We start from the raw sequence: 60,948 nt of genomic DNA, 5'->3' as shown, positions 1-60,948 counted from the left end.
CTCTCATTGAAGGATGGGGATGTATTAATTAGGTGTGTTCGTTTAACGAAAAATGAGTAATTTAAAATATACTTTTTGAAAAATAATCATCTATTTCGCTTACAAAAATAAATAAATGAAAAATTTTCATTACTTATGAAAATATTTAGGCATATATAGTTAACGATGATAAAAATATATTCCCTTGATTAAATTTTTATAATGATATAAACAATTTTTTTCAAAAAATATTTTTTAAACCGCACATTTTTCAATACAACCTTCAGATGTAATTTGAATTTTTTTAACACATACCCGGTTTGGGATTTGACAAAACAAAAAATCTTGTCGACATGATTCCAAAGCCAAGACACGAAAGGAAAAGGACTTTCTGGTCCCAATTTGGCAAGAATGCGTCATCCTTCGGGTGAGGAACATTAGCAGCATTCTTGGCCAAAAAAGTGTCATTCAAAGGACATCCTCACTTAACATGTGTCCAATTCGAGAAGATAAGGTATTCAATAATTTCATGCACAATAATTGCACATTCTCAGACATGTTTGTGTCTCACGATGCACACGAAGACGCTCCGTCTCTATTTTTAAGTAAGGCCTAATTTCATCAATTAACTTTCCATCTGAACTTTTATCCTCCCCCTTGCTCTTTCAAAGATAACATAATTCCATTTCCAGTTGATTTTTTTTTAGAAGAAATTGTGATATTAAGCTTTTGAGAATACCCACATAAAGCTGAATGTATATAAAACTTTTATTGATTAAGGATGACAATGTTCTAATCTTATTAGGTAAAATTAAAGATGTCAAGATATATCTTTATGAGAAGGAGATATCTGCGCGATTCAAACTCAAATTATGTCCGGAAGTTTTTTTGAATTGGTAATGATATAAAAGCCCTTTGAAGTAGGAAGAAATCATCTTTGTTGGAGTTGGCGAATACTTCGTAGACCCTTATTTCTCACACCGGACATGCCCACGTGAACTTAGGAAAACCGAAATATGATCCGACGATATGTGACTCATGCGCACAGGATGCGGGGTCACATATCCTGGTGAGATAATTATTGGTGTGGTCCTAAACCTATCAGCACTCGACAAGTGGCAAGAGATTCTCTCCTCCTTGCCTGAGGAGATGATGATAACTGATAGGCATAGCTTCTCTATTTTCCTCCCCATTTTTCATGGTGGCAAGGAGGACCGCAGGGTCCAGGCAATGGAAATTTTGAAAAATTCCTTGTAGTTGGTAGAGTCCTGTAACTATAGGTAAATTTCAAATTTCAAGTGATTTTGGTGAAAAAAGCGTAAACAAGAACTTGATTACCGGTTTACTCGTTAATAACGACATTTAGAATTAAGTAAGTTCAAATGAATTAGTATATTATCAACTCTTTTGAAATTTTACAAGTAGTTTAAGTAAATAATCATTGTTATAATAAATACATCTATTTAATAAAGTAAACTCATTTTCATTTTCTCTGCGATATTGGTGCTTTTACTTCCAATGGACCAATAGATTCATCGTTACCATGACCATACAACGAATGCGAGCCTTCCTTTGACACCAGAGAAAGTGATGCAGCCCGGGTTCAAGACCAATGCTATATATTACCCATTCGTGACCCCGATCATCTTTGAAATAGAGGATATATATTACCTAAACAGTTTTGCAAAAGCCCTTTTTACATTACATAAGGAGTCTTATATATATATATATATATATATATATATATATATATATATATATATATAAACAACGACAACACAACATATTTAGATGCCCGGTGCATTGAAGAAAAATCCATTGAAATATGTTGTTTCCAAAGCAGGGAATGGTGGAAGAAAAGAAAAGAAAAACTAATTATGTGTTAACCCTTGTATCTTTTTCTAGTACATTTCCCAAATTTGTACTTTTTTAAATAAAAAGGCATCTCCATAAAATTGATGATGTCATAAAAATTGTAAATGAAGACGTCATTTAGGAAAAGGAAATGATACGTCATCAACGGCTAGAACTTTGGCTCCATCCACAAGTGGGTGTATAAAAAGAGAAGATCCCGAGAACAGAATACAACTTCGACCTCAACCACGTAAACAAAACTTCTCTGCTTTAGAAGCCATGGATACCCCAGGCTAGACACGGCCGGTTCGGTGGAACCGCCGGTTCCGGTTCCACGAAAAGGTGGAACCGGAACCGGCCGTGTATACTTCCGGTTCCGGGCTGGTTCCGGTTCGGAACCGGTGGTTCATTCCGATTCCTTTTTTAATATTAATTTTTAAAATAATAAATAATAAAATAAACATAATAAATTATAAATTATAAAATACAATTAAATTGTACATTATAATAAAATATGGGGAAAAAAAGAGAGGAGGAATGGGCTTGAACTTAATGAATTATCATTAAGCGCCTACATATCTTCTTGGGGATAGAAGAATCAAAGCACATGTAATTCTTTTACCTTTGAGAACCCCAACTTACCTCATCATCAATCGTCGCTACCCGTTGTGATACCCGTGGCGGTGGTATCTCCAACATCATCGCTAAAAAATTCGTGTTCACGATCTAACTCTTAGTGTCGATATTTCGCCTCCGTCCAATCGCCGACACAAGCTTGAGCTTCTACAGAGTCCGGGTTTAATCTTGAACGGCGAGAGTCCAAAATTAATCCTTTAGCACTAAATGTTTGTTCAACTGCAACCGTTGAAGAAGGGGTTGCTAATATCCGACGAGCGATGAGGGCGAGAACTGGATAATCGATTTGGTGACTCTTTCACCACTTCAGGATTTCGAAATCAGTACTATGTTCTGCATCACGAAACTCAAATTGAGTGGTTAAATATTTTTCTAATTCAGAAATACTACCCGTTGCCCCTTTTATTTTTTTTTACCTACTCTTAAGCATATTATACCCTCTACTAAGTGAACTACCACCTTCGCTACGTGAGGCAGTAGATTGTAAAGATCCAGAATCACTTAAACCATATCTACTACAAAATTCTCCATATAATGCTACTATAGATTCTTTAACATCTCCTAGTATATTTGAAATATCTATTGAATCTTCCAAATGTAAACAATCATGATAATACACATTCAAATAATCTTGTAAACCGTCTAATTTAATACGTGAATCAAAAACAATACCAACTAAATAGACAAGAGGAATTTGCAAATAATAATGCAATCATTTTTCTCGCATTACTAAAATAGTTCGACCTAATTCGGTATCATTTTCATATTCACTAAAAACACTACCAATATTAACACACTCTATTAAAAATAAATGCGTTGTAGGATAATAAATACCAGATAAAGTCTTAGTAGCATCATTAAAAATTTTCAAAATATCTAAAATTTTCTTGCAAACGTCCCAATGTTGAGGAAGTAAAGTAATTTCGGAAATATTTTGTGAAATAAACATACATAATAAATTTTTATATTCAAAAGTTTGCCGAAGCAACTCGTACGTAGAATTCCAATGAGTCGGAATATCTTTTGGAAATCTTCTTGCCCTTCTCCCATTTTGTTTACAAAATTTTCCCCATGATTTCATACAATGGGGACGACTCCATAAAAATTTAATTGCACTCTTTATTGGGGCGAGAGAAGTGTCAAGAGTTCGTAAACCATCTTGTACACATAAATTTAAAACATGACAAGCACATCTAATGTGAAAAAATTGTTCGCCAAAAGTGGGTTTGCAAATATTTTCTAATTCGGGAATAGAAGCGGTATTTGCGGCGGCATTATCAAAACCAATTGAAAATACTTTATTTATTAAATTATATTCTTATAAAACTTGCCTAATTATTCTATAAATATTATGAGCCGAATGACTTTCATAAAAAACTCGGAATGCAATAAGTCTTTGTTGAATCGTCCAATCGTCACCTATCTAATGACACGTGACACCCATATAAGAATGAATTTGCCAAGGATCACTCCAAATATCGCTACCTATATGCACACGTCCATTGAATTCCGCAAAAAAATTTGCTAAAGATTTTTTTCCTTTTTTTATAAAGATGAAAAACTTCGCATTTAAGAGTATTTTTTGGAATAGTTGGCGCTATGGAACCAACGCAGTATTTATCAAATATTTCATATTAAAATTTTCACCAGTATTAAACGGAGCATGATCAAGGGCAACATATTCACCTAATGTTTGTTTATAAAGTGCTTCAGTGAAACGAAATATAGGATGAGGATTAGAAGTGGCGTACCCGGAAATTTGTTGTTGCGTATTGTCGATCCCCGCTTGCGTTGGATGTTTTTTCGTCAAATGCCGACGGAATGTTCCGTACCCGTCTCCTTTCGTAAATTTATATGTTTGCGAACAATATTTACATTTTATATTATACTTACCTTCGCCTTCATCACGTACCTTGTCGAAGTGTAGCCACAAGTCGGATGTATTATCTCGGCCCTTCCGTTCCGGCTCATTTGCCGTTGACGTTTCTTCGACACCAGTGGGAGGATGAAGACTTTCTTGTGTTGGGATGTGCTCGACGTTCGGAATCGGGACATAGTTGATATTATCGTCGTCGTCTTCCCAACTTGCATACTCACGAGGATCATATTCGGGAATGGGATACTCGGAATCTCCCATAGTCATCTTGCCCTTGTCAGCATTTCTGCTTCCACTTGCCATTTTTGAGAGAATTGATCGGAAATCCGATTGAGAGAATTGAGTCGGGATTGAGAGAATTGGGAGAATTTGAGCGATTTGAGGATTTCAGAGAGAATTCGAGAGATTGTTCAGAGAATTTGTGACAAAAATGAAAGGGGGAGCATATGTATTTATATGCAATAATTATTTTTAATTTTTTTTTCCCGTTGCACGTTGGCAATGGCCCAAAGGGGGGGGAGGGGGCAGTGGCTGGCCCGGGGCAGAGAGCCCAACGGCTCTCCGCCCCCGGGCCCCGCCTTTATTTTTTTATTTTTTTTTCTTTCATGGTTCCGAACCGGCCCGGAACCGTGGGCCCGGTCAACGGGCCGGTTCCAGGCCCACGGGCCCAAATGGCACCCTCTACCCCAGGCGGTTCCTTCGTGAAACCATTGCCAGGTATGTTCCGCTCTTTCCTTGGTTGATCTGATTTGATCCCACAAGGCGATGGAAAAATTGGGAAAGTTTCGCTTTCTCTGTGTCAATTTCGAAGTGGTATAAGCAAATGGACAAATAATGCATTAAAAGTTGCTTATTTCTTTATTTGCTGCTTGCTTAACAAGGGCCTGCTTGGTAATAATTCTGCTCCTAGGAATTCTTTCTAAGTAGAAATGATTTTTTTTAATTATGTTTCCTCGAACAGAGAAGTAGATTTTTTTTTCTATTTTTTATTTCTGATTCAAATCTATTCCCTGGCCAATGATCTGTTCCCGAGAACAGAAAAATGCACTGCTCAATGTCAATATCTCCTAATTTTGTTCGACTTGGCTCCACTAATTCCCTTCTAATTGTTGCCGATGATCCAACTGTTTTGCCCTCTGCTCTTGATCAAATTGCTTTGCTGGAAAATCAGCTGCCAACACCATAGCATATTAAGTGATTATTTATCGTTAAGGGACCACATGAGCCTAATCATTTGAGCACTTGATCCTTGAACTAGTCAATTCACTACAGAAAATTCCATGAATTGAAGGAGCCTGATACTAGTCATTTATACATTATCTGAAACATACAAAGTGTAATTAATTTTTCTAAGGTTATTTATGTACGTTTACCTTTCGGTGACAAAGAGGTTCATGTAGACGTGAGTTCAGAGGGCACAACTACTAACAAAGCTTCCCAGGACAGTCTCGAACTAACTGAAGGTTTGTCACTTTGAACTTTTAATTTTCGTTTTTCATAAATCTTGTGTTTCATGCATCTTGAGTTTATCTTATTCGAGATAGTTTAAATTTGACAGCATACATATGCTGACATCAGTATGAATATACCCTTTTCATAATTTTTAAAATCTGAATAAAATTTTGAATTATAAGTTGAGAAAGCTCACAAAGAAATACTTATTATATCCAAGAGTTAAAGAAGGGCTCGTAATTTTATGAATGATATCGCGGATATGACCAATGACAACGAGAAACAAAAACTCACTTAGAAAAACACATGGTCCAAGATACGAAACTAATTCTTGATACAATGTCCATCTTGAAAAATTCATGATCTCGATTAGGTATAACGTTAATTTATTTTTTGTGTAAAAGTTTACCATCTAAATTTATATACAGAATATTCCGTGCAACGAATGAGCCTGACGCTAGTCATGTATTGAGGATCCAAGGCTTCAAAGTGTCATTAATTTTTCTAACGTTTTTACGTTTTTTTTTTTTTTGGTAAATTCTTTGCCAATAAAACAAATTTATAAGTAATGAGACACAATTTGAGATAAATCTAACGTTTTTATGTTGATTTCCGTTTTTGGTGATAAAGAGGTTCCTGCAGACGTGAGTTTAGAAGGCATGGAAACTGTTAAAGCTTCTTCTCAAGACTGTCTTGGAACAACTGAAGGTTTGTCACTGGTTATAATTTTCCGTCTTTCATCAATATCGTGTTTCATGTGTTTTGATTATATTTTAATTCAAACATTTCAGATTTCACAACATGCAAATACCGATTGGGAAATTACCAAAAAACTCCTAAACCTATTATAATTGTTCCACTTGAGTCCTATTGTCTTTTTTTCTAATTAGTCCCGAACCTTTGTATTTGTGTCAATTCAGGCCTAAATCTTTTGCATTTGTAATAATTTAGTCTGTTTGGCCAACTTTGGCTAACTAGCGCCGACGTGAACTCCGGACGGCACCGATGTGGGGTTGAAGGCGCTGACGTGGCACTTTTTAATAATACTTAAATTATTTTCATTTTTTATTTTAATTTATTTTTTCCTTTTTTCTTTTCTTTCGTTTTCTTTTTTTAATTATTTATTTCTTCTTCTTCCTCCTCTAGCCGGTTGCCGGATCGACAATCGACCGGAGGAGAGGCCGGTGAGGGTGAGACCTTGCCTTGCCGGTGATGGGCGAGGTCAAGCTCAACTAGCCACGGCAAGGCTTAGCCTCGGCCTCGGCCTTGCCCTTGCGGGCCCTCTCCTCTAGCTATTCGCCGATCCGGCGACCGGTTGGAGGAGGAAGAAGAAAAAGAAGAACAAAAGAAGAATAAAAAAAAAGAAAAAAAAATAATTTGAAAATATTAAAATATCATTTAAAAAATATCTGCCTCGCCGACGACGTCCCCATCATCGCCAACCAACTTTCACGTGAGTGCCGGCTGGCTAAATTTGTTCGGATGAAATGAATTGGCACAAATGCAAAACGTTTAGTACCGACTTGGCAAAAAAAAAAAAAAATTGGGATTGAAATTGCACAATTGTCATAGGTTTGAGACTTTTTTGGTAATTTTTCAATATTGACATATAAGTATGAATGTAATGTTTTCATAATTTTTAATGTCTGAATAAAACCATGAATTATGATAGAGAAAGCCCAAAAAATACCTTTTTACTTCCAAAGAGTAAAAGAACACGCTCATAATTTATTAATCATATCGCAGATAAGATAGAAGCTAACAAGTAAAAACTCACAAAAAAAAAAAAGCACATCGTCAAAGATATGAAAGTGAGAAGGTCCCACAAAACTAGTTTAGATACAATACCTATCTTGAGAAAACTCATGATCTATGTTTAGTTTAATGTCAATTTTCTTTTTACTTAAAATTTTACCATCCAAGTATAATACGGAACTCCGACAAAAAACAAGTACAATACGGAACATTCCATGCAATGAATGAGCCTCATGCTAGTCATGTATGGACGATCTAAAGCATATAAAGTTTAATCTAAGGTTATTATGTTCATTTCTCTTTTGGGCAACAAAGGGGCAGACAAAGAAGGAGGTTTAGAAGGCACAACAGCTGATGAAGTTTTCCTAGACCGTCTTGGACAAGACCTTTATGAACACTACTGGGGGATAGCGGGCCAATCAGAAACTAGAGGTTTGTCCCTTTGAATTTCTATTTCTCGTTTATCATAAATGTTGTGTTTCATGCATTTTTTACATTTTTTTAGTCCACAATATTTTAAATTTGAAGCTTACAATGCTGAGATATAACTTCAAATATACCTTTTGATAATTTTTAAAATCTGAACAATATCTTGAATTATAATTGAGAGAGCCCGAAAAAAAACTTTTTTTTTTTGGAGCACAGCTCTTTTTACTGTCATAGAGCAAACAAACTGTTCCTAGGAAAAAGGCAAGTTAAGTAAACGACCGGCCTTGCCTTGCATCTATATTTCATTAGAACTTTGAGTAGGTGCAGTTGTTACACTTGAACTAAACAAAAGCCTAAGGACTTTTAATGTGCAATTTTGGCAGCCAGGCCAACGGTGGAGGTCAATGAAGAATGTCGAGAATTGTTTAGTGCTACGCTGAGAAGTCATTGGAAACGTGTTAGTGAGATCTTGCGTGAAGGTAGCAAAGCAATAACGGCTGGAGTTATGACCGTAGAAGGTCAACCTGTTACTGTGCTTGATGTTGCGGTTGTTTCCGCACAAGATCAATTAGTCGAGAAGCTGGTCAAGTCCGTGGATCTAAATAAAAACAATGATATTTTGGAGAGGGCCCTCTGCAATGCTGCTCGGGGAGGAAGAATGAGGATGGTAAAGGCACTGGTAGACAAAATTGATATTAAAGCTGAAAGCGTAGCCCTTGCCTTATCAATGGCTATTTCTTGGGCTCCCGCGCAAAAGGAGGTTATATGGTATCTGGCCAGGCGTACCATCCAGGTCCGTGCATCCACCTCTGATTTGTGCAGCCTTGTTATGGCTGGCCATTTGGGTAGGATTTCACAGTCGCTCGTCTTGTCTCATTTCCTTGACTCTTTACTTAGACTTAACCTTTTTGTTTGTGTCTCAAAAGACATAGCCTGCTATTTAGCTTGGACACGCCGCCAGTCACCAACAAACGGGGAAACAGAACTTGATAAACAATTGGGATATTTGGTGTCTATGATGTCTTACTTCCACAGTAGAGCCACACTCAGTTTTTGGGAAAAGTCTATCTCCAAATGTAGGTACTTCTGACACTTCTTTTGTTGGATATGTACAATTTAAGCAACTCTATCCCCATGAGATTCACTTTATATGTTACCATTTTTAGGTATCCCTCAATTCTTGATCCACACATCATTTGCAACCTCCAAAGCCATGGATCGAGGTATTTCTGGCAACCTACTCAATTGATGGATCGACATGACAAAAAGCATATAATTCAGAGCTCCAATTGACAAACAAATTGAGGCACAAGGACTATATTTATGTGTACAATTATTATCTAACACTTGAGGTAAGTCAATAATTAATATTTAAATATAATATTTGTAGGGTAGGTCGAGAAGTCTTATTCAATGTCAAATTGTCATGTAGAAATATTGAGAACTTTAGATTTGGACTGCAGGTCATAGAGGTTGATTGATCCTGTTTTCTAACATATTCAAGCATTATCAAATTTCATTATATGTGCAATTTTCATTTCATTATCTTTTTTTTTTGTTCGTCATCAATTCCTAATTTGTTGACATGATTCTTCTCCCCCCTTCGTGGTGGTAGCAATGCGTTCACGATATCACTCTTCAATCTTGCCACAAAATAGTTATAGGACACTGCCATGGTATCTACAGAAAAAGGACCTTATGTCATTCATGGGTAGAGTCTCTAAATTTAAAGTGTAAATTGATATTTTCAGTACATCCCTTGAGAACATAGATATTAATTTGGAACGGCTGTTTATTCGTGTATTATGATATGATTTGATTAGATTCAATTCAATTCAAAGTCTAAATGATATTACATCCTTTGGGGGAATATGAAAAAATACTCAATCGAAGGTATATCTATCGATCTGTTGTTGAACCTTCTCATTTCATACCAAAAAATAAAAAAAAGAACTCTTTTTGGGAAAATTACTTGTCTAATGTTTCGTGCAGCACCTATCATCAAAAGGATCGTAGATACGAAGTTGACGCATCAATGGTCTTTTGCATTTGGACATCTAGCTCTTTCCGAGAAGATGAAAATGGAAGCTCCCAAAACACTTGAGTTTTTATTGACTTCAAGCATTGTTCTTGACGCTGCATCTCGCGGAATCTCTGAATTTGTTGAGTTATGTCTTATATATTTTCCCGAGTTGATGTGGGAAAAGAATTTCACAAAAGAACTAATAAAGGAAATTGTGAAGGGACGTCATGTCGAGCTGTTTAGACTAGTAAACGCATACAACATAACTCCATGTTTGACTGAAGATAAGAAGACGAGATGCGAGCTGATGGAGGCAGTAGTAGAATGGTCACCAAGAGGTATGCCGGCGGATGCTGCTGGACCAGCTTTTTTGACACAAAGGGAACTTCAATGGTTTAAGGTCCGTTGACCTTATTTGTCTGCCACCCTTTTTCTGTTCTTCAATTTACAACTACATTAACAGGCGTCCTTTATTTTTATTTTTTTTAAGGTAGTGGAAGATAGGAGCCATCCTTCTTTAAAAACAATGAAATTTGAGGTTGGTTGACCTTATTTGTTTCCCATCCTTTTCTGCTCTTCAATTTACATTTACATTGATAAACGACCTTTATTCTTCTGAAGGTACTGAATGAAGATTGCAGCGATCCTTCTTTTAAGAGCCTGAAATTGAAGGAAACAAAAAAAAGGACAGGGAAAACATATTGGGAAGTTTTTGTTGCACAACGCCAAGATTTGCTCAAAGAAGCCAGACAATGGATGAAAGACATGTCATCATCTTGTAGCCTAGTCGCGACTCTCATCATTACGGTAGTTTTCACTGCGGCTTTTACCGTACCTGGAGGCTATGACAACAGTACGGGGATCCCGATCTTTTTGCAGAGGGGTTCATTCATTGTATTCGCAATTGCAGACGCCCTCGCTCTCTTCTCCTCTGTCACCGCCACTTTGATGTTCTTGGCTATCATAACTTCACGCTATGCAATCGACGATTTCCTCCGCTCGCTACCAAGGAAAATGCTACTGGGACTCACTTTTCTCTTCCTCTCTTTGGCCTTTATGCTGATGGCGTTCGGCTCTGCCCTTACAATCGTCTTGAGGGAACGACTGAAGTGGATTTATATCCCAATTACTTTGCTGGCTGCCTTACCTGTCCTACTGTTCGTAATCCTACAGCTTCCCTTGTGCTTTGAGATGGTCGAATCCACCTATTGGCCTCCTCTCTACCGACCCAAGAAGCTTTCGCAATGATACATGCTATTATTGGATAAGGAGACCCATGAAGATTTGGAAATGATCTCTGCTATTATTGGACAAGGACATGTGTGATTACGTATCCGTTTGCATTTGTTAGCGTGTGTAATGCGACTATCATGGTGTTTACTCACATTAAAGACTTGAAGTGTAACATCAGCCATACTTATACTAATGGTTAATGTCCGCTTCACTTGTACACCTTGTCACAAGGAACTTCTGATGTAGCGAGCCGAGCAAAACTAAAGTTCCCCGTTTAATAGAAGCAAGGGCTGCAAAATCAGTCTTCAACCCTGTCCTTACTTGCACCTCGTCCTCTCATCCAACTCTCTGGCTTTGAGCTCCACGATCTTAACTGTGTTGGCAATCGATTCTTCCCGCACTCTCACGATCCTCATGCTCCGCTTCTTCCCCACCGCGGCCCATTTTGTGCCCGACCCTTCGCACTCCCTCACCCAGCAATTGTACGACATTTTCTAAAGCAGAGAAGTGATTGCTCAATTGCACGACCATAAGTTGTGTATGAAAGGCACATGGGCATCGCTTGATAGGATGCGACAAGACGTTGCCTAATCCCCTTTCCAAATCGTCTGCCTTGGCATGAAATCGATCTCATTGACGGTATTGTTTCCACTTTCTCATAGTTTAGTAAATGTAGAGAAATGGAATGGACGTGAAAAATGAAAAGAAAAAAACAACTGATGAGACGGATTGCATGTACTTTACCACTACAATATTCACTCAATTACATCAACTTTCTCAAACAAAATTGATGAAGTTCGAAAGCTTCAAAAGTCATTCACCACTGCACCAAATGAGCCTCGTCATCCTCTCCAAATTCCTGCTTCTCCGCTGAATACGAAATTAAGGTGAACGGTTTATGCTGCAATTAAATATGATTATCCTTTAAAAAGCTTATTTAGATCGTCAAGCCATTACCATCTCCGATCTGTATGCAAAACCCCAAAATTTGCTTAATCATGTAACTAAATAGTAAAGAATAAATCATTTCGAAGGCACGATAAATAATGCCAGTTGACAACATATCACACGTGTGTGTGAATAAAACCCATGTTATACCCCAGTACCCGAGAAAAAGCAACTTCTGAGGCCAACATGAACGCTCAAAAGCCAAACAATCTTTTGCTTGGCCATGTTCAAAGTTTTCATGTCAAACCATCATCCTGCGCACATCAGCTAGTAGTTCTCACTCCAATTCAGTGCAAAGGAGCAAACCAATAAGCATACCATCTCTTCACCAATGGCAATGTCCACTAAACAGTATCTGGATAGCTTAAAATTACTTCCACTCTATCTAGCGATGCTTGCAACCGTCCAGAGTTCATGTTGAATAATGGCTCAGCAAAAATCATGGAAGTGGATGACCGACACTGTAAGTTCACTGTATATTACTTGATCATTATGCTTTGTTCAAGCAAAAATTTTCATTCATGAGCTCAATAGGTGAAAGGAACAGAACCTGTTTTGGTGTTATAGCTCATTGGTTTCTTCCGAGAGCAGAATAGTGGAATTGAGAAGGAAGAAACTTACCCTGGGGTTTCTGAATGAGCATAATCAACCCCACCACCCAAATCGAAAATCTACATCTGGAGAAAGTCCAAGAGTTGTCTTATTTCTAGTTCCAGATATACCATCTCCATGCAAACATGTGAAGAGCTTCGTCAATTAAATTCCGAGGTGTACCTTTGCTGTGGTTTCTAAGTGCCTCGTTATCGATTGAATTCCGGTGTCGCATCCGTATGTCTCAAGTTTTGTCTTCGATTAAATTCTGGCAAAATTGGTGTACTTTTAGTTGCATTTGAAGTAAAGTTATGGATTCTTCTGTGTTGTGTACCTGTGATATTTCCTGTCCAAAATTGCCACACAACTTGTCTCCTACAATAATTTAAGAATTTTGTGACAGGAATCTTTTTCGAGAGAATGCGCACGTCTTGATGTGTAGGCTCATAGATAAGTATGGGCCAAGTTTTGATAGTGCAACTCGTTTTCATTTATATCGCCTGAAACCCCTCAATGACATCATTATCTTAAGTAATACAACTTGAATACATAGCTTCATCTGACGGCTCCAACGGTCGAGTAACTATCCGAATTGACATGCCCTATTCTAAGGGTGCACTTGGTTGGGAGAAAACTCCATGACAAAAAAAACATTTTTTCGGAAAATCATTTTTTAGGAAAATGATTAGTTTTCCTATGCTTAGTGATATGCGACTGAAAATCTTTTTCTGTGTTTAGATCTCATTCGGAAAATGATTTCAATTTCATGACTTTAATTTGAAGCAAAAAAATTAAATTAAATTTTGAAATAATTTATTATTTATTATTATTTTCTTTCTTTCTTTATTGGCCATAGCCGTGGCAGCCACCAACCCAGAAAGAACGAAAAAAATAAAAAAAAAATAAAGAAAAAATAAAATATTAAAAAATTTGAGATCAACAATTTCAAAAGGTATTTTCACATCTTTAGATTTATGAATTCCCTTTTTCAATTTTATGCATGAATTTACGTTAACCGGAAAGTGTTTTCCTCGACTAAGTCGTTTTCAGCAAAATTTTATGCATGAATTTACGAGTGAAAGTCTGAAAAATTAATTCCCAAAAAATACTTTCACTGAAACAAACGCACCCTAAGTTATTAGCTAATTGAATTCAATTTTTGCACTTTTATGGTATGACAAAATTTTTGAAATTTAGATCGAACTGTATCAAATACTACATTGTGCATTTCACTTGAATATGCAGTTTTAAACTTCTGAGAATGCATTGCAAAATAGATTAAACGAACAGAGCCAAAGTAATAACCACACTAGCAATTTCGCTAGCATGTCTAGTGCATCTCCCCACTCAAGCAAATGCCAGTAACATAAGACAAAAATGAAAAGAACTTTCACAGAAAGCATATGCCATTGTACAGCATTTCTGAAAGCAAGGAAGGGAATGTGATTGCTCAATTGCATGATCAAAGTCAGTGTAGGAAATGCGCATGGACGCCGCTTGATAGGATGTGACGATAAATGCCTAAACACCGTTCCAAATCATCTACCTTTGACAAGAAATAAATCCCATTGACGGTGGAAGGACTTTTGTTTCTACACATATTTCGTAGTTGGCTGTATATTTAGCAAATGTAGAGAAAAGGAAATGTATGTGAAAATAAAGAGTAAAAACAGCTGATGAAACAGATTTGCATAACACTGCGATACTTCGCTTGTGTACATCGACATTGTCAAACAAAACTGATGGAAATTTAAAGGCGTCAAAACTCATTCTCCACTGAGCCTTGTCGTCCCTCCCTATATTCCCGCTTCTCCAACTGAATACGGATTTCAGGCAGACAGTTTATGCTGCAATTAAATACGAATATCTGCTAAGATAAAAACTCAGAATCTACAAGCCACCATCTACGATCTGAATGCAAAAAAAAAAAAAAAAAAACACTTGTGCTGAAGTCCATGACTCAAAAAGTAAATCCAAAAATTGTACAATCATGTACCTAAATGGTCAAAAACATGGTAAATAATGCCAGCTGATAACGTATCACAAATGCACGTGAACAAAAACAGCATTAGACCCCACTACCTGAGAATAATCAACTTCAGAGCAAATCAATTCTTTGCCTTAGTAGTTCTCATTTAAATGCTATTATGCTAGTAGTTCTCATCTCGATGCGGTTCAAAGGAGCCATCCAATTAAAATATTATTAAAAATTATCAACGTTAGTGTCAATCATGACATTTAGGACGGTTGGCAACCAAGTTGGTGATTTCAGACTAAAATTGGCCGGATGGACTCAATTGACAAAATGTAGAAATGTATACAACTCAACTAGCATAATTAAAAAATTTATGAATGAATCGACAGAAATGTGTTAAAATATGTTTCGAGTTTGAGCTCGTGAATGAACCCGACTTGACTTGAATATATATAGGCCAAATAAATGAAAGTTGGAAACTCACTAATGCATATTACGGAAATTGTTTCCGTTGATTGGAACCGTGATCAAAAATCAAAGTTGAGCGTGTTGGAGTTTGAAGAGATAATCTTCTCAATTTTCTTATTTTATGTTGGAGTTTGAAGAGATAATCTCAACTTTCCTATTTTCTGTTGGAGTCGTGGGCGTGAAATTAGGAAGTCCAACAAGGACTTGTTTTAAATAGTCCACCAAGATTCGGTCAACTGCCGGCACGTGTAAATCTATTTCGTGGGAGCCTTTTGGTCAGAGTTGCTAAAAATCGCCGTTTTATCGGTGAGTGTTGTGGGTGCTCAATGTCTTGGTAGTGGGTCTTGGTGTTGCATCGAAGTTTTGTTCGCGAATTGCATTCAAAAGACGCAGAATTTGACTGTTGAAGCCGATTAAATCTTATGACAAGTATTGTTAATTACTTTGTGAGATTAAGAGATATTTCGTGAAGAATTGTGGGATTAAACACTTATAAGTTGTTGGATGTAATTGGAGACAAAGGGAAACATAATGTTTGAATGACTGGGGTGTGGTTTAATCTATAGTGTAATTCATTGCTGATCTCCTCGTAGACATAGTTCACTCGATCAAACTACATAAATCTGATGTCCAAACTATTTTCTTATTCTGTCTATTGTATTGTTGCTTGCTTCGGCAATAAAGTGCAATAAATTCAGAATTTTTTGGACAATTCTCTCAATTAATGTGTTATGGATGATCTTCTCATCTTCGTATCTTCAATGCCAACCTTATGCCGCGTGCAATGTCTTGCTTGATAGGAACAAAAGAATTTCTGCTTTATGTGAACACGTAAGATTATTGTTTACCGCTAGTTTAGGTGAAGTTGAGGTTTCTTTTGAACTCGTGGCTGCTCTTTCTTGACATGTTATTTTTTCTTCCCCCTTTCCGAAAGAAGATGATATGATAGGGCATCTAAGCGGGTGTCCATTTTGGGACAATGAGACAAGTTTTTTTTTCTCCTGAGTAGTGCCGGACCGTGACAGCATCTCATTTCTGTTTGGATGGATACCTCATATACTCGCAAAGGTGCTCCGGAATCAAAAGTGGCCCAATACCCTAAATTATTGGGGGTGAATGAATCGACTGAAACCTGACAAGGGATTAGGGTTCTTCAATTAGATCTTTGAACCACGTGTTTTGTTCTCACTTACCGATTTCATCTTGCCAGTGAGCCATGCTAGATTTCATATAATAATTTAAGCAACATCGGGTATTCCGACGAGACAGATCGTTCATGGCACCCAAATGAATGAATTCTAAAGGATGTGGCACTCAAGTAAAAAAAAAAAAAGGTTAGGACACTCAAGTGAGTTACGTACAAATGTTATAGCACTTTTATTATTCTTACCCTAAAAGTACTTCTATGCTTTAGATTCTTACATGCTCGTGAGACGGTGTTCTACTGACTCTACCATCCCCAGGATCATCCCTAGCCTCCGAATCATTGGATTCAAAATCCTGAAAAGTAAACACATTTCTAGTAATGCGGCAAGACGTTGTATTCTCCCTTTGTGGATGCCAAAAGCATGTTATAGGAATTTTTGCAGGTTTCTGATTGCCAAAAACTGATGGTATCAAGTAATGACTAAAGTCCAACTACAATGATCGATGGCCAATTAAATCATTAACTATGAGTTTAAATAAAAAGTAAGTGGATTTTAATATGCCTTGAAACCTCACGGACTTTACACAATCCTAATTACTAAATAATGTGCAAATGATAGATTGGAGACAGTTAAGAATTTGCATGAGATTTTATTAAATACTCTTGGAGGCTATGTTTGCTCGATGCCCGAAGTAAAAGCTAAACTGCTACTAATGAAGATGATTAAAGAGCATAGAGAAATTAAAAACCTAACAAAACTCGATTGGGAAGCTTTTATAAATTAGGATGAGCACAGAATCAAAGAACCTAATCTAATTCGAAATCCAAATTCAGACTTCGACAAGTTCTTATCCAAATTAATTTGGACAAAATTGTCCAAAAAGTCCTAAACTCTTTAATTTTGCAAATTGAGTCCTAAACATTTTCACGTTTTTTCAATTAAGTTTATATAACTAAATTTTGGCTAAAATCGCTGACGTGGATGCAAACCGTCCTACGTGGCATGACCGGCACTTGAGTGGATACTTTTCAGTAATTTTTTTAGAATTTTTTGTTAATTTTTCCTTTTTGCCACTTTTCATCTTTTCATTTTTTTTTTTTCACTTTGGCCGGCAAGAGCCAATGGGCCCCCACTAAGCCTCGTCAATGGCCGAAAGAGGTCGTCGGCCTCAAGCGAGGGCCTCCCTTGGGCAAGGGATGCTTGAGCCTAGGCCGGCAAGGGCATCCTTTCACCCAGTTGTGCGGGGCGATGAGGTCGGCCCTTGCCTGAGGCCATCGACCTCCTCCAGCCATCAATGAGGATTGGTGATGGCCAACGAGAGTTCAATGACCCTTGCTGGCCATATCAGCATTGATCATGCCACATAGGACGATTGATTGTCACATCAGCAATTTTCTACCAAAATTATGTTGGGCGTTCTTAAGTCTCTCTCACCCCAAAAGTTAGTTCAAAGGACAAGGCTTTCATTCACACTTATAAACCGACCACCGGCCTCTTCCACAATTGCTGACACCTGAATTTTGATTTTTAGGAAGATCGTTCATTTAGCATAAAATGAGAATTAGTTACGATTCTCACAAAAATAATTTCTCATGCATTGCATATTTTTCATTAGTCATACGTGTCATTTACATCTAAGATAGTGATGAGTCAATTGAGCTTAATTTTGATAGGTGATGGGATCAAAGACTCGACCTGAAAGTTTCGCCTAGAGTTAGAGTGGGTGCTGAATTTGCTTAAATCAGTTGGACTTGTTCTTGGGCTCGATTCAATTCATTTAAGGTTGATTTGATTATTGAGGTTTTCAATTTAATATCCATTATTTAGAAGGAGTCTTATTTGAGCCCGAAGTAAAAACAAACCTATGATGGAAAATTTGAATGGGACGTAGATACATGGCTGCCGAAATTTCCATGTAGGTTTGGACCCCGATTTAAGTTCAATTTGGTTTATTTTATAAGGCCTTTGGATGATCATTTAACTGATTGAAGGCCAATCAAGCTTAAGATCCCATCTCAAGCCCACGAATGAGGATATGCTCGGCCACTTCCATCATCACATGCCTTACCCGAGAATCTGATGAAATTTAGATAGGTTGAGCTCTTCAAATTTCAAAACATTTGATTAAATTAGGACTCTTGCTTTAGGTAGAGTTTTAGTAGATGCGGAAACTCAAAATCTAATGGTCAAAAAGCAATCCTACTTGCGTTAGGAATACTAATCCTATGGTCACAATTATTTCCTATCTCGACTAGGATTGGTGCGCTAAAGTCTATAAAAGGAGCTCGCCGCACAAGGAAAAAAAAAAAAGGAAGGAGAACTTTCGGCAAAGATTAGAGAGTAGCTGAGATTCTGATTGTCTCCTTCGAGGTTGATACAATTCTCTTAAAGCCAAACCATCGTGCGCCTACTCCGTCAAGTCGTAGCCTCAAACTCCGCCGGTCCTCCTCCGCACACGATGTGACCTCACCGTCCGGCGTCGTTCTCCACCGTCGAGCAACCTTGTGAGTAAGCCCTACTCCCCGCCGATCAGTCCCGTGCATCATCGACCACTGCAGGAGCCATTGCATATCGAACTTAGCTGCTGTCCAGCTCTCTGGCGCTCCTGATCCAGCATTATACGAGAGTTGTTTGGCTTAGGTTTTGATTAACAACTGGTGACTAACCTATGTGTCACTTTGTGCAAGAATCTCTTGAAGTTTAGAAGTCAATTCAAGCTTGAACATCGGCTGTTTCGGGCAAGAATCAACGCTATAAGTGTGCTGGAGTTTTTGCATAAAAAGGTACTTTTTCTTTAGTTTTTTTTATTGCAATTCAATGCTCGTTAAATCGATAATTTACATGGGTGTTTGCCATCACATGTTGATTTGCAATTGAAAGGAATTTTTTTTTCATCAACTTTTGCTCAAAGCCGAAAACTTGTTCTGATCATGAGAATTGTTCGACCTTAATTGGAGGACCTTTTTTTTTTTTTTCCTCACATTAAAATTGTTCATCACCTTTTTATGACTTAAGGTAGATTGTGAAAAGGGTTTCATGAACTAAAAGTTGTAGTCTTGGGTACATGTACATCTCTTTGGCCGAGCCTATCATATGTCGTGGATGAGTTTACATCAAGATACTCACCTTTGAATCGGTTGGATGCTTGAATGCTCTGGGAAAGTGATTTCAATTCAATTGGAACTTGTCTTTTCTTAAATAAAGGTTATTCCTCAATGGTCGTCGAGTTGCATTGAATAAAAAATCAGAACTTTATGGCATGAGCAAGGATTTTTTGGCACGTAGGCAATCCGTTTGATCGAACGGTTTAATGTGAGTAGAGGATTAATCTTTTTCGCTACGTTGGTTGACTGGAACTTATCCATTGGGTGCTCGATCATAACCTCGTGTTGTTGATAAGAATTTGTGATTGTTTGATGTTATCTCCTCGTGTGAATAAAGATTCGATTAAATTGAAATTTTATCTAATTTAGCTAAATTAGATAATTTTTTACTCATGGATACATTTTTTTTTAGCTAGTCGTTATCTTTAACACATGCGAAACGATTTGGATGTTATATGTTGTTATCTTATCTTATCTCTAGGGAATTTTTTGAACACATTTGATTAGAGATAAGGTTTGATTGGATTGAATGTCTATCTATTTTTTTATGAGGATTATCTAAAATTAAATTTTCAAATCTCAAAGATAATTTCTCAAATTAAAAATGGATTGAATTTTTGGATGAGGAAAGGTGGATCCCCAATCTCATAATTTCGGCCACCCCTCTAATTTTCGAAATTTCAAGATCAATTAATTCATTTTATTTTATTTTTTTCATGCTTGTTTATTTTGATTTGTTATAAAATTTGCACAATTTTAAACAAACATGCCCACAACATATGCTCCCCTTTGTGCCCAGACTCGTCGGAAAAATAAATCGCACACCTTAGCCACGATCTCGTGGAATGGGATGATGATTTAGTATAGAAATTCGTATTCTACCATTCGGCAAAAGGGATGTTGTTTTTCTATACACATATCCGCATACCGGCTTGAATCCTCGAGGATGTAGCGGATAAAATCTCGCTCTAGCCTAGATCTTTGGGAATGAGAGGATTTTCGGAAAAATCAAAAATTAAAAGGTATATTATGGGCATTTTTGTTTATTTTTGTTCAAATTTTTGATTGCTTTTGAATTTTTTCTTTTATTATCGAAAATACCAAAGAAAATCATCCTCGAGGCGCTTAATATATGGTCTTCATATCACATTTTTTCAATTAATCATCGAATTCACATCGATCAATCAAAAATGGATTTTTCATGAAATTGGTACCGAAAGGGCATTAATTTTTTCAATTAATGTAACCAAGTCCCCGAACCCATTTTTCTCTAGTGCGCAGAAATAAACTAGTTCTCCCTCTATTTTATTAAGATTTCTAATTAACCTTTCGTAAATGATTAGTGGCGGCTCCAATTGAATATTTTTTCATGAATAAATCTAAGTTGCGATTCGGTAGGACTTGGGAGGGTCCGAATTAGGTTGATTGATTTAATTGACCCGATAATCCGTTAGTCTAATTTTAGGTCGCGACAGCTAATCGATATGGGATATAACCTCAACAAATTGGTCAAGTGAACTCAATTGAAAAAATGTAAAAATATGATTCCATTGGCACAATTAAAAAAGTTTATAACTGAATTGGCAAAAATACAACACATTTAGGACTTTTTAGACAAATTTCTCTATTAATCTGTTATGGATGATCTTCTCATCTTCATATCTTGAGAGCCAATCTCATGTGGCGTGCAAAGTCTTACATGAGAGGAACAAAAGATTTAGGCTTTATGTGAACACGTAAGATTATTGTGTACAGCAAGTTTGGGTAAAATTGAGGTTTCTCTTGAAGTAGAGGCTGCTCTTTTTTGGCATGTTCATAGTTTTTCTTTTCCCCTTTGAGAAAGAAGATGTGATAGAGCATCCAAGCAGGTGTCCATTTTAGGACAACGAGACAAGTTCTTTTTCTCCTAGAGTCGTGCCGGACCGTAACAGCATCTCATGTATGTTTGGATAGATGTCCCATAGACTCGTAAAAGTGCTCCGGAATAAAAAATGGCCCATGCCCTAAATTATTGGTGGGGGATGAATCGATTGAAACCCGACCAGGCATCTACCATTCAAAAGTGGATTTGTTTTGGAAAATTCCTAACGCATCACCCCATGGAGTGCCTATTTGGTGTCACTGACTCAATTAAGTATTCCAAACTTTTTAAATAATCAAAGCAATCAAAGATGTTTGGGTCGACATACGATATCATATCGATATGTCATGTGAATTAGGAACTAGATTCTTTGGTTTGGTGTGGCCTAAACTTCCTTTGAGATTGAACTATTAATTTTAATTTGCTAGACAGTATTGACTTTAATGTATGGACTCGGTGGACATTAAGATGAGAGCAACTTATGGATAGGAATCCAACAAATGTTTGTGATGCAATGCTTCACCTTTCTAAGCGAAAACCAGAGTAGCGATTCCGTGATTTTGTAGCGTGGTAGTGGCGAAAAGTCTCCCAACAGAAAAAAAAAAAAAAAAGTGAAGAGAATGATTTCCCCATATTATTTAGAAATTAACAATATAACGATGATCTACATCGGCGTCATAAACAGTTAAAAATTAAACTTTGCCCCCAATTCATTTAAATTGGTTCAGGGCTACTTAATTAAATCTCTAAAGCTTTTTACGTTTTGTCAATTGAGTCCATCACATAAATTTTTGGCTAAAATTTGCTGACGTGAACATCGGCCTTTTTATGTGGCATGACCGACGTTGGAGTGGATAATTTTTATTAATTTTTAATATCCTTTCCTTTTTCTTTTATTTTCCTTCTTTTTTTAACTATGGCAAACAAAAGTCATCGAGCCCTCGCCGAGCCTCGTCAATGGTCGAGGACATTGCCGGCCTCAGGCAAGGGACGCCCGAGCCTAGGGCGATGAGGGCAGCCCTTCGGCAGATCAAGTGTGGGCAACAAGGGCGGCCCTTGCCTGAGTCAAGAACCCCCACCGGTCATCGACGAGACTCGGTGATGGCCAGTGAGGGTTTGGCGACCTTGCTGGCCACAATAAGAAAAACAAGAGAAAAGAAGGAAAAGAAAAGAAAAGAAAAGAAAAGAAAAAAGTTCAAAAAAATATGAAAGTATTATTAGAAAATTATCCATTTCAGCGCCTATCGTGCCACGTAAGATGGTGGTTCACATCCATATGAACGATTTCCGGTCAAAATTGATAAGATAGGTTCAATTGGCAAAACGTGAAAAATTTTGGGACTTAATTGATACAATTAAAAGATTTAAAACTCAATTGGCAAAAGTGCAATGAGTTTCGGACTTCTTGGATGATTTTCCTAATTAATCTGTACGTCGGTTCTTGTTTACGACTAGTTTGGGCAAAGTTGAGGTTTCTTAATTAATCTGTTTGGCTGCTCTTTCTTGACATGTTGATATTTTGTCTTTTCGCCTTTGAGAAAGAAGATGATGTCATAGAGCATCCAAGCGGCTGTCCATTTTAGGATAATGAGACAAGCTCTTTTTATCCTACAGTCGCGACGGACCGCGACAGCATCTCATTTATGTTTGGAATGGATACCCCATAGACTCGTAAAAGTGCTCCGGAATCTAGAGTGGATCAAGCCCTAATTTATTAGTGGGGGATGAATCGACCGAAACCCGACTAGTGACTAAGCATCTCCCGTTCAACCGTGGATTTGTTTTGGAAGAGTCCTAACGAATTATGTGGAATGCTGATTTGGTGTCTCGGACTCAATTAAATATTTCAATCTGTTTAAAGATTCGAAGCAATAATGGTTGCTTGGTTTGATGTTTGATATCGTATCGATATGTTAGGTGAAGTATGAATTGGACTCATTGGTTTGGTGTGACCGAGGCTTCATTTGTGATTGAACGATTAATTTCAATTTGCTAGATAGTATGATGTAGAACATTTGGCAAATGCGTATATGGAAATCTTCGAGTGTCATACGAATGTGCAAACTATCAAATCAAAGGGGATTGCGAGATCAAGTATTTCGGATGCGTTTTGAAGATTCGTGCGATTATTGCGAGATCAAATATTTCGGGTGAGTTTTGAAGATTCACACGTTTTCCTTGATTATTGCGAGATCAAAGATTGTCAATTGCGTTTTGAAGACTTTCCCATTTATGAATATCTTTTCCTTAATTTTTGTCATTTGATTTTAAGTATTTGATCATTTCCTAAAAGGCAACCTCCCGATAAATAGGCACCTAAGTCATTATAAGGGATCATCCCGCAGAATAAACATTTATCCTTTGAAATCATTTTCCAATTATCTCTTCCGTGCATCACAGTATAGACTCAAATGTATGGACTCGATGGATATTAAGATGAGAACAACTTATGGATAGGGATCCAACAATTGTTTGTGATGCAATGCCTCACCTTTCTAAGTGCTAATCAAGGCTTCGGTCCATCACAAGCTACGACCGGCAAACGTACGCCGAGAAGACAATGATTGACGCGCATCCAACAATCAGAAGACAATGATTGTCGGGACCGAACAACCGGAAGACAATGATCGTCGGAATTATCCCATTATGTGACCACTCAGGCACTTCGACAACCAACCAGTTCATTTTTTGGATTTAGGTCGAATGTTCACGCTCGCATGTTCAAATACTTGACCCAAGGCCATTTTCGTGCAAAAACATGCAATTTTATCTCATACGTGGTCACATGAATGCGCAATTTATATCGATTGACAAATCAAGTAATTTGGGGTGATTAACCTCTAATCGGACCCCCACGGCAATCAACAGCCAAACCGGCACTCACGGCCAACAATTCAATAATTCAATTAATCAATTGCAGCCGATCGATTATTAATCCCAATTTCAATTCCAATTGCGCACTCGTCTCTAACTTATCGCTCGCTCGCGATCAATCAATGCAATCAGTCAAATCAATCAATTCTAATTAGGCATGAAATCCTAACTAATTAGACTAACTTAACCAATTAGGGCCATTGAACCTAAACCAAATTTCTAACCTAAACCGGCCCTAATCGAGCTACCTAAATACCTAATAATATAATTAAACTACGATCCACGCAATTAGCGTCCTAACCAAGAGTTAGGGGCTAACTCACAATTTTAATAGCTCGGGCAGTCTCAACTCGAGCGGCAACGACACGAACTCGGCCCAGCCGGTACGACGATTGGCGATCCTTGAAAATTCCTCGGCACCAACTTTGGACTTGATCCGGAAATTTGGCCCATGCTTTTGGGTATCGGCCCAAATTATCGGCCCACTTGGCCCACGGACTTGGCACGCAGCCCAGGAATAGTAGTACACGGGTCCGGACACACGAGCACAATTTCTCGGCCACTCGGCCTAGGATCTCGGCCAACTTGGCCCATGATCCTGGCTCACGGCCCGGGCTCTCGGCCAACTTGGCCGGCCCACTCTGCCCACTCGCCAGGCACACGGCCCAGCTCACGGGCCTGCGGAATAGGGCAGAGCACGGCTGGGGAGGCTTGAACCGGGACCGTGATGGCTCTTCCGGCGGCTTGCGGGCTAGTAGCGTGTGGTGGAAGACTTGAGGGGACGTCGGAGGATGTGTGGGTGGTCGGAGGTGGTTCACGGTGGCCGGAGAGAGCTTGGACAGCAGCAAATAGAAGCTGTAGCAGGCCAAAAACAGAGCAGAACAGAGGCGTTCGGGGTTGATCGGAGGAGGTTCGGGTGGTCCAAAGGCTGGGGGAAAGGTTGGCCAATATCAGGGGGTCTTCGGGGAAGCTTCAGGTGGCGGTGACGGCGCCGGCGGACGGCCGGAGGCAGCTGAACAGCGGCTGTACAGAACCGGGTGCAGAAAACAGGGGCAGCGGTTCAGAAACAGGGGAGGCTGGCCGGGGCTCAATCCGAGCTCTACGAGCGGCGGCCGGCTTCCGGTGGCTCCGTGGGACAACTAAAGGTGGAGGAAGATGGTTTGGCGTGGTCGGCGGCCAGTGGGTGCAGCTCAATCGCGGCGGAGAACGGCTGAACAGTGGCTCGGCGCAAAACAGGGGAAGCTGCGCCGAGGTGCTGTTTTGGGCTGAATCGCGGCGGTCCGGCGAGGTACGGGCGGCAAAACAGAGTTGAGAGGGTTGTGGGAGGGCGGAGGACAAAGACCCGGTGGTTGGTGGCGGTCCGAGGCGGTGACAAAGGCGGCTAAAGCTCGGACAGCCCACTAACCCCAAAACAGAGCACAGGGGGCGCCGGGGCTTCTGTGGGCTGCTTGCGGCGGTGAACGGCGGTCGGACGGCGACCGGGAGGTGGCGACGAGGGAGGCTGGTGGTCGGAGGTGAAGGCTTGGGTCTGTGGTCGCACAAAATCGCCGAGGGAGGAGGCTGTTCGGTGGGGGAAGTCGCGCGAACAGGGGGGAAAAAGGCAACGGGAGAGAGAGAAGGGAGGAGAGAGAGAGAGAATCACGTGGCTTTGACTGAGGGGGAGGCTGAATTGACCAAAAGTGGGGCCCACCATCTCTTCAAAATTAATGATTTTTATCTCACATAAATAATATCCAAGGGCAGTTCCGTAATTTGACAAATCGGGACTGATCGGATTTTTAACTCAACCGATTGGGAATAAAATGTGGATTTTCACGGGCTAGGTTCTATTCGGAAAAGTTTAGGCGCGAGGATTAAAATCCTAAGTCGCGGTGACCACGATTTCGAGACCCAATCAAAATCGAACGACAAATCGGGAAACGTCCAAAAATCGTCACTTATATCCTTGCGAGCCAAAATTTGCATCGACTAACATTCAATTTTTCTTCCTTTTTATTGAATTCGGGCAAAATACAAAATTCGAATTTCCCGGGCGTCACATGTGGAGTTGTTTAGACTAGTGAACTCATCCAACACATTTCCATTATTGACTCACGATATAAGGAAAGAACTACTGCAGAAAGTAGTAGAACGGTCACCAAGAAATCAACCGACAGATGTTTCTGGAGCACCTTTTCTTATGCAGAGGGAACTCCAGTGGTTTAAGGTCGGTTCACCTTATTTGTTTACCACTCATTTTGTGCTGCTTAATGCGTATTTACATTGATAGGCATCTTTTGTTTTTCTGAAGGTACTGGAAGCTACGAGCGATCCTTCTTCTAAAAGGGAGAAATTTTAGGTCAGCTCCCCTTATTTTGTTTGAAACACTTTTGTGCGTTTGTAGTTGTATTTATATTGACAGGCTTCCCTAATTTTTCAGAAGATGCTGCCAGATAGCATCAATCCTACTTCAAAAAGTCGGAACTGGGATGATTTCGTAGAAAATCGCAAACCATTGCTCCAAGTGGCAGGGCAATGGATGAAGGATAGATCAGAATCTTGTATCCTCGTCTCGACTCTCATCATCACGGTAGCTTTTGCTGGGGCTTTCACAGCACCAGGAGGCAATGACAGCAGTACAGGGATGCCAATCTTTTTGAAAAAGGGCTCCTTCATGGTATTCACAGTTGCAGACGCTCTCGCCCTCTTCTCCTCCGTCACCGCCACCTTGATGTTCTTGGCTATCCTAACGTCACGCTATCTGGCAGAAGATTTCCTCAGCTCACTGCCAACAAAGATGATATTGGGCCTCACTTTTCTCTTCCTCTCATTGGCCTTTATGCTGGTATTATTCAGCTCTGCTCTTACCCTCATCTTGAGCGAGCAACTGACGTGGATTTACGTCCCGATTACTTTCTTGGCTGCCATCCCTGTCGCATTGTTCGCAATCCTACATCTTCCCTTGTATTTTGAAATGATGGTATCCACCTATTGTCCTCGCCTCTATCATCCCCTGAAGCTCTGGAAATAATGCTGGCTTATTAGGGGACGAGGACTTTTGTGGTGATCTTTGTTTGCACTTGCTACTGGGCGTGACTTGCGAATATTATGGTGTGTACTAATGTTTTAAGACTTTTAAAGAGTGACGTCAGCCATACTTATACTAGAGTTTAATGTATGCACACCCCTTGTCTCAATGTGTTATTTGTATGCTTCATTGCTCTTCGTCGTATTAAAGTGAACCTAATTTCTCAAAGATTCAGCAAAGTGGCCATCGATATTTGATAGGTGTTCATCCATTCAAATAACGCAACGATCCATACAAATTCTGCCTTACTACGCTGGCCATCGATCTCGCTGTGCTCTGCTTCTTCGCCGCAGCATCACTCTCTGCGCCCAACCCTTCGTGCTCCGTCACCAAACAACCATGCACGGTCCACATCAGCACTAACACCACCAACTCCATCAGCAAGAAAAGCCATCAAAACCCGGCACTCTAGCCTCACCCGGACTTTAGCCTCTTTTGGGTCTTTCTGCGACCTCGTCAGCAAAAGGATTGACGTTTCTTTGGTGAGCAGAGTAGCACCAGGACGCCGAGCACCTGGCCAGACAACGAAGCGAGGAGGATCGAGACATGGGTCATGAAACAGAAGCCCATGAAAGAGGAGACGAGTGACATGGGCGATATTATGAGGAACACGAGGCTCAGCAATGTTGGGGTATTCTGAGGAGGGATATGGGAGCGCAAGATGCTACGGAAAGGATGAACAGGATGAAATTTAAGCAATGGAGCAAGAGATTCTGGAATGAGCAAGAACTTACTCAACTTTATGGAAAACATTTTCTTGTTTGTTTGTGGGGTCTGCTTGGTGTTAACACCTAAATTTGTGGCCAAAGATTTGTTTAAGGATTTTGGAAAAAATTCAATTTTTCTTTATAAACTGTTGAATTCTTGCATATGGACTATGTAGGCATTTAGTATGGCGTTGACACGTAAATTTTTGTGGACAGATCGTCTTTGTATTTCTAGAAGAAAATTAAGGATTGAACTCACTAATGACATTGAAATTTGACCCTTAGCCCACAAAAGTTCACATCAGTGGATAAGCTCTGTGAAATAGGCTATTTTCAGGCATAAAAAGTTCAAGACGAGAGGGTTATCCGTTGTCCCCAAACGACTGACATTGCAAGATGAGGAGAAACATACTAGAAATTATCGAACTGGTCTACCACTTAGATTTCAAATGGGACCAAATACTTTCAATAGAGTCGAGTTCGAGTCCGTGGGGATTTCTACAATGAATTGGATGAGGGCCTGTTACCCCATTCTTGGTGTTTGGGATATGGAAAAAGTTGAGCCTGAAGCTCAACTTGAGGGCCTCTAGATCTAAAATCCTTGGTTTTTCAGACTTGGAGTCATTTCATGCAGCGACTAGGAAGAAATTTAAGGGATTCCAGATGTATTTTTGTTCAAGTTTGACCACGGATAATCAAGAGGACAAACCGGCCAAAAAATTGATTTCTGAGGCTAGAATTTTTGTGTTGAATCAGTTTCAAGAGCCTTGCATAGTCGACCTGGTATGCCCCTTTACATGTGTTATCTATCTTCTAAAGCTTGATGAATGGTATATGGGACTACAGACGAAGCTTAGATCATTTAAGTTTGAATCTTCGTGTGAACCATGAGAATGCTTAGAACTTGATCCATGTATTGTTGTTGATTGAGCTGAGTGGCTCTAGGCGAATTCTTGATCTAATTTTATTTGTGTTATTTTGCACTTTGGGATCTTATTTTTCATAAATATTGTTCCATTCATGTTTTATTATATCTCTTATTCCGGATTTGTTCTTAATGTTGATTACGAGTCGAGATTGAAGGCCATTAACAAGGCTTAGAGAAATTGGTTTGGGAAATCTAATGCACACCAGGGGCCCGACGAAATGTCCAAACCAATATTCAATCTTGAAAAGGTTGATTCGAGGTTTACTAATGTGATATTCATGTTTTGATTTTTGAGTTGGTTCATGTTGATGTAAACAAGCAATAGTTTGGTTTAATGAATTAAAATCAGGTTTCAGGTTTCATCTCATGAAACCTACATTTCGAAACTTTTTTTTTTATAAATCTGAAGAAACCTCCCCTATGTGCTATGCATTCCGAAATCTGCTAATCGTTCGATCGATCCAATTTTTTGGCATTTTACTCTGAAATAATAATCCCAACTTATCTCATTCATGCAAATGCTTTTTCTCTATCTCTTCCATGTCTTTTCATGTTGAGACACCTAGGAGGGGCCGAAGGGCCATTCCGGGATGATGGGAATCCGAACTCTCGAGCACACTCCAGTTCGAATTCGGATGTTTGAGTTTCTTTTTCCTGGATCTTTCTCTGTAGTCCGTGGTCTCCTCGACCCAAAAATAAACAATGGCGTCTTCCGCTCCTCGAGCCTTCTCTCTCGAGCGTCGGGGAAAGAATAGAGTGACCCCTTTTTTTCCTCCTACTTGTGCCGCCAGCCTCAGCAAAAGAAGAGGTTATTTCTTCTCTAGGGTATTGCATGATCGTGTCAAGTGATGTGATGTCGAAGAGTGAGAGTTCACTTTCTAAATATGGTACTAGTCCTTGTGCTGTGCTAGCTAGGAGGGGGCCGAAGGGCCATTTCGGGCTCCGTTGGTCCGGGCCCATTTCTTTTTGTAAGTTAATCTTAATTTTTTTGCTAGTTTTTCTCGATTTGTAAAAATAATAAAGAGTTGAGTAAGAGAAATATAATGAAAATACACTCACTCAATTAAGCCAAATTTAAATACGACTATATCTTCTAGTAATTTGAAAAAAGAAAATTACACGTAATAGTGCCCTAATAACAACTACACACAAAAGTACATCGAGGAGAATGTCCAACAAAATTTGATATCTCCGGTGGTGTCGTGTTCCTCACCATAATTCGGATGATACAGTGTCATTGTTGTCCTCTTCGTCATATTTATAATGTCGTTGCTAATTTCGCCGGTGTCCCACGTTGGATTCCCTCTAGGTCACTACAGGACAAAGGCTGTTGGATTGATAAAGCTAATAATGCATCGACGCTCTACTTTCCACGCACCACATGCAAATAAACAGATCATGTTTCCACTGCATTCTTGACTTATGATGTTAACAAATTAGAAACCTCTTCTCTTCAAACCGTAACCTCACTCCAAAAAGTAAAATTCACAACAAATTTCAATTCTCTCTCAATCCTCTTAATGTATATATCCTCAACAAAACATTTTCCTCTCATAATTTTTTTTTTCAATATGAAATTCTAGATGTGGAATGATATGAAACAGATGGACATAGGGTGCTCAGTCTTGACACTTGGCGGCTTGAATACTGGTTTGGACAGTGGCAACGGCAACCTCTCCCTCTTTTTTTTATTGTCCAATAGATAGATTTATTTAAATAATACATAATCATGCATAGGAAGCATAACAATCTACGTACTACTATGATTCATGAAACATAGCAATAACTCGTAGAGATCCAAGTCCAAACATATAAGAACTACTCATACTATCACTATCTTATGGCTTAGTTGGTAGCATATGAATTTAAATATCTAAAGTCCAAGTGACCTTCACTCGGATCCTGCCGTACGTGCCACTAATATCCTGCTCAAATGTACCAGAGACTTGAGCAGGGAACTCCGCAGTGCCCTTAGCAATCTCCCTTTCGCTGCTCACAAACAGATTCCCCCCAACTATGAGGGAGGAGTTCAATGGCACAGCTACTACAGATCTAGACAAAGGAATGGGCTCCCCAGGACGTACTGTTCCCTTCTCATCCAAAGTCCTCTGAAAGAGGGTACTTTCAATTGTAAAGTTGCTATTGCGAGCAGTAATCTGTCCATACACGTAGGCAGGGTTATTCCCATCTCCATTAGAGAGTATAACTTCCACAATAGCTTGCACTGCATCACGAAACACTGCGTACTTCACTGTCACCGAACCTTTCTCTCCATTAACATTCTCCTGCAAGAGCTGGTCATACACATTATTGATATCGTAAACGTTCCTTGAGATCTGCCCTTTGATGTCATCCATCAGATCCATATCAATGATAAAGCTTCCATAGGCAGAGATGCATCCAGCTGGGCCACTCAACAAAGCTGCCAAACCGCTATCGCCCTCATCCCTTTTTTTGTTGTAGATGTATTGAGAACGCACACCGTCGGTGACTGTGATTATGCCGTACAACTTGCCCCCAGTGTCGTTCATGCGCACCACCGAGAACACCTCCACCAGTGGCCGTCCCTGAGTGCCCTGCGCTAGTAGTCCAAAGGCCTTAACCATCCGTGCTACCCTTGGTGGTAATCCAAGCAAGATGCCAATTGCGGCAGCCGCTTCCTCAGCTATCCTTATATTCATTCTATTGGGTTGCGGAAGTCGTCGAAAGCCACCCACAGGATTAGCATCGTCCCACAGCAATGCATTTGACAGGTCACCCCAGCCATTCTCTAGTGCTAGAATTTCAGGGGGTAGCACATCGCTAAATGTTGCAGCGATACGGTTGGAGATGTGATCAAATCTAATTGATTCGGAAATCATTTGAATAACAATAATCGGTGAACCCGCCCTCACCCGACGATCTGTGGAGGTAGCGAGTTGGTTAACAGCGGTTGTGAGTTGGTCCTGGCCAAGATTAATGCCATCCCTCCCTCGTTTTGCAGTACTTTCTAAGTCATTGTAGTCACCACGGAAGCCCAAGAAAGTGGATCCGGGAATTAGATGACTATCATTGGTCCTTCCGAACTCTAACCACTGCTCAGAATTCTCCATTTGGTAGCTGTCCAAGTAGAGGTTGTTTCGCCGAATCCTCAACGTGATCCCTTTCGCATGAGTTGTGGTTTGTAGTATGATGTGGAACCAAGCAAGGCTATCACTCTGAAGAGGAAGTACGGGACGATTGTGTGAATAACGTCCCTCCGATTTTAATCGACCGCGCAAGTCCTCAATGAAGTGCCTGTATGTCGCCCAATCGGGGCGTTGTTCTGCTACTTTAGGTACATCAACCTTGAATGACACCGTGAAGATCGGATTGCTCGCCATGAGTGACACTTTTTGCTGTCGAATTCTTCTTTGGAGCACGGGCAAAAACGAGAACCCAACATTTTATGATATTAGAAATTCAAAAAATTTAGATTATCAAAAGCAGCAAGGAACAAATAAAATACAAGTATGCAGTGACTATTAAGGGAAAAAAAAAATACAAGAATGCCAATAATTAGTCAATTACTCTTACTCGTCAATTAAACAGAAATTATCACCATAAAAAAAATTCCAGTTTAAAATAACTAAGCTCTTAAATCTAAGGATATAAAGTAACACTAATGAGTAAATATATGAGTAATGTTATTGACCACATATACTTTTGGACCATGTTGGCCACAATGGCTTGGACAATCACACACGAACACTAGTCCAACTACTGGGCAGACGTAATCCACAAAGTAAAACAAGTGTTTATACGCAACTATCCAGGCAACTTTTGCTAGATGGGTGTATACGAGCTAATTAGTGGGAAAAACTATGTACCAAAAAAATAAAAAGGCTCAGGCTGGCAAGGCCAAGGGCACAGATTCAAGTCTTAACAACAACAAGAGGGATCACTTCATGCAAAACATGATAAAATTTATCAGGATTGCATCCAAATCACCACAAGATCTACACACTAGGTAAAGACCATTAATAGAAAGATCTGAATCTGTGATAAAATCATATCAACGAAGCATGTATTTTGACCACAAAAAAAAAAAAAAACGAAGCATGTATATATAAGAGGAGTTAAGATCCACTTACACTTGGTGTGAAACATTTCAGTTAAAGTTTTACACCTTATATTATACCGTTGAACTTGTTTGAAAAGTCAATACATAAAAAATAAAAATAAAAAAAAAAGAATGACGCAGGATGTGGTATGAGTGGATTATGCCTCATGTGACAACTATGAGATTGACATATATCCGTTACCATGGCCAAGAGCGGTGATCTGAGCATGACCTTAAAATTCATTAATTATACATGAAATGATAGCTCTCAAAACTCAATCCCTATAAACTTAAATTACATTTTAATAAATAATTGGTTAAAAAACCAAAACCCAACACTTTAATCTTATCAATTCAAAAACTTTAGATTACCAACAGTAGCAAGTGACAAAATAAAAAAATTCAGTTAAACTATAGACTAAAACAAACATAATATATATAATATATATCAACCACAAAGAAAATAATAAAACTTAATAAATTTTAGACACAAAAAAGAAACATACTAGAATTCATACCTCAAACAATAACTTCAAGAGTTGTCCGAACGAGAAATTGAACAAAACCACTCATGGATCTCTATATAGGAGTGCGCGAGCCTTAGCCACATTATTTAAACGTGGTTGAGCTTAGGTGGTCCCTTGGTCACACGTGTACGGTTATGACATAAAGTACTTGAATAATTAAGTCTGTCCGGTTCTGGAGTCGGGTGGGTCCCATTTAAAGAGAGAGAGAGAAAAAGAAGGATATGAATCTAGGAAAAAGAAAAGAAAGACGTGGATTTGCGTCGTGTGGGTCCCATTAAAAGAGAGAGAAAGAAGGATAAGAATCTAGATGGGAAAAAGAAAAGAAAAAAGTGGATTTGTATGGTTCCCATTAAAAGAAGAAAAGGAAAACGGGATCCATCCTAATCGAATAGGCATATATTATTATCTGCCCGTAAAATGTCTGCCCATAGACAAGTTCGCCAGTTGGTTGGCCGATCGGTACTGATGTCATTAATTTTTGGAAAAAAATCTAAAAAAGGGCCTGAAATCTTTTTATTTTTTCAAATAAAGGCTCAAAATGAAATATGTTTCAAATAAGGGTCAAAAGTGACGTAGTACGTTTCATTTAAAAGCCCGAAGTGGTCATAGTGTTTCAAAAAAGGGTTTGGCCTAAAGGGCTTTTCCTTCATTTCACATTTTAATTTTTTTTATTCATTTTTTTCTTTTTTCTGATTAAAAAAAAAAGCCATGCACAGGCTGGTGGGGGGTCGGCGGGTGCGGCGAATGCCAGCAGGGTCGCCGGCGACCCGCCGATCAGAGGCGAAACTGTGACGAAAGGTAAATGTATTGTACGGATACAAATTTCTAGCTTTTAGTGACATAAACAAAAATTGAAATAAATGTGTTATAATTGACATGATTCGAAAAATTTTATGGCTTTTTTCAAAAAGTTAATTAGGAGAAGCTATTGAGCTAAAAGAAGTGAAAATTAAGCGAACAACAACCCAAAAGCTGAGCAAAGGTCACGGTGTACCGTGAAACGTGATTTTCATGGCGGTTATGGGGTATCCCACGCAGTAAATGTACCTCGTACGAAACTTGAATTATGCCTGATTAATGGTTGCAAGTGTGCGTCATGTCAAGTTGATGTTTTTTGTCGTACCTGGTGAGATAACTATTGGTGTGGTCCTCCTGCCTGAGAAGATAATGATAACTGATAGGCATAGCATCTCTATTTTCCTCCCCATTTTTCATGTTGGCAAGGAGGACCGCAGGATCAAGTCAATGGAAATTTTGAAAAATTCCTTGTAGTTGGTAGAGTCTTGTAACTATAGGTAAATTTCAAACGCTAAAAAAACAATAAAAATTTAGCCACGAAAAATTAGCAACGAAAAAAATTCGTCTCTAATTTTGCGACGAAAGCAAAATTTGTCGCCATTTGCGACGAAAGAAAAATTCGTAACTAATAGAATATGAATAAAAATAAAAAAGAATAGCGACGAATATTTGTTTCATCGCTAATTTAGAGACGAATAATTTCCTTCGTCGCTAAATTAGCGACAAAACAATTATTCGTCGCTAATTTAGCGACAAAAAATCATATAGAAAATTGTATTGATCGAGGATGATCATGATGATTCAAATTTTATTGGATACAATTATAGATGTCAATATAAAGGTCACGTCCAACGCGATTCATCAGCTATGTGAATTCGCGTGGTATAAAATCATCTGCTCCTCTGTAGCTCGGGGGTCTTAATCTTTTTGTAATCTTCTTGCCCTCGTATCCAAATGCATAAGCAGCGCCACGAAATCAAAGCACTCGGCAAAATGATTACGGCAAACAAAACCGAATAAGCCCGTTAAATCCAAGTAGGATGGCCTTTGAAAGCTCTTAACAACGAACAACGACGAGGGCGCCAAGTTCATACCAGCGTCCCCCGTCCCAGGATATAGGAAAAGTAAAAAAGATGACAAAATTGAATAAAATGCCAAGAATCTTCCGGTGAGGGGTTAGAAACGCGATTTTGAGGGGTTAGAAAATGCCATACAGTTAAGAAACGCGATTTTGAGGGGTTAGAAAATGCCATACAGTTCAAACAACCACGGATGTGCAACAATTTGAACTCGTGTGCGCTCGCCTAAGCTTCGAAGCTCGATTAACAATCACAGATTTGGCAAGGAACCGAGAGAGCTAACCACCATCATGGTCCGAGTAAGCCATTCAAACTCTTTTTTTATTTATCACTCAAGCCATTTTGACACTACATTAATTTTAATTGCCTTTTCTTGTCCACGGAAGCAACCACATAGGAATTTTAATGGCAGAATTTAACGAAACTATGACGAAAGATAAATGTATTGTACGGATACAAATTTCTAGCTTTTAGTGACATAAACAAAAAATTGGAATAAATGTGTTATAATTGATATGATTCGAAAAATTTTATGGCTTTTTTCAAAAAGTTAACTAGGAGAAACTATTGAGATAAAAGAAGTGAAAATTAAGCAAACGACAACCCAAAAGCTGAGCAAAGGCCACAGTGTATCGTGAAACGTGATTCTCATGGTAGTTTGCGGTGTCTCATGCTGTAAATGCACCATGGTCCGAGTAAGCCATTCAAACTCTTTTTTATTTTATCACTCAAGCCATTTTGACACCATATCAATTTAATTACCTTTTCTTGTCCATGGAGGCAGCCACATAGGATTTTTAATGGCAGGATTTAATGAAACCGTGATAAAAGGTAAATGTATTGTATGGGTATAAATTTCGAGCTTTTGGTGATATAAATAAAAAATTATTGAGATGATTACCAAAAAAAAAAAAAAAAAAAAAAATTTTTGATAAATATGTTGCAACTGACATGATTTGGAAAATTTTATGGCTTTTTTCAAAAAGTTAACTAGGAGAATAGTATGAAAGAAGTGAAAATTAAGCGAACGACAACACAAAAGCTGAGCAATGGTCACAGTGTATCGTGAAACATGATTCTCGTGGTGGTTATGGGGTTTCCCTGTAAATGCATCTCGTACGAAACTTAAATTGTGCCTAATTAATGGTTGCCAGTGTGCGTAGTGTCAAGTTGATGTTTGTTGTCAGATCCTAGTGAGATAATTATTGGCGTGGTCCTGAACCTATCAGAACCCGACACGTGGCAAGAGATTCTCTCCTCCCTGCCTGAGGACATAATGATAACTGATAGGCCTAGCTTCTCTATTCCCCCGCGCCCGCCGCGCCCCCCTTCCCCCCCCAACCCACCAACCATTCTTCATGTTGGGAAGGAGGACCGCAGGGTCAAGTCAATGGAAATTTTGAAAAATTCCTCGTAGTTGGTAGAGTCTTGTAACCATAGGTAAATTTCAAATTTCAAGTGGTTTTGGTGAAAAAAGTATAAACAGTAACTTGATTACCAGTTTACTCGTTAATAACGACATTTAGAATTGAGTAAGTTCAAATGAATTAGTATGTTATCAACTCTTCTGAAATTTTACAAGTAGTTTAAGTAAATAATCATTGCTATAATAAATACATCTATTTAATAAAGTAAGCTCATTTTCATTTTCTTTGCGATATTGGTGCTTTTACTTCCAATGGACCAATAGATTCATCGTTACCATGACCATACAACGAATGCGAGCCTTCCTTTGATACCAGAGAAAGTGATGTAGCCCGGGTTCAAGACCAATGCTATATATTACCCGTCCGTGACCACGATCGTCTTTGAAATAGATGATATATATTACCTAAACAGTTATTGCAAAAGCCCTTTTTACATTACACAAGGAGTCTTAGAATGATATATATATATATATATATATATATATATATGTATATATATAAACAACGACAACACAACATATTTAGATGTCCGGTGCATTGAAGAAAAATCCATTGAAATATGTTGTTTCCAAAGCAGGGAATGGTGGAAGAAAAGAAGAGAAAAACTAATTATGTGTTAACCCTTGTATCTTTTTCTAGCACATTTCCCAAATTTGCACTCTTGTAAATAAAAAGGCATCTCCTTACTATGTATGATGTCATAAAAATTGGAAATGAAGACGTCATTCAGGAAAAGGAAATGATACATCATCAACGGCTAGAACTTTGGCTCCATCCCCAAGTGGGTGTATAAAAAGAGAACATCCCCGAGAACAGAAAACAACGTCGACCTCAACCACGTAAACAAAACTTCTCTGCTTTAGAAACCATGGATACCCCAGGCAGTTCCTTCGTGAAACCAGTGCCAGGTATGTTCCGCTCTTTCCTTAGTTGATCTGATTTGATCCCATAAGGCGATGGAAAAATTGGGAAAGTTTCGCTTTCTCTGTGTCAATTTCGAAGAGATATTAGCAAATGGACAAATAATGCATTAAACGTTGCTTATTTCTTTATTTATTGCTTGCTTAACAAGGGCCTATTTGGTAACAATTCTGCTCTCGGGAACCCTTTCTAAGCAGAAATGATTTTTGCTAATTATGTTTTCAGGAACAGAGAAGCAGATTTTTTTTTTTCTATTTCTTGTTTCTGATCCAAATCTAATCCCTAGCCATCGATCTGTTCTCGAGAACAGAAAAATGCATTGCTCAATGTCAATATCTCCTAATTTTGTTCGACGTGGCTCCACTAATTCCCTTCTAATAGTTGCTGATGATCCAACTGTTTTGCCCTTTGCTCTTGATCAAATTGCTTTGCTGGAAAATCAGCTGCAAACTCCATAGCATATTAAGTGATTGTTTATCGTCAAGGGACCACATGAGACTAATCATTTGAGCACGTGATCCTTGAACTAGTTGATTCACTACAGAAAATTCCATGAATTGAAGGAGCCTGATACTAGTCATTTATACATTGTCTGGAACATACAAAGTGCAATCAATATTCCTAAGGTTATTTATGTACGTTTACCTTTTTGGTGACAAAGAGGTTCATGTAGACGTGAGTTCAGAAGGCACAACAACTAATATAGCTTCCCAGGACAGTCCCGAACTAACTGAAGGTTTGTCACTTTGAACTTTTAATTTTCGTCTTTCATAAATCTTGTGTTTCATGCATTTTGAGTTTATTTTATTCGAGATAGTTTAAATTTGACAGCATATATATGCTAACATGTAATATGAACATACTCTTTTCATAATTTTTAAAATCTGAATAAAATTTTGAATTATAAATTGAGAAATTCCAGAAAGAAATACTTTATTAGATCCAAGAGTTAAAGAAGGGGCTCGTAATTTTATGAATGATATCCCGGATATGACCAACGACAACGAGAAATAAAAACTCACTTGAAAAGACACATGGTCCATGATATGAAACTAATTGTTGATATAATGTCCATCTAAAAAAATTCATGATCTTGGTTAAATATGACGTTAATTTATCTTTTGTGCAGAACTTTACAATCTATTATACAGAACGAATGAGCCTGCCACTAGTCAAGTATTGATGATCTAAAGCATTCAAAGTGTCATTAATTTTTCTAACGTTTGTATGTTGATATCCGTTTGTCATGATAAAGAGGTTCACGCAGACGTGAGTTTAGGAGGGATGGAAACTGTTAAAGATTCTCCTCAGGACTGTCTTGGAACAACTGAAGGTTTGTCACTATTTATATTTCACGATGTCGTGCTTCATGTGTTTTGATTATATTTTAACTCAAACATTTCAGATTTCACAGCATGCAAATATTGATGGGAAAATTGCCGAAAAACTCATAAACTTATTGTAATTGTTTCAAGTCAGTCATATTGTCTTTTTTTCTAATGCATTTGTGTCATTTCAGTTCCAAACCATTTACATTTATGCTAATTCAGTCCATCCGGCCAATTTTGGCTTACCAACGCCGATGTGGACGCCGAACGGCACCGATGTGGGGTTGAAGATGCTAACGTGGCACTTTTTAATAATACTTTAATATTTTTAAAATTTTTAAATTTTAATTTTTTTTTTCCTTTTTTTCTTTTCATTTCTTTTCATTTCTTTTTTTTTTTTAATTCTTCTTCTTCCTCCTCTAGCCGGTTGTCGGATCGGCGATCGTCTAGAGGAGAGAGCCGATGAGAGCGAGACCTTACCCTTGCCGGTGACAGGCAAGCCTCGCCCAACCATGGTGAGGCCTAGTCTCATTAGATCTGGCAAGACTTGACGTCAACGTTGCTAGGCGAGGTCCAACTCAACTAGCCATGGCAAGGCTCAGCCTCGCCCTCACGAGCCCTCTCCTTTGGCCGGCTGCTGATCCATCGACCAGCTAGAGGAAGAAGAACAACAACAACAACAAAAGAAGAAAGAAAAACAAACAACCAAATAATTAGAAAAATATTATAATATCATTAAAAAAATATCCACGTCAAGACCGACATCCCCATCATCACCGATCAACTTCCACGTCGGTGCCGGCCAACCAAATTTGGTCGGATGAGCTGAATTGGCACAAGTACAAAAGGTTTGGTACTTAATTGGCAAAAACAATTAGGATTGAATTGGCACAATTATAATAGGTTGAGATCTTTTTTGGTAATTTTTCAATATTGACATATAAGTCCGAATGTAACGTTTTTATAATTTTTAAAGTCTGAATAATATCATGAATTATGATAGAGAAAGCCCGAAAAATACCTCTTTACTTCCAAAGAGTAAAAGAACACGCTCATAATTTATTAGTCATAGCGCAGATAAGATTGAAGCTAACGATAAGTAAAAACTCACAAAAAAAAATTACATCGTCAAAGATATGAAAGTGAGAAGGTCCCACAAAACTAATTTAGAATACAATATATGTCTTGAGAAAACTCATGATCTCCGTTTAGTTTAATGTCAATTTTCTTTTTATTTAAAATTTTACGATCCAAGTATAATACGGAACTCTGACAACAAAAAAAAAAAGTATAATACAGGACATTCCATGCAATGAATGAGCCTGATACTAGTCATGTACAGATTATTTAAAGCATACAAAGTGCAACTAATTTTCTAATGCTATTTATGTTCATCTCTTTTTCTGGTAACAAAGAAGTTCATGTAAGCTTGAGTTCGGAAGGCACAATAACTGATAAAGCTTCTCAGAACTATCGATTAAAAAAAAAACCGACGTGGCAAACACTTGTCGTGTGATTTTTGAAAAAGTATTGGTACTCAAATGATCAATTAAAAAATTATAAGTGATAAAAAAAAGTTATGGCACTCATATGATTGAAAGGAAATTGTATGAAAATTATAGCACTTGTAGTGTCCTCTTCCCCAATTGTAACTTATAAATTTATTGTATTAATTGAAATGGATATGAATAACTTAATTATATATTTATATTTCTGGATAAATTCTGTTATGATTAATATGTGAAATTGTAAAGATAGATAAAATTTTGTATAGACTAAATTTATGATTGATATGGCGGATAAAACCAATGGCGACAAGAAATAAAATCTCATTAAAAACACATTGGCCAAAATATGAAAGTTAGAAGGCCCTACAAAACTAACTCATGATACAATGCCTATCTCGAAAATATTCATAATCTCTATTAATTTTTAGCATTAAAATTTTTTTGTTTAAAAGTTCAAGTTTATATCAGAAAATTTCATACATTTTTTTTTTTTTTTTGGTTGGATGAAAGTTCCATACATGGAATGAGCCTCATGCTAGTCATGTATGGACGACCTAAAGCATATAAAGTTTAATCTAAGGTTATTATGTTCATTTCTCTTTTGGGTAACAAAGGGGCAGACAAAGAAGGGTGTTTAGAAGACACAACAGTTGATGAAGATTTCCTAGACCTTTTTGGACTTTTGAAACACTACAGGAGGACAGCGGATCAATCAGAAACTAGAGGTTTGTCCCTTTGAATTTCTAATTCTCGTTTGTCATAAATGTTGTGTTTCATGCATTTTGACATTTTTCAGTCCACAATATTTTAAATTTGAAGCATACCATGCTGACGTATAACTTCAAATATGTCTTTCGATAATTTTTAAAATCTGCACCGTATCTTGAATTATAATTGAGAGATCCCAAAAAAAAAACTTTTTTAACTTTCAAAGAGCAAAACAAACTGCTCCTAGGAAGAAGGAATGTTGAGTAAACGACCGGCCTTGCCTTTCATCTACGTTTCATTAGAACTTCGAGTAGGCGCAATTGTTACACTTGACCTAAACAAAAGCCCAAGGACTTTTGATGTGCAATTTTGGCAGACCGGCCAACGGTGAAGGTCAATGAAGAATATCGAGAATTGTTTAGTGCCACGGTGAGAGGTCATTGGAAAAGTGTCAATGAAATCTTGCTTAAAGATAGCAAAGCAATGGCGGCTGGAGTTATGACTATAGAAGGTCAATCTGTTACTGTGCTCGATATTGCTGTTGTTGCCGCACAAGATCAATTAGTCGAGAAGCTGGTCAAGTCCATGCATCTAAATAATGAGAATGGTATTTTGGAGAGGGCCCTCTGCAATGCTGCCCAGGGAGGAAGAATAAGGATAGTAGAGGCATTAGTAGACAAAATTAGTGATGAATCTACAATTTCCCGTGCCCTATCAACGGCTGTTTCTTGGGCTCCCACACAAAAGGAGGTCATATGGTACCTGGCCGGGCGTACCTCCCCTGCATCCACCCCTGATGTGAGCAGCCTTATTATGGCTGGCCATTTGGGTAGGATTTCACACTCGCTCGTCTCGTCTTATTTCCTTACTCTTTACTTAGACTTAACCTTTTTGTTTTTGTCTCAAAAGACATAGCCTGGTATTTAACTTGGCGACGCCGCCAGTCACCAACAAACGGGGAAACGGAACTCGATAGACAACTGGGAAATTTGGTGTCTATGATGTCTTACTTCCACAGTAGAGCCACACTCAGTTTTTGGGAAAAGTCTATCTCCAAATGTAGGTACTTCTGACACTTCTTTTGTTCGATATGTACAATTTAAGCAACTCTATCCCCATGGGACTCACATTATATGTTACCATTTTTAGGTATCCCTCAATTCTTGATCCACACACCATTTGCAACCTCCAAAGCCATGGATCGAGGTATTTCTGGCAACCTACTCAATTGATGTATCAACACGACAAAAAGCATATAATTCAGAGCTCCAATTGACAAAATAATAATAATAATAATAAGGCACAAGGACTATATTTATGTGTATAATTTATTATCTAACCCTTGAGGTAAGTCACTAATTCATATTTAAATATAATATTTGTAGAGTAAGTCGAGGAGTCTTATTCAATGTCAAATTGTCATGTAGAAATATTGAGAACTTTAGATTTGGACTATAGGTCATAGAGATTGATTGATCCTGTTTTCTAACATATTTAAGCAATATCAAATTCCATTACATGTGCAATTTTCATTTCATTATCTTTTTTCTTTTTTTGTTTGTCACCAATTCCTAATTTGTTGACATGATTCTTCTCTTCTCTTTGTGGTGGTAGCAATGCTGTTCACGATATCACTCTTGAATCTTGCCACAAAATAGGTATAGGACACTGCCATTGTACTGCAGAAAAAGGACCTTATGTGATTCACGGGTAGAGTCTCTAATATTTAAAGCGTAAATTCATATTTTCAGTACATCTCTTTAGAACGTAGATATTAATTTGGACCGGCTCTTTATTCGTATATTATGATACGATTTGATTAGATTCAATTCAATTCAAAGTCTAAATGATATTGCATCTTTTGTGGGAATATGTAAAAATACTCAATCGCAGGTATATCTATCGATCCGTTGTTGGGAAAATTACTTATCTAATGTTTCGTGCAGTACCTGTCATCAAAAGGATAGTAGATACAAAGTTGAGGCATCAATGGTCTTCTGCATTTGGACATCTAGCTCTTTCCGAGAAGATGATTAGCGAGGAAGCTCCCAAAACACTTGAGTTTTTATTGACTTCAGGCATTGTTCTTGACGCTGCATCTCGCGGAATCTCTGAATTTGTCGAGTTATGTCTCAGATATTTTCCGGAGTTGATGTGGGAAAAGAATTTCACAAAAGAACTAATAAAGGAAGTTGTGAAGGGACGTCATGTCGAGTTGTTTAGACTAGTAAATGCATACAACATAACTCCGTATTTGACCGATGATAAGCAGACGAGATGCGAGCTGATGGAGGCAGTAGTAGAATGGTCACCAGGAGGTATAACGGCGGATGTTTCTGGAGCAGCTTTTTTGACACAAAGGGAACTTCAATGGTTTAAGGTCCGTTGACCTTATTTGTCTGCCACCCTTTTGTGTTCTTCAATTTACAACTACATTAACAGGCGTCCTTTATGTTTTTGAAGGTAGTGGAAGATAGGAGTCATCCTTCTTTAAAAAGTATGAAATTTAAGGTTGGTTGACCTCATTTGTTTCCCATCCTTTTCTGCTCTTTAATTTACATTTACATTGATAAACGACCTTTATTCTTCTGAAGGTACTGAATGAAGATTGCAGCGATCCTTCTTTTAAGAGCCTGAAATTGGAGGAAACAAAAAAAAGGACAGGGAAAACATATTGGGAAGTTTTTGTTGCACAACGCCAAGATTTGCTCAAAGAAGCCAGACAATGGATGAAAGATATGTCGTCATCTTGTAGCCTAGTCGCGACTCTCATCATTACGGTCGCTTTCGCTGCAGCTTTTACCGTACCTGGAGGCAATGACAGCAGTACGGGGATCCCGATCTTTTTGCAGAGGGGTTCATTCATTGTATTCGCAATTGCAGATGCTCTCGCTCTCTTCTCCTCTGTCACCGCCACTTTGATGTTCTTGGCTATCATAACTTCACGCTATGCAATCGACGATTTCCTCCGCTCGCTACCAAGGAAAATGATACTGGGACTCACTTTTCTCTTCCTCTCTTTGGCCTTTATGCTGGTGGCGTTCGGCTCTGCTCTTACAATCGTCTTGAGTGAACGACTGAAGTGGATTTATATCCCAATTACTTTGCTGGCTGCCTTACCTGTCATACTGTTCGCAATCCTACAGCTTCCCTTGTATTTTGAGATGGTCGAATCCACCTATTGGCCTCCTCTCTACAGACCCAAGAAGCTTTGGAAATGATACATGCTATTATTGGATAAGGAGACCCATGAAGATTTGGAAATGATCTCTGCTATTATTGGACAAGGACAAGTGATTACGTATCTGTTTGCATTTGTTAACGTGTGTAATGCGAATATCATGGTGTTTACTCATATTAAAGACTTGAAGTGTAACATCAGCCATACTTATACTAATGGTTAATGTCCGCTTCACTTGTACACCTTGTCACAAGGAACTTCTGATGTAGCAAGCCGAGCAAAACTACAGTTCCCCGTTTAATAGAAGCAAGGGCTGCAAAATCAGTCTTCAACCCTGTCCTTACATGCACCTCGTCCTCTCATCCAACTCTCTGGCTTTGAGCTCCACGATCTTAACTGTGTTGGCCATCGATTCTTCCTGCACTCTCACGATCCTCATGCTCCGCTTCTTCCCCACCGCGTCCCATTTTGTGCCTAACCCTTCGCACTCCCTCACCCAGCAATTGTATGACATTTTCTTAAACAGAGAAGTGATTGCTCAATTGCACGACCATAAGTTGTGTATGAAAGGCACATGGGCATCGCTTGATAGGATGCGACGAGACGTTGCCTAATCCCCTTTCCAAATCATCTGCCTTGGCATGAAATCGATCTCATTGACGGTATTGTTTCCACTATCTCATAGTTTAGTAAATGTAGAGAGATGGAATGGACGTGAAAAATGAAAAGAAAAAAACAACTGATGAGACGGATTGCATGTACTTTACCACTACAATATTCACTCAATTACATCAACTTTCTCAAACAAAATTGATGAAGTTCGAAAGCTTCAAAAGTCATTCACCACTGCACCAAATGAGCCTCGTCATCCTCTCCAAATTCCCGCTTCTCCGCTGAATACGAAATTAAGGTGAACGGTTCATGCTGCAACTATATATGATCATCCTTTAAGAAACATATTTAGATCATCAAGCCAATACCATCCCCGATCTGTATGCAAAACCCTAAAATTTGCTTAATCATGTAACTAAATAGCAAAGAATAAATCATTTCGAAAGCATGATAAATAATGCCAGTTGACAACATATCACACGTGTGTGTGAATAAAACCCATATTATACCCCAGTACCCGAGAATAAGCAACTTCTGAGGCCAACATGAACGCTCAAAACCCAAACAATCTTTTGCTTGGCCATGTTCAAAGTTTTCATGTCAAACCATCATCCTGCGCACATCAGCTAGTAGTTCTCACTCCAATTCAGTGCAATGGAGCAAACCAATAAGCATACCATCTCTTCACCAATGGCAATGTCCACTAAACAGCATCTGGATAGCTTAAAATGGCTTCCACTCTATCTAGCGATGCTTGCAACTGTTCAGAGTTCATGTTGAATAATGGCTCAGCAAACATCATGGAAGTGGATGACCGACACTGTAAGTTCACTGTATATTACTTGATCATTATGCTTTGTTCAAGCAAAAATTTTCATCATGAGCTCAATAGGTGAAAGGAACAGAACCTGTTTTGGTGTTATAGCTCATTGGTTTCTTCCTAGAGCAGAATAGTGGAATTGAGAAGGAAGAAACTTACCCTGGGATTTCTGAATGAGCATAATCAACCCCACCACCCAAATCGAAAATCTACATCTGGAGAAAGTCCAAGAGTTGTCTTATTTCTAGTTCCAGATATACCACCTCCACGCAAACATGTGGCGAGCTCCGTCAATTAAATTCCAAGGTGTACCTTTGCTCTGGTTTCTAAGGGCCTCGTTATCGATTGAATTCCGGTGTCGCATCCTTACGTCTCAAGTTTTGTCTTCGATTAAATTGTGGCAAAATTGGTGTACTTTTAGTTGCATTTGAAGTAAAGTTATGGATTCTTCTGTGTTGTGTACCTGTGATATTTCCTGTTCAAAATTGCCACATAACTTGTCTCCTACAATAATTTAAGAATTTTGTGACGGGAATCCTTTTCGAGAGAATGCGCACGTCTTGATGGGTAGGCTCGTAGATAAGTATGGGCCAAGTTTTGATAGTGCGACTCGTTTTCATTTATATCGCCCGAAACCGCCCAACGACATTATTACCTTAAGTAATACAACTTGAATACATAGCTTCATCTGGTGGCTCCAACGGTCGAGTAACTATCCGAATCGACATGCCCAATTCTAAGGGTGCACTTGGTTGGGAGAAAACTCCTTGACAAAGAAAAACATTTTTTCTCAAGAAAATGATTAGTTTTCCTATGCTTAGTGATATGCGACTGAAAATCTTTTTCTGTGTTTAGATCTCATTCAGAAAATGATTTCAATTTCATGACTTTAATTTGAAGCAAAAAAAAAATTAAATTTTGAAATAATTTATTATTTATTATTATTTTCTTTCTTTCTTTATTGGCCATAGCCGTGGCAGCCACCAACCCAAAAAGAAAGAAAAAAATAAAAAAAATAAAGAAAAAATAAAATATTAAAAAATTTGAGATCAACAATTTCAAAAAGTATTTTCACATCTTTAGATTTACGGATTCACTTTTTCAATTTTATGCATGAATTTACGTTAACCAGAAAGTGTTTTCCTCGACTAAGTCGTTTTCAGCAAACCAAACGAGTGAAAGTCTGAAAAATTAATTCCCAAAAAATACTTTCACTGAAACAATCGCACCCTAAGTTATTAGCTAATTGAATTCAATTTTTGCATTTTTATGGTATGACAAAATTTTTGAAATTTAGATCGAACTGTATCAAATACTACATTGTGCATTTCACTTGAATATGCAGTTTTAAACTTCTGAGAATGCATTGCAAAATAGATTAAACGAACAGAGCCAAAGTAATAACCACACTAGCAATTTCGCTAGCATGTCTAGTGCATCTCCCCACTCAAGCAAATGCCAGTAACATAAAACAAAAATGAAAAGAACTTCCATAGAAAGCATCTGCCATTGTACAGCATTTTTGAAAGCAAGGAAGGGGATGTGATTGCTCAATTGCATGATCAAAGTCAGTGTAGGAAATGCCCATGGACGCCGCTTGATAGGATGTGAAGACAAATGCCTAAACACCGTTCCAAATCATCTACCTTTGACAAGAAATAAATCCCATTGACGGTGGAAGGACTTCTGTTTCTACACATGTTTCGTAGTTGACTGTATATTTAGCAAATGTAGAGAAAAGGAAATGTATGTGAAAATGAAGAGTAAAAACAGCTGATGAAACAGATTTGCATAACACTGCGATACTTCGCTTATATACATCGACATTGTCAAACAAAACTGATGGAAATTTGAAGGCGTCAAAACTCATTCTCCACTGAGCCTCGTTGTCCCTCCCTATATTCCCACTTCTCCAACTGAATACGGATTTCAGGCAGACAGTTTATGCTGCTATTAAATACGAATATCTGCTAAGATAAAAACTCAGAATCTTCAAGCCACCATCTACGATCTGAATGCAAAAAATAAAAAGAAGAAGAAGAAACTTGTGCTGAAGTCCATGACTCAGAAAGTAAACCCAAAAATTGTACAATCATGTACCTAAATGGTCAAAAACATGGTAAATAATGCCAGCTGATAACGTATCACAAATGCACGTGAACAAAAACAGCATTAGACCCCACTACCTGAGAATAATCAACTTCAGAGCAAATCAATTCTTTGCTGTAGTTGTTCTCATTTAAATGCTATTATGCTAGTAGTTCTCATCTCGATGCAGTTCAAAGGAGCCATCCACTAAACATACCATCTCTTCACCAATATCTTCTAAACAGTATCTGGATAGCTTAAAATAGCTTCCACTCTATCTAGTGATGCTTGCAACCGCCCGGAGTTCATGTTGAAAAGTGGCTCATCAGTACCAATACCCCTGTTACACGAAACACACAACTTGAACCACAGAAAAACTTAATAAAAGAGAGTGACATTACCCACAGAACCGCAAGACACACACCCGTAAGTTCACTCTATGTTATAATCATCATGCTTTGTACTAGCAAACTTCTAATTCATGACACCAAATAGTTGATAGAATTAGAACTTGTTTTGGTGTTTTAGCTCATCTAGTTTCTTCCAAGAGCAAAATAGTGGAATTGAGAAGGAAGAAACTTACCCTGTGATTTCTGGAAGAATGTAATCAGCCCTCCATCCAAATCGAAAATCCACACCTGGACAAAGTCCAAGAGTGGTTTTATTTCTAATTCGAGATACACCATCTCCACCCAAGCATGTGGTGAGCTTCCATTTCCAACCAATTGCATTTAACTGAAAATTGTGGCCTACACCAACCTGTAATTTTCAAAGCACACCAAGCTGACTCCCCAAAAGCTTTACCAGTTACTGCTAAATACCCACAGAAGTTAAACAGACTTCTTGATGATTGAGAATATTGAGCCACGCCAGCACAAAACAGAGGTGATATCAAATACGCCTCAAACCTGGAGATTCAAGAACTTTGTGACAGGAATCTTTTTTGACAGAATGCGCACGTCTTGATGTATAGGCTCATACACAAACTTCCACCGGCGATCTGGGGATAGAGGCTTGAACACAAGCTTTGTTTGAAAATCATTCCTTGGAGCATTGTAAAACTGAATCAAAATATTAAATCAATAATGTCACAACGAGGCTATATTCCACAACTTCATTAATTGAACAAGCAGAGTTAAATCAGGCCTTAAAGGCTCCAACAAAAGTTTTGCTTGATGGTCAATACTAGGAGAACCAAAAGATAGACCTAAAGTGTCGAGAGCCATGAATCATAATGAGTCATAGATACATACACAAACATTAAACACAAATATACTTCTGCTTAAGCTGAAGTATGGTAAACAAGGGCACAGAAATCAAAATGTCCGATGAATTAAAATTGCAGTCAGACTTACAAAAGAACAAAAGAGACCACAAGAAAACGAAAGTCCATGTTCATCTACTTCATCATGCCACTATTACTAACAGAAGCTATATTAGGTCAATAAGCACGAAGTAGTGAACACAAAGCCAAGCCAAGCCAACAAATGGACTCACGGAAAAAATATCAACTAGCATATGGTGACGGAATCTACACGAATAACTGTAAGGCTGTCCCATCCTATGTGACAGATCTTGTACAAGTCCAATCAACATGTTCAGCCAAGTGAGGTTCAAACTCATGCAGATCATGAAAAGAAATCTCACAAAAGTGCTCCCGTAAATATACTGAACTTCTAACATCTTCACTAATCAAACATCAGTGAAAACTGTAACAAAATCTTATTTATCTCCCATGGATGTTTGGATTGATATCAGAACAGTTCAACACTCTCTGGATTCTCCCTCACATGTGGACTGACATATTGACGTACCACAGAGCCCTAAAATGGACTTCCACGCAAGGAAGCAAACAACAGGGCCTCTAACTCACGAAGTTGCCATGTCAATTTCTCAGGTCAATCTATCTGAAAACTTAAACAAGATAATCACTAAAAATCCTTTTTAACATTTTAAATACCCTGACATTGATAAACAATCTGTGATATTGATAAAAGAGCAAAGTTGTGCCATCCGCACATTGAAATATCTGGTACTTATCTTCAAGACCAAAGAACTTGAGTATATCAAATTAGACAGGAACCACATCTAATGTTCACATTAAAATTGACCCAAGCTTGAGATACCATATGCAGATGACCTCAAAACGAAACATTTCATTCATTCCTTCCAAGCCTTAATGGTTTGGTTCATCTATCCACAGCTCTCTCAACAAAATTTGGCCACTAAATCACCCGTTTTCATTCATCCGGGCCAATCATACTTGCTACAGAACAAACTTCAGATATGTGGTAACACAAAGGCAAGCAAAATTTAGACACATCAGAAGAGACACCTCCAAATTAACACCGACTCGGAGTCCCTGAATTTCTTTCCGAAACTTGAGGAACAACTCGGAGGGCATCAAATTGATGCTGTACAGATCGTCCCACGAAGTGGGTTCTTCGCCGGCTGGACTCGTCTCCATGTTCAAGCTCTCAACCCTGCAAGAACAGTTCTTTTTCAGAATACAAAAATCGCCAGCACATCTCACTCAAAACCCAACTCTCAAAATCGAGAATTTGACACTCATCACTAATCTGACACTTCTTCGGAGATTATATAGTCCATGTGGAGTCGGTTTTTGGGTGCCTTGACATGAACGAAGCTGCTCTGCATCTATCAAATCAACCTCATAGTGCTCATCAAAACAAGTGATAAGAGTCTAAATCATACCTACGAAACTACAAAAACAGGACTCTTTTGGGGCCTATCCAACTGTCGTTGAATGGCGAAGTAAAATCGGGATGCAGGTCTCAGCTATGAGAGGAAAACTGAAGGGGTTACCCGGGCAACTTGGGGTTTGCATTGGTTGGATTATATATACTCCGAGGACAAACAAGTTCCGCCGAAAGAAGGAAAGTTGCGAAGGCCTATGTGGTAACAGTGCTGTTTTTCTCATTTTGTTTTTCATTAATAGAAAAAGACGAGAAATCTGTTTGGTAAAGTAAATATTTCTATTTTTAAATTTTCTGATTCTCCCGATAATAGTTTTAGATTAAAAAAAGAATAAAAGAAAATTAATCTCTTGGTTCAAAATCACTTTTGAGAAACAAGTCTAATAAAGTAAGAATAGTCATGGAAGCCTCTTACTTTCTTCACTTCACTAAAAAATAAGAGAAGGCAAGAGCGCTTGATCAGCCAACTCCCCCACTCATCCCCCGCTCTCGTCGCTCAATCAACCAACTCCGCCACCGTCGACCGCTGCTAACCGTCACCGCTACAAACTTCCGCCAACCACCTCCGGCCGCGACCAATCGCCATCAACGCCCACCGCCTCGGTCCACCACCATCCGTCGTCCATCATCTGCCATCAGACGTCACTACGGATCACCGTCTCCAGCCGACGGAGAAAAAGGAAAAGAAAACAAAAAAAAAAATACATTTTAAAAAAAATTATATTTTTATTATAAAAATAAATAAAATTACAAATAAATTAAAAAATTTTAAAAAAAATCACAAGATTTGTATTAAATGAAAGTGTTTTAGCAATATCATTTTTCTCAAAAAATTATAAGAAATAAATAATACATGAAATAAAGTAGATGATTACGTAAACACAAAATAAATAGACTAATTATAGATTATGTATGACATGTATTCATAGGTTGACTTATAGTTTGACTTATAGTGACAAGACGTAATTATGTGACTTAAATAAAAAAAATTGGGAAGAAAAATTGTTCCCAGAATACAAATTTTGTGTAATTATCAAACGCATTTTGATTCTCTAAAACTCGCCCAAGCATCGGGATCAGAAAAAATCAATTCTAAACAGAATTAATTTTTTGGATCAGAGTCAAATCTTTCGTAAAATGCAACGGCCTTTAGATTAAATGGTTTTTTTTTAAATGCAAGTAGTTCTTTATAAACTATAATTTTAAGTTAAATTGGGAAATAACTTCAGCTTAAACGGAGTTTATTAAAATCACACTTTGGAAAGCATTTTTACTTTTAAAAAAAAACTCAAAACCAACAAAAATTCAACTGTCGATGAGGCCAAATCTGGTGCCAACAACCTCGCATGAGGTTGTCAGATTCAGACAACCGTCGCCCGGGTCACACGAATCCATGCAACACGGCCCGAGGTCGCTTTGGTTTGCGAGATCGAGGCGACGGCCGCAAGGGTTCGGATAACCCCAGGTGACAATCACCTAGGTCGTCGAACCTTACCCGATGCTACCGCCGCCGCATCTAGCTTGCTGGAGTTGCTCCGGATGCTCGCCAATAGCCTAAATCCTATTGGTAACATCGCGTTAGGTAGGGATATTTTCGAAATTATGAAAAAAAAAATTGTTAGAGAAATTAGGAAAGCTTAGGGAGAGCAAATTTGGAAGCAAATGCCTCTTGTAAGATTTGGGTCCTTTCGAAGGAGAAAACTCAATACCAAATAGGGTATTTGCTTGGGTTAGCAATCAAATGCCCAAAGCCCAAAATACTTTTGAACTTGCCTTGGGCTAAAAGCCTTTAGAGTCATTTGGAGATGCAATTACATCTCCCTAAAGCTCTTTAAAAAAAATTGCTAAACTCCATTTTTATTTTCCTAAGGGGCTTTGAGCCCCAAAAGGCTTTGGCAAAGCCGAATCAAAAGAAGTGGGATGATATGAAAGATACAGAAATAAGCGAGATGCGAAAATCGGTAAAAGGACACATGGAGTGCCAATATTTATGTATGACGCTCATTTTAGTACCAATATTTTTTTTGGGATCACTTTAATGCCAAATCGTAAAAAAAAAAAAACGATCACTTAACTGTCAATTACGGCAAAAAACTTATCATTTAAGTGTCAATTCCAATCAAATAGTACACGAAGTATTTCTTTAATTAATTTTTTAATATTATGTGGAATTTTTTTCAAAAAGTCAGTCCACATGGCGTCCACTTGGCAATTTTTTAAAAATAGTCTACGTGGACGCCACGTGTAATATCTTTTTACAAAATAAACCAAAATATTTTTAAAAAAATTAATTTAATTTAAAAAATTATCTAAATACCTAAAAAAGGAAAAAAAAAACAGAGATTGAAAGGCCTGGGTGGGCGGTGGCCGCGAGGGCTTCCAAGCCATAGCTGCTACAACACAATTTTTCTTTTTTTTTAGTTTTTTAGCTTATTTTTTAGTTTTTTAATTTTTTTTACTTTAGATTTTTTATTGCTGATTAAGAAGCTCCGGTGAGCCATATAGATGTCACGTCAAATTTCCAAAGAAGCTCACGAGAGTTGTCACTAAAATAGCTATTTTTTAAAAAAAAATTGGCTATTTAAAAAAAAAATATTCGCACTAAAGTGAGGGCCGTACATAAATATTGACACTCATAGTGTCCTTTTGCTTGTGAAAATCTGTTCATATGAAATCCGGAAGCACAATGGCAACAAAATATCAAAAAAGATACCTTCAAACAGGATGAGATATTTTGACCCAAAAAAAAAAGGATGAGATATGAGATATGAGATGGCAAAGCGAAAAAATTTATTTACACAAGTGCCCTCCGGTACTCTCCCTTGTGGGTGTATTGGTGGAAGAACGCAAGACGGCAATGTGGACGTTGTGTTGAAAATATTCGTGTCACCACAATTTGTACTAGGTAATGCACTCTGACTGGAGTTAGCTGGTCTTTTCAATATCCCACTCCTCCCACTGTTTCTGAAAGCATTGCCATGATTCTTGAAGCTGAAATTACTGTGAGCTACTGAGATCTTGCATTTCCTGCTGTAGGGATTATCAGGTTTCGCACGGTCTTTAACGGAGGAAGAGGAGGAGGCCTCTGCAAGGCTCGTGAAGGACTTTGACTTATTGCTGTAATAGTTCTATATGCCTTTCCCGAGAAATCACAGAAAGAAAGGAGAGGGCTTCAAAAGTCATCATTTGATCATAAATCTGACTACTTGGAGGCCCCAATCACAAATTTCTTAAAGCATCGCGTTAGATGGAACATATACAGAAAGCAAAATAAATAGTCATCAAGGTGTTGGCACTCAAAATAATCAGCCCGCCAAAATACAAACACATGAGGAAATGACACATGTGCAGAACACGTGAGGAGTCGACACACGTGCAAAACACGTGAGGAGTCAACACTCGAATAAAACACGAGAAGAATCGGCACATGTGATAGACACATGAGAAGAAAACGTTTTGATAAAAGATGAAGGAGATATGTGCACAGCATGTGAAAAGGCCAATAAGTGTCGATAGAAGTGCCAAACTTGCTGTTATGGATACCAACGAGGAGGGGAAAAGTGTCAAAAAAGTTTTAAACATTTTTCATCGGTGCCAATTTAGTCCTAAACCTTTTAATGGTGCCAATTTGGTCCTAAACCTTTTAACATAGAGCCAATTTAGTCCTTTCGGCTAATTTAGCTCGGAAAATTCCTACGTGGATACCTAGTCGGGGCCGGCTGTCCAACGTGGCCGGATCGGCGCTGATGTGGTCGCTAGAAAACAAAACGACGTCGTTTTGTTTAATTATCACTCATAAAAAAAAAAACCCCTAGAACCTTCAAACGCTTCGCTCACGTTGTTTGCCCTTTTTTCTATCAGCGAACTTCTGGAACGCGAACCGAAGAACACAAAGGAAGAACCCTAACTCCAATCTCCCCGAATAGATTCGATCTCAACTAAAATCGAACGATTTTGCTCAAGCCGACGCTCGCGCAACAGTTGCCCGATGGTCACCCGAAGTTGAAACCGTGTCGCTCCCTATTCTCTTGCGTTTTTTGTTGCCCCTAATGAAGTGAAGTTCTCGAACGTGAACTCACTAAGGAAGAAAGGAAGAACCCTAATTCCTATCTTCCCATATCATCTCAACTCAAATTGAAGGATTTTGCTCAAGCCAACGCTCGCCCGATGGTCGCCTAACGGTTGGCCGATGCTCACCCTTCAATTCACACTTCGAAATTGCGAAGACCCGATTGACTCGTAACCCGGTCGAGACCCAATTCGACCTTGAGATTCTGCAGCGAATACGACAAAGCGTGTGGTCCCGATTTGTTTGTGTTGTGCACATTCGGACATAAAGGTATACTTTTGTGGTTCCGAACCATCAAATTTCTATCTTTTCCTTGTCTTCATGTGAACATGGCAGAATATGAAAGGAAAATAAACCACAACGACACAGTATAACATAATGAATCACACGAGCAACCACTTGATTGGTCAATCTTGTTCATGGTAATTTGAGATTCAACGAAATGTCTATTGAACTTATTTCTTTCGGAGAACATGCATTCTATTTCACTTTGACATTTCATCAAGTATGTGGCATGCACTTTGATTATTGAACTTCTACTAACATATAAGGCAAAATATCAATATCGGGTCATCACTACGACATTAATGCACATTTGAAACATTGATAATCTTTAACCAAAGACGAAATTCACATGAGCCTCAACCATTTTCTCGGACTCGATTAGCCACATTAAGGATAATCATATGTGATAGATGCAATATTTGACCACGGACATCGATTGAACTATGAACTTCAGTTTTTAGGTTGTATTTGTAGTGCTTTATTTGGCTCTCCCTCATAGCCAAAAAATCTTGAAATGATTGGACCTATTATGTTGTTGCTTCATTATGTGTCTGCATATACTTACAAAGTATGTTTTTTTTTTGTAAGGTCGACATGAGCAACAATGTGGTAGGAGAGGTCACTGGTCGGGATGAGGGCAACGATGAGGGTGCTGGTTTAGGTAATGAGGCATTTGTTTAGCACGGGGATGGTTTAGACTATGATTACTTAGTAGATGAGAGAGATTATGTTGACTTAGAGGGTGATGAACTTATTGGTGAAATCGATTCAGAAACCGAAGACACGGACCTAGTCGATGCACAATTCTTGACTGATGATGATGATAGGGAAAATGAGGACCTTGTACAAGGAATGAAGAAACTCGGGGAATTCCACGGAATGGCCACAAAAGCTTGGACTATAGTGGAACCACTCGCAGAATTTATACCATCCCAACAATCTATAGGAGAATCATCTAATCCCCAATGGTCTAACCAGGTTATTGCCGAACCTGGTTACCAAACGGACTTCAACGAAACCGGTTCTTGGCATCCCTTGTCCCCATGCCATTTCAGCTATAAATTGTAAGCAAGATGATGCATATGATTATGTAGACGAGTGTTACAAGAAGACAACGTTCTTGGTTGCATATCAAAATATGATGATGCCGGTTCGAGGAGAGAAATTTTGGAAAAAAAACTTACAAGGAGGCACCCGATCCTCTTCCGGCCAGGGTGAAGCTTGGTAGGCGCAAACAAAAAAGAAGGAGGAAGGTGAGGTCACACGTGGTATTAGGATGTCAAGGAGAGGAATGAAGATGACATGTCGAAGTTGCTTGAAGATAGGGCACAACAGTTTGACATGTCCAACTAAGAAGGCTGGGACTGTGGCATCACAAACACAATTATCTAGGAAAAAACTTTCGATATGTACTTTCATATGCATTGTGTCATGCTTGGTTCGTGAATAAGACTTTAAATGAATATTACTCTTTTCAAGTTAACCGACGTACTAGCGAAGGTGCAAGTGGAAGTGTTGATGAGACACCAATTGCTAGTGCTACTCTTGGGACCCCAATATCTCATGGAAGTGTAAGCTTCGTTTTTGTTAGTACTTTCACTTTTACTAACAAAATCTGTTGACTAATTAAACTAATAATGTCAGCTTGAGAGTACAAGTACCAGACAAGGCAATAGACTGCAAGTGAAGTTCCATTTACAGCAGAAGGCCCACCAAGAAAGAAGGGAAAAAAAAAAAAAAGAGGAAGTAACTCCAATTTACAAGAAGTGACAGGATTATGAAGTAGTGTTGTAGCTGTTTGTTTGTTTGTCAATGGTGTGGTCATTCAATGAAGTAGTGTCATGGTGGTTTTTTGTTTGTGGATGTAGTTTGCTCCACACGGTCCTCTGTGATTTCCTGTCTCCTACGTATGTTCAAGTCTAGTTATTTGAGTCATATGGTGGTTCATAATCACAGTTGCTAAATTTGCTGGATACCTTTTTGGTTGTGCCATTACAACTTGATAGTCTATGCACCCCCATGTGTCTTTATTTTGGTTAGTGATTTGCTACCTTGATATATAATTGTACTTATTTGACTCTGTTTACTTGTCAAAAAGGAAATGAGAGCACTTGAAGAAGTTACGTTTCATTTACTTGTCTAGCTTGTTTCTGCCTTTACATGAAACTCCGCTTGCAATGCATATACGTGAGTTTATTGTTGCAATAAGTGAGTTTGCTGCTTCTACTGGATTAGTTATCTTGTTCATACTGTAACTTTTTTACTTAATAGTTGGTGTGAGTGACATAGGTAGGTGAGTGTATAGTCAGAGATGTAAAATTGTATAATTATAGCTCAGATTAAACCTACAATGGAAGTTCACGACACTCACTCCTCCAACACATTCTTTAAGCTTTTTCTTTATTCAACAATCAGAGCTTCCCTCATTTTTCTAAGCTTTACCATTGCAATAATGCAGACTTCTCTTAGCCAAGTGAGAGTGCATCTTCATTTCAATAATATAAGCCTCGAACCCCGCTTTTTAGATCGGTCGTCAAAACGGTCATCTTTATCAAGCCCTGGAAAGATCACATGCTCAAGGAGAAAAGGAGGAATAGATGGAAAAAGATAAAAGAACCCAAATGAGCCTTTCATGTATGAAGCAGCTTGACTTACAAAAGCTAAATATGTCTTTGCAATGACCATACCACACAACCGGAGAATTAACAAGCCTTTCATGAAAACACACTTTTGAGTCAACAAAATATATCTCCTTAATCTCCATCCCACAAGTGCAATAAAATAAAAGACCGATTGAGAACTACGATTTCAGCATCCATTGAACTTCCATCGTCCTCATCATGGGTCGACACCAGCTCTTCTTCAAGATTGCTCCAAGGCAATTTTTTGGATACACTTCTTGCCAATGGATTGATTTCCGCATCATCCCGGATGAAAAAACTTCAAGTTTCCCCTCCGTCGTTCGAGTTATTTTTTGGGTAGCGTGATATCTTCTCCCCAATTATCCTTGTCCTAGCTGCTTGTAGAGGAGATTTTAGGCCACAATGGAAAAATGTTTATGTATCTTAGTCAATTGGAGGGATTGATGTCACCGATTGTGATGAATTTGAGGATCTCTTCACGAGTTCGATGATCTCCTCTTTCAATGACACTTCACTGTCGGTTAAAGGACACTTCTAATAGTTAACATAGTGAGCAAACATAAATGGTCATAAATGGACAGATGAACAGATGACAAATAAATATAAATGTTGATGAAATCTTGTTGCCAACATGTAGGAGTATTCAGTTCTCAACTACGGAACAAAGAAATCTAACTCTTTATTAGCCTTTTTAAGAGCCAAAATAACCCACACCGTGACTAGATTTCCATCATTCGAGAGCGGAGAGGACCTGTAATTTTGTTTACACAGAATGCTAATTAGACCTCTTAACATTGTGTTCCCTCAAGAGACTCAATCACAATTCTTTGAACTATTATCCTATATGATGTTCCCACATTTCATCACATATACCCAAGAAGATATTCTTCAAGTTCTCACATTTCATCTCCTCTTGCAATGCACCACAGAAGGGGAAAAGTGACACAAATGACACAATCAAACCAACAAGGTCCCGGAAAATAGAAGATGCTGGCTCTTCAACCGAACCTGCATAATATCTTTCTCTCATCCAAAGTTAGTGGCCACCTAAACTATCGTTGACCTGTGTGAATGAGCATTGTAAACCATTCCGAAAAGACAACTTTTTCTTCATTTATCAACAATTTTGATAGTTACAGATATAGAAGTGTTCAAGAACCTGAAATGTTGAGGTTCATGTACATATTTGTCCCATTAGTGAAAGAAGAATTCATTGCACATCAAATCAGGCTAATTATCAACAACAAATGGTTCATAGAATTCAAGAAAGATGAAGAATTAGATTCGCTTCAAGAGAAAATCATCAAAAGAACTTACCTCTGAATGTCGGGCGAGCTTCCGATGAATCAAAGAGAAGGTGTCGGTTGAGCGTTGGCGAGTGTTGTCTTGAGCAAAATCCTTCGATTTGAGTTGAGATCGAATCGATTTGGGAAGATAGGAAAAAACAGATGGCTCACAGAATTTAAAAAGGATGAATAATTAGATTCGCTTCAAGAGAAAATCATCCGACAAACTTAACTCGGAACATCGGGCGTGCTTCCAAAGAATCTAAGAGAAGGTGTCGGGCGAGCGTCGGCTTGTGCAATATCCTTTGATTTGAGTTGAGATAGAACCAATATGGGGAGACAACAATTAGGGTTCTTCCGTTCTTCCTTAGTGAGTTCACGTTTGAAAACTTCACTTCATTTGGGGCAACGAAAAATGCAAGAGAACAGGAAGCGACACGGTTTCAACCTCGGGCGACCGTCGAGCGACCATCGAGCAACCGTTGCGCGAGCGTTGGCATGAGCAAAATCGTTCGATTTTAGTTGAGATCGAATCAATTTGGGGAGATTGGAGTTAGGGTTCTTCCTTTGTCTTCGTCGGTTCGTGTTCCAGAAGTTCGCCGATAGAAAAAAGGGCAAACAACGTGAGCGAAGCGTTTGAAGGTTCTAGGGTTTTTTTTTTTTTTGTGAGTGCTAATTAAACAAAACGACGTCGTTTTGTTTTTCGGCGACCACGTCAGCGCCAGTCCCGCCACGTCGGACGGCCGGCGCCGACCGGATATCCACGTAGGAATTTTCTGAGCTAAATTATCCGGAAGGACTAAATTGGCTCTATGTCAAAAGGTTTATGACTAAATTGACACCATTAAAAGGTTTAGGACTAAATTGGCACCGATAAAAAAGGTTTAGGACTTTTTTGACACTTTTCCCAAATATGGAGCTCAATTGGTAGATATTCATATTTTCCTTTCCTTTTCCTTGGCTAAAAGTATTGGAAATATATATATATATATATATATATATATGGTCAAAATGGAAATTTATATTGGTCCGCCGCCATTTGCACCCTTTGTATGACTAAATTCACCTAATTTTCATTTTTTTTTAAAAGTTAAAATTGCCCTCAATCAACAATTGCAATTTAAAACCCACCGATCGGTGGCCGAGTTGGTTTGAGTTCAATTCCTTTCACGAGAGGTCCTGGGTTCAAAACTCCTCGACGCCGGTGTCTTAAGTGGGAGGTCGTGGTGGTGGGCTCCTGCGGTAGCCCCTCCCGAGGATTAGTCGTGCTCCACCGCTATGTTGAACGAAACTCGCCGACCGCGCAGAACCTCGGTAAAAAAAAAAAAAAAATTGCAATTTAAAGTGATGGCCCAAAATTCATTTACTTTCTTTTTTTAGTTTTCTGTTTCTATGTAGGATTTAGTTACCAAAAGGACAAACTTCCATGTATATTAAAAGGCATTATATACTTTAATTGTTGATTTTAATTCCATAAAAATTCGTTTTGTCGAAAAGAGAAATTTTCAAGAAAGCCTAATTTTTTTCTACCTTGTCAATCAAATTTGTGGACAAACTATCGAGTGGAATCTACAAATAATTTGACATAATTATTTTTTTATAACAATTATTTGTTTATAAATTTTCACTTTTGTTGTGCACATCACCATCAAATCACGTATATGTATAACGGATGATCAGATGAAGCAAAAAAAAAAAAAATCTTTAAAGACTTTCAAAATAAAATCAAAATTACATTCAACGTGAAACTTTAAAGATGAAATTCCACTAAACCAAAACATTGCATAAAATAATTATTTTAAAATGATAGTAAAATCTCATTATTTTGGATTAACAAAAATCAATGTCATCTATAAAGTGTTTATGGAAAGATATCAATATGTCTTGTCATGCATAATATTTTTAGTGCATTCCTAGATATTTCCGTAACGTCTTTCTTGTTTTCTGTAAAAATATCTTGTCA

The 60,948-nt window shown here is 38.4% G+C and overlaps 4 protein-coding genes and 1 long non-coding RNA gene across 15 annotated transcripts; 3 read left to right on the top strand and 2 right to left on the bottom strand.

Annotated features, from left to right (window-relative positions):
* Positions 1-5,301: 5,301 nt before the first annotated feature.
* LOC115746690 lies at positions 5,302-44,708 on the top strand. Of its 2 annotated transcripts, XM_048277792.1 has the most exons (10): positions 37,614-37,728; positions 38,403-38,477; positions 38,997-39,074; positions 41,192-41,302; positions 41,662-42,114; positions 42,195-42,344; positions 42,435-42,491; positions 43,232-43,665; positions 43,749-43,796; positions 43,880-44,708. In XM_048277792.1, the coding sequence occupies exons 1-10, from the start codon at positions 37,689-37,691 to the stop codon at positions 44,504-44,506; spliced, it is 2,073 nt and encodes a 690-aa protein (XP_048133749.1). In that variant the 5' UTR covers positions 37,614-37,688; the 3' UTR covers positions 44,507-44,708. The 2 variants fall into 2 exon arrangements, with proteins under 2 accessions (XP_048133750.1, XP_048133749.1); XM_048277793.1 differs by lacking the exons at positions 37,614-37,728; positions 38,403-38,477; positions 38,997-39,074 and adding exons at positions 5,302-5,808; positions 6,428-6,505.
* Positions 8,207-11,454, top strand: LOC115746692. Of its 2 annotated transcripts, none has more exons than XM_048277808.1 (4): positions 8,207-9,057; positions 9,148-9,204; positions 9,974-10,404; positions 10,499-11,454. In XM_048277808.1, the coding sequence occupies exons 1-4, from the start codon at positions 8,487-8,489 to the stop codon at positions 10,523-10,525; spliced, it is 1,086 nt and encodes a 361-aa protein (XP_048133765.1). In that variant the 5' UTR covers positions 8,207-8,486; the 3' UTR covers positions 10,526-11,454. The 2 variants fall into 2 exon arrangements, with proteins under 2 accessions (XP_048133765.1, XP_030538432.2); XM_030682572.2 differs by having other exon boundaries at positions 10,495-11,454.
* On the bottom strand, positions 14,345-50,857 carry LOC115746694. 8 transcript variants are annotated; one of them, XM_048277818.1, is made up of 7 exons: positions 50,745-50,835; positions 50,591-50,644; positions 50,322-50,470; positions 48,895-49,047; positions 48,570-48,745; positions 48,204-48,326; positions 47,586-47,845 (listed from the first exon to the last, which is right to left on the bottom strand). In XM_048277818.1, exons 3-6 carry the CDS (start codon positions 50,451-50,453, stop codon positions 48,224-48,226), a joined length of 564 nt encoding a protein of 187 aa, XP_048133775.1. In that variant the 5' UTR covers positions 50,454-50,470; positions 50,591-50,644; positions 50,745-50,835; the 3' UTR covers positions 47,586-47,845; positions 48,204-48,223. The 8 variants fall into 8 exon arrangements, with proteins under 8 accessions (XP_030538437.1, XP_048133774.1, XP_048133776.1 ...); XM_030682577.2 differs by lacking the exons at positions 47,586-47,845; positions 50,591-50,644 and adding an exon at positions 14,345-14,643 and having other exon boundaries at positions 50,322-50,469; positions 50,702-50,857; XM_048277817.1 differs by lacking the exons at positions 47,586-47,845; positions 50,591-50,644 and adding an exon at positions 14,345-14,623 and having other exon boundaries at positions 50,322-50,469; positions 50,702-50,857.
* Positions 26,243-27,467, top strand: LOC115746693. The gene is made up of 3 exons (XR_007198193.1): positions 26,243-26,412; positions 26,497-26,544; positions 26,626-27,467. It is a non-coding gene; the product is annotated as an uncharacterized LOC115746693 (long non-coding RNA).
* On the bottom strand, positions 30,643-33,596 carry LOC115746689 (60 kDa jasmonate-induced protein-like). Of its 2 annotated transcripts, none has more exons than XM_030682568.2 (2): positions 33,508-33,596; positions 30,643-32,295 (listed from the first exon to the last, which is right to left on the bottom strand). In XM_030682568.2, exon 2 carries the CDS (start codon positions 32,268-32,270, stop codon positions 30,774-30,776), a length of 1,497 nt encoding a protein of 498 aa, XP_030538428.2. In that variant the 5' UTR covers positions 32,271-32,295; positions 33,508-33,596; the 3' UTR covers positions 30,643-30,773. The 2 variants fall into 2 exon arrangements, with proteins under 2 accessions (XP_030538428.2, XP_030538429.2); XM_030682569.2 differs by having other exon boundaries at positions 30,643-32,299; positions 33,508-33,571.
* Positions 50,858-60,948: the final 10,091 nt, after the last annotated feature.

Source organism: Rhodamnia argentea, chromosome 4 (assembly GCF_020921035.1).
Source record: "Rhodamnia argentea isolate NSW1041297 chromosome 4, ASM2092103v1, whole genome shotgun sequence".
NCBI lineage: Eukaryota > Viridiplantae > Streptophyta > Magnoliopsida > Myrtales > Myrtaceae > Rhodamnia > Rhodamnia argentea.
This window is presented reverse-complemented; position numbering and strand designations above follow the sequence as displayed.

Excerpts from the sequence above, each read along its gene's own strand:
- LOC115746692 (XM_030682572.2), top strand. The coding sequence starts at position 8,487 with ATGACCGTAGAAGGTCAACCTGTTACTGTGCTTGATGTTGCGGTTGTT. Across the intron at positions 9,058-9,147 it reads GGAAAAGTCTATCTCCAAAT|GTATCCCTCAATTCTTGATC; the intron begins GTAGGTACTTCT and ends TACCATTTTTAG. Across the intron at positions 10,405-10,494 it reads GGGAACTTCAATGGTTTAAG|GTAGTGGAAGATAGGAGCCA; the intron begins GTCCGTTGACCT and ends ATTTTTTTTAAG.
- LOC115746694 (XM_030682577.2), bottom strand. The coding sequence starts at position 50,453 with ATGGAGACGAGTCCAGCCGGCGAAGAACCCACTTCGTGGGACGATCTG. Across the intron at positions 48,746-48,894 it reads CAAAGTTCTTGAATCTCCAG|GTTGGTGTAGGCCACAATTT; the intron begins GTTTGAGGCGTA and ends TGAAAATTACAG. Across the intron at positions 48,327-48,569 it reads ATTCTTCCAGAAATCACAGG|GGGTATTGGTACTGATGAGC; the intron begins GTAAGTTTCTTC and ends TTCGTGTAACAG.
- LOC115746690 (XM_048277792.1), top strand. The coding sequence starts at position 37,689 with ATGGATACCCCAGGCAGTTCCTTCGTGAAACCAGTGCCAG. Across the intron at positions 42,492-43,231 it reads CTCCAAAGCCATGGATCGAG|TACCTGTCATCAAAAGGATA; the intron begins GTATTTCTGGCA and ends TGTTTCGTGCAG. Across the intron at positions 43,666-43,748 it reads GGGAACTTCAATGGTTTAAG|GTAGTGGAAGATAGGAGTCA; the intron begins GTCCGTTGACCT and ends ATGTTTTTGAAG.
- LOC115746689 (XM_030682568.2), bottom strand. The coding sequence starts at position 32,270 with ATGGCGAGCAATCCGATCTTCACGGTGTCATTCAAGGTTGATGTACCT.